Here is a 72089-nt window from a genome sequence, read left to right on the forward strand (position 1 = left end):
TGATCTACTTTCCACTCATCTCAAAAACATTCAGTCTGGAACATCCCCCTGCACTATACACTATTGCTATCTATACTCAAAAGTTCTCAACTGTGCCTGGAGTTCCTGAGGATTGAGTGACATATTTAAGTCCCTACTAGAGATCACGAACCTTTCTTAGTCTATTTGAGTGTTTGTAGCAAATGACAACATTTTATTTCTCTCTGTTTTGGAGTTTGGAAGTCCAAGTTCATGCCAATATGATCAGGGGCTTGCAGATTCATTATGCACTCACATGGACAAAGCTCAAGTACTCTGGTGAGATACCTTTTATAAAAGCACTTATTCCATCAGTACAGTGCTACTCCCACAAGCTAATCACTTCTTAAAGGTCCCACATTACTGTCACCTTAGGAGTTTAAATTTCAGTGCCTGGATTTGAGGAGACACAAATATTTGGTTCAAAGAAAAACTACAGATTGAGGGAGTTGGTAAAGGGGATACCAGTCATCTCTGTTTTTAACAAATTTCCTTGATTCTGATGCTCATTTAGAATTGAGAATCACTCTCTAGTCACTAGAAACCAGGTCCTGCTATCCCAGAGTTATTTATTTACTTTTTTTTTTTTTTGTCATCCTAAGGGATAGACTCAGAGCTTACCTCATATACAATACTGCTGAGTGGCCTCTCTGATCCATTTTTCCACTGTCTGTTCTTTTGGGATATAGAGAGAATAGATGGAGAGACAGATAGACAGGAGAGACACTAGTCTCTCCACCATTCATGGAGCTCCCCAATGCTGTCCATGGTGCTTCCATGTGATGTTGGGATCCAGGGCCTTACGTATGGTAAGGTACATGTTCTCCCTAGGGAGTCATCTCTTGGACCACTATTTAAGAGTTTAATGGGCACTACTGTTAAGTACAATTTTTGTACCAACTCTATCTTACTACTCTGTCCATAAAGAAGATATTAGATTGCTTTCCCTAACTCTGAGGTTCAATAGGGTCAGAAGGCAGGCATAAGTCTTTCTACCTAGCCTGACCCTTCCTTCCAAATAAACATTTCTTCTCTGAAAGAGGAGGAGTACGGCAGAGGTATCCCAAACCCTCTTCATGGAGTTGCAGAGAAATAGAGATACAAGACAAGATGGGGAAAGTGATAAAGCCTGGGAGAGGACAGCTTAGCAGTTCCTGGCCCAGCACACTGGATGTTGAATTTTTACATTCATCATCAACATTAGAGTACTTTCAGAACATCTATGAATGAAATTGAAATGCAAGCAATATTAACCAGTGTTCAACACAGAGACATTAACAAGACCTCCAGGGTAAGTGGATTACAACATTTCCTGAAAAAAACACTTTATTTGCCTTAAGAGAAATATTAGTGGGAACAGTTTATGTCTTGTCCTGTTACTGTTTTTTATATTTTCTCTTGTCACAAATGGATGGAAAGGTCATCCTAGTCTGTGTTGATCTGTCACATGAATCCAGCTCAATATATATGGAGATAAAGAGTTTTATAGGGTTAAGGAAAGTTTAAGTTCCTGTTCCCCACCTGTAGGGGGGAACTTTATAAGCAGTGAAGCAGGTTTGCAAATGTCTCTCATTCTCTACCCTTCTCTGTATCTCTCTCACCCCTCAATTTCTCTCTGTCTTACCAAATTAAAAAAAAAAGGTGGGAAGTGTTTCTAGCAGTGCAGGCACTGAGTCCCAGTGATATCTCTGCTGGCAAGTAGAAAAAAAGGAAAAAAAAGAAAAGTCTGTCATCTCCTCTGAACTTCACATTTTATCTTACTCTTACATTTCTTTCCTGACATTGTTTTGTTTTATCTTCTGAGATAGATACAATTGACCAAGGAATGTTCTTCACACACAACCTGGAAAACTCTCAACTTCCTTTAAATATATATAGACATGGATCAGGGGACTAGCAGCAAGGCTGATCCTTAAATCTTTCAAAGCCATGATGCAATGAAGGTCATTTGTTTCCCCATCCTTTCGCAAGCCTCTGTTCTTGGCTCTATTCCCCAGAGGTTAGAGTGCTATTTAAAGGTGGGGCTTGTTTTTGTTTACATTTTATAAGCATTGATTTTTATCTTAAAATAGAATTACAAGTCTGATTAGGTTATATATAGGGGTGTATTTTATTATTAGATTTCTGTTACATTAAGTATTATGGTAATAATTGCCTGAAAAAATTGTGTATTGAATTTTTGTGGAAAACTTTTTCTTTAAATACGAGCTAAGAAAAAAAATGAGTGTGTATGCTTCTAATTTCCAAAAATGGTTTCTTTTTTTTTTTTTCCTTCAAATTATATTACTGGAGGACAATAGTGGTCTACAGGGTAGCTGTTAACACATAAATACAGCTTTTCATTTCCTTGTGGTGGCTGTCTACACACTGCTCTCACAACCCACCCAAGTCTGTTTCCACCATTGTCCCAATGCCCTCTCCCCATGCCCACTACCCCAACCCACAGTCCTTTGCTACACATACCATGCCCAGTTCAGTGTTCACCATTTTTTTCCCTTTCCTTTTTTCTTAGTTTCCACCTATGAGTTATACATTTCATTAAAAGTAGAATTGTTGGGCTGAGGAGACACACATAGCAGTTATGCAAGACATTCCTTCCTGAGCCTCTGATTACCTTGGTTCAATCTCTAGCACTCCAATAAGCCAGAGATAAGCAGTGCTGTGGTTAAAATATCTATATCATCTATATCTATCTATATCTATATTTATAATAGGATTGTTACATATAGGTGATGAGTTTGATTACATACCCATTGTGAATTAGTCAAGTGATTACTACATATAATGGTTATGGGTCTTGGATTTATTACCCTTGTGTAGATATATAACCACTGTGATGTTTTTGGTGTTCTTTGTTAAAAAAAAAAAAGGATAAACATTGTCCTGTGCTGTTTCATAAGCAACGTTACTCACGTAGCCATAGACATATGTTCCAGTTTCATAATGAAATTTCTACACTTGCTATTAGCCAAAAGACCAAGAAGCAACACTGTCACCATAATTATAAAGGTTCAATCACATACTTTGTAATCAGTGGTCAGACTTGATTTCCTCAGCCTCCTCTTGTTAGATATAAAGGGGTTCTTACCCATCTGAGGTTTTGTAAACAGACATGTTAAAGATTACTCCAAACCAGATCTGACTGGTGAATTTCTAGGGTACAGGTCATATACATTTGGGAAATTTTTATAGGGACTGTGAAGTATTCTGAAAGGAGTTCTCAGTTCATATGTCCCTGGCAGCCTATAAGAGTGACTTTTCCTGTCAACTTTTCCAGGGATCATCATGACCAATGGTCACACCAACAGGCTGGGGATGTGGGGGTGGCACAGTCCTACCCTACATTAGAAGGCTGACATTGCACTTTGATCATGGTGTGCTTATAAAACATCTGAAAATAGAACATGAAAGTCAACAGAGACAGTGATCATTTGGGCTCAGAGTAATCCAGGGTGTATCACAGCATCAGAACATACATCAGGAATCCTTAACCTGATGTCTCTGAATTCCAGACTCCTTGATTAACAGAAAAGTCTGTTCCAACCTGAAGATAACCCATTCAAACCCATGGTCATAACCGGGAGGCAATGGGACTAAAAAGAGCTCAAGAAAAGAGGAGCAGCAACTCTGACACCATCTTCTCAGACAGCACTTTTATTCTACCTGCATGTTAGCTACTCGGCTCAGACAAAAATCACTAAAGTTATGGGTCCCTTGGAACATACCTAAAATAGACTTCTTAGCTTCTTTCCACCCAAAGACCCCTAATTTCATCTGATCTATTCCTACCTTTGGGTTCCTGTGTATTAAACAATTTGCTTTATATCTCACTGCCTTTCATCAACCCATTTGCAGATACTACCATGACACCATCTTGACCTCTCCAGGCAGATGACCTCACCAGTGTATCCCAAAGTCTCACCTCTCCAGATGCATTGGATCGACCTTCTCGTGGTGCATCACGTGAGTACCCATTTATTGGGGAAACTGGCGATCCTTCCTAGCCGACTGAATCCACATGGATCCCAGTCACTTTCAAAGCCAGCAACAAGCAGACATCAGGCTCAACCTGACGCTGTTGACTGGCTACGGAAGAAGGGCAAACGCTAGAAGAAGAAAGACCTCTCCAGAGCTATTGTAAAAACAACATGTGGCTCCATTTAGGGTTAAACAAGTGAGTGGTTTATTCATAAAAATCACTGTGAATGTAAGAGAAGGGAAAAGTCTAGCTAAGAGAATTGGTGGAAGATCAGGAGATCAGGAGGAAGACCTGTTTGGAGATATGCCAATGGGAGAGTGCCATGACAGAGGTATTCCAAAAAGAGACTAAGCTGCTCCAGGTCCTTGTTTACATAGTCCTTAATACCTACATTCCCTTGTGATTGTGCTCAGCAGTCAGGCTAATGTCATCTGTATGCTAATTGTGCCCACATTCCTATTGTGAGGCAGTGTACTTCATCACAACACAGAGCCTTTCCCCCACCAAGGAAAGGTAAAACAAGATGGGGTATGGATTGACCTGCCAACATCCATGTTCAGTGGAAAAGCAATTACAGGAGCCAGACCTTCCACCTTCTGCACCCCATAAAGAATTTTGGTCTATAGTCCCAGAGGAATAAAGAATAGGGAAGCTTCAAATGGAGGGGATGGGACACAGAACTCTGGTAGTGGGAACTGTATAGAATTATATCCCTGTTATCTTACAATCCTGTTAATCATTATTGAATCACTAATAAAAAATTTTTTTTTGAAAAAGGAAAAGAGCAGAAGAGAATTTACCTCTAATGAATTCCTTTGCCCTACAGATCAGCTTATTTCATACTAAATGTAGAGTCTGGGTGTTTGTTTTTTATACCTAATATATCAACAAAGAAGTTGAGAATGCACTCTCAAACTTTGCTCACCATCATGCAAATAGTTAAAAACAGAGCTGGGTAATGAAACATGTTTATCTTCTGATCCTAAACCAGTGCTGTTTGAACATTGGTGGTAGATGCAGTGAGTCATATGCATACATATGTGTGAAGCTATGCCCCTAAAATTTTGTAATATTGTAAAACAATGCTAGATTGATAAAAACTTCAAGTGTTGTAAGCAATGGCAGAGGGGTTAAGTCAATGGCCCCAGTCTTCACCCTTTAATATAGGTCTGTATTTCCTTCACCCCACATTGGCCCCAGACAGTTGGTCATCACTTTGTCCACCACATGTGGGTGGACAAGCAGGCTCAGTGATATGTTAAGCTGAGTGAGATGAACCTTCTATTTTTGGTCTCTAGCTTCCTGTCAGTTTCATGTGATATAATGTTGTGGTTCAGAGCTGAAATGCTGAACTTTCTTTTTATTCTAGCTGTTTATGAGAGAAATAGATCTACTTCCTCCTCCTTGTCATTATCTTTGCTTTCTTTTGTTCTACTAGCACCTAAAATGACTCACTATGTGAGTGCTCGCTGCTTTCGGCGGCAGTGATTACAGAATGGGGTGAGAAATAGCTGACAAGTTGAGGGGATAGATAAAGAGGAATGGCACAGGTGTGCAACAGCATGAGGTCAGCACAGGGAGAGGGAAGAGATTTAAGAATATAGGGAGTCGGGCGGTAGTGCAGTGTGTTAAGTGCACATAGCACAAAGCGCAAGGATCTGTGTAAAGATCCCGGTCCGAGCCCCCAGCTCCCCACCTGTAGGGGAGTCGCTTCAGAAGTGGTGAAACAGGTCTGCAGGTGTCTATCTTTCTCTCTCCCTCTCTGTCTTCCCCTCCTCTCTGTCCTATCCAACAACAATGATGACATCGATAATAATGACTACAACAATAAAACAAGGGCAACAAAAGGGAATAAATATTATAAAAAATTTCTAAAAAAAGAAATTTAAGAATATAACAGAGACACTGCTGGTGGGAATGCAAACTCATGCATTTCCTTTGGAAGACTGTATGGAGAGTCCTCAAACAAATAAAAATGGAATTACCTTCTGATCCAGCAATACCACCCTTAGGCAATTGAAGGGACATATGCACCCCTATGTTCATAGCTGCATTATTCACAATAGTCAAAGAGTGGAAGCAGTTTAAATGACAATCAACTGGTGACTGGCTAAAGAAGTTATGGGAATTATACTACATGAAATACTACTCTGCAAAAAAAAAAAAGATGATGTCTTTTCTTTGGGGACAAAATGGGTGGAACTGGAGATTATGCTTAGCGAAATTAGTAAAGAGATTAAAGACAACAACTGAATAGTTTCACTCATACATTCATACATGGAATCTAGAGAACTGCAAAAAAAAAAAAAACTAGATGAAGTTGCAAAAAAAAAAGAAAGAATAGAAAGCTCAAACAAATAAACAAAGAAATAATAATAAAAAAATAAAGTCAGAAGCAAGCAGTTTCTAAGACTTGTGAGAAAGGAAAAGTGGAGTGGGTCCTACCAAGTTGCAGATGCCACCATGATGTCAACCTGACTTGCCTGGGCAGATGACCTCACCAATGTGTCCTGGAACCCCAGCTCCTCAGAGTCCTACCCAACTAAGGAAAGGTAGAAATAGGCTGGGGTTATGGATCGACCTGTCAATGCCCATGTCCAGCAGAGAAGCAATTACAGAAGCCAGATCTTCCACCTTCTGCTCCCCATAAAGAATTTTGATCTATACTTTCAGAGGGATAAAGAATAGGGAAACTTCCAATGGAGTGGAGGGGATATGGAACTCTGGTGGTGGGAATTGTGTGAAATTGTCCCCCTCTTATATCACAATCTTGTCAGTCATTATTAAGTCACCAATAAAATTAATTAATAATAAAAATTATTACCAAAAAAAAGAAGAATTTTCAGGTTGAGCTCCCAAGAAAAAGATTCTGAAATGGAAATCTCTCTCACACAGGCTGGTGTTCTGGATCAACCTGCCAATGCCCATGTCCAGTGGAGAAGCAATTACTGAAGCCAGACCTTCCACCTTCTGCTCCTTATAAAGAATTTTGGTTCCTTTGGTCCATACTCTCAAAGGGTTAAATAATAGGAAAGCTATCAGGGGAGGGGATGGGATACAGAGTTCTGGTGGTGGGAATTGTGTGGAGTTGTACCCCTCTTATTCTATGCTTTTGTCAATGTTTCCTTTTTATAAATTAAAAAGGAAAAAAGAATAGAATCCAAAAAAATTTTTTTTGGTTCATGTTCCCAGAGGAATAAAGAATTAGGAAACTTCCAATGGAGTAGAAGGGATATGGAACTCTGGTGGTGGGAATTGTATGGAACTGTAGTCCTCTCATCCCACAGTCTTATCAATCATTATTAAATTACTAATTAAAAAAAGGCTTGTAAGAACTGCGGCAGTTATCTTTAGGAGGTAGGATAATGTAGATACAGAATTTGATGATGGTGTAGTGTAGAACTATATGCTTTAATCTTGCAAAATTTTAACCCATTATTAATCACAAATTAAAAAAATAAAATGCCAGTGGTCTGTGGTGTGGTATAATGGATAAAGCTTTAAACTTGTAAGCATGAAATTTGGAGTTTGATCCTTAGCAATACATGTACCAGAGTGAAGATCTGATCTTTCTGTCTCCAGCTCTCTCACTAATAAAAGATGAAATATTGAAGAAAAAACATTATAGCATAAGAAGTCAGAGAGATAGCTCACTGAGTAGGAGGCCTGTATTACCATGCATGTGGCCGAGGTGTGAACCCCAGTTCCACATCAGAAGTGCTATGGCAACCAAGAAAGTTCTTATACTGTGGTATCTCTGTGCCTTTATCTGTGTGGAAAAAAATGTCCTGAAGCTATGAAATCACATATACAAAAGGCACTGGCTCTGCAAAAGAAAAAAAGTATATACAGCTGAGGTCTAGATTCAATCCTCAGCATTTCTAGATAGAGTTGAAACTAAGCTCTCTCAGTATAAAAATAAATATGTGTAAAAAAGAACCATCATCTTTTTACTTATCTCACAACAAAATAATGTCAAGCTCCTTTTACCACCTAAAGGTTCTTTTACCAAGGAACAGTATTTTTTTAAATTTTTATTTATAAAAAGGAAACACTGGCAAAAACCATAGGATAAGAGGGGTACAACTCCACACAATTCCCACTACCAGAACTCCATATCCCATCAGGGGAGAAGCAAAGAGAACAGAGCAGCTCCTATACACAGTCTGAGAAACAATGTGGATATTTCAATCCAGGAATAAGTCATGATCTTAGGAGTTACACCAAGGGCCCATGGTGGGAATAGGCTTAATACTAAGGGAATTTGATGTGAAGTCTGGCATTCTAAGAAAGGCAGGGATCTTTCAAATTTTCCTAAAGTTTTTAGTGTCAAGTGGAGTTACAATGACTCTAAAGACTTAGCTGCATACTGGAGTGAAGATTCAGGTAAAGGAGTAGACAGGCTGTCACAAAAATTCAGGCATTCTGAATTCACAAGCCTTCAAAAATTTATATTAACACATTCACTCAGTAAATAGTTATTAAGTTAAATTTCTGTACCAGGCATCTTACTGGTTGCTATCAGAGGAGGGAATAAGCTCATTTGCCTTTAATAATATAATAGGTATTTATTTATATGATGAATATTTACAATATGATAGAGTTAAGACTAATATAGATACTAACACCGTGTTGGAATCATCAATTGTGTTAAAGGTAGTAATGGCATTGCAGTTTTACAACATAAAAATATTTCTGGTATTTTATACTACAGTGTAGATAAACTTTGGAGAGACTAGCCTGACTTAAATAAGACAGACACATAAAAGGACTATTGTCATATTATTGTCTGAATTCATTTCTACTATTTATCTATAGGCGAATAGTCAAATATACAGAGCATGGTGGTTGCCAGGGACTGGGGAGAGAAGACAATAGTAAATTACTTTTTATTGTGTACAAGTTGAGAAGATGAAAATGTTCTGGCACAATAATCAATGCCACCAAAAGTGTACATTGAAAATAGTTAAAATGGCCAGGGAGATAGTATAATGGTTATGTAAGCGTTTTGCATACCTGAGACTCGAAGGTCCCAGGTTTGATTCCTTTCTCCACCATAAACCAGAACTAAACAGTGTTATGGTTATAATTAAATAAAACTGCTAAATGGTAAATTTAAAAAATTTATAAATATGGTAAAAAAAGGTTCTCAGGTATTAGAGATAAATGCTGGAGTATAGTGATACTAGCAAATCACATGATGACTATGATTTGATTTGAAAAATAACTTATAAAAAAAGACAAACATAACCCCTGGACAATAGTAAAGAACAGGACTTGGAAAATGCATGCAATTATTGAAGTTGTGTGATATGTAATGAGCATTATTGCAGTATTTCTTTGCTTTCCCATATATTAAATACTTCACAATGCAAGGTTTAACATATATCAAAAATGTTTTGGTATGAGAAATTTAATTTTCTAAGATGCTCTAAGCATGTAGATTCTTTTTAGAGGACTCAGTTAAGAAAATGTCTCTGGCAGCCTCCTCATATTTTTAGCTCTCATGGGATGAAAGTAATCATGAAATAGACTTGAGTCCAGCCCTGATAGTGACTAAAAAGGCATCATTAAAATATGCCAATCTGTTGCCCTTATTCAGCTTTTGTAGTCCTTGCTTTGGAGTGAGTGAAGGAAGAGTAATAGGAAATAGGTTAGCAGAATATCTAAGTCTAAGTAGAAACTCTTTCATTAGGAATTTTATGGTGTCTTTTTAAAAGTACCAGTATTTTGAAAACATTTCATATGTGGTTCTAATGTGCAGCTAAGGCTAAGAGTCATTGTGATGTGGATATCCTATGAACTAGTTGGTACCCACAGAAATGCTACTTAAAAATGCATCTGAGGCTATACTAGTTTTTTTTTTCTTTTTTCCCTGAACCTGGAATTGGATATGCAGGTGGATCCAAGTTATTGTCTGCTTAGAAGATGTCATGGCTGGAAAAAAGGCTGGAAAGTTGGACGAGGGGTGACTTGGAAGCAGCGGCTGGTGTGAGCTCCAAAAAGCAGCAGCTTGTGACTTGGGATTCTCTGGATAGGGTAGGATACTGGGCTGTCAGCAGGAGGGTGAATAAGGGGTCCTAATGGTGAAACCACTCTTGGATTAGAAAATGGAGGCCAAGGGGGAAAAGAAAGGAAATATTTTGATTAATTCTGAAGCTCACCCTCCCCCCCCCCCAACCCAGAACCAGGCCCCAGGAATTGGACAGCAGCACTTAGCAGGCTTCCTGCTGAGCTATTTTCTATACCAAGATTCCTGGCTTACCAGGGGTGTCATTCCAAGCCTTTTCCTTTTTGTTTTCCTGCTCTCTCTCTCTCTCTCTCTTTTAAGTGGCTGGAGCTCTATTTGAGTGACAAAATACTCAAAGCCTCACCACTGCCTGGGAAAGACTACCTGGGTTTTTTTTTTTTTTTTTTGGATACTTCTTACAATTGGTTGTCTTTCCTCAGGCTGCCTGCAGTCAATCCAGAGCAGTCCAAGCTGCAGACTGACTATTAGGGCTTTTTACTATATTCTATTTTATTATTACTATTATTATATACGTGTGAATTTGTGAATTACTTTGGGGAAGAAATCTGACTCAAAGTGGACTCTGTGTGTGTGTGTGTGTGTGTGTGTGTGTGTCTTCTCTACTTCCTTTTCTCCTCTTGATATCCTTAGAATTTACAGTGGACAGTAGATTTGCATAGTTGTCTATTCTTGTTTACCCTTTTTTTCCTTTCTCTTTCTTTTTCCCTTGGATTTTGTTGCTATTTTTTCTTGGACTGGAGGTGTTGTTTGGCTAATTAGTATTGGTTGAACTGCATCAATCCTTGTTTCAGTTACTATTGTTGTAATTTCTGAGGTTGGTGACTACATTTGCCATAAATATTTTTAATATAGCGGGGTTTGTATTCAAAACACAACATAAGAACAACAGAACAAAAAAATAAAAACACATCAATTAAAAAAAGGTTAAATAAAGAACAAATAAAACTGCTACCACAATGAATCAAGACAGGAGCCCAGAAGAAACTCCAAGTCAGTCAGAAGTAACCATAGATAAGAAAAATATGCAAGCAATAATAAACCTAATAATCAAAGAAATGAAGACAACTATGGAGGAAAGGGCTATCAGAATTAGGGAAACAACAGATGTGACCCTCAAGGAAAACACAAGCTACCTTGAGGTAATTAGATAACTGAAAGCTGAAATAGCTGAACTAAAAGGTCAATTAGCAGAACAAGCTAATACTATAATGGAACTGAAGAAAGAAGATGAGAGAAGGGAAAGCAGGCTAACAGAAGCAGAAAATAGAATTAGTTAAACAGAGCATGAGCTAGAGCAAACAAAGAGGTATAAGACCTCAAAAAGAGATTGAGAGACACTGAAAACAACAAAAGAGACATATGGGATGATCTCAAAAGAAGTAACGTTCATATAATTGGCCTGCAGAGGAAGAAAGAGAGGAAGGGGAAGTAAACATTCTAGAGGAAATAATAGAAGAAAATGTCCCAGGCCTAAAAATATAGAGATGACATTAAAATTTAAGAGGCACAGAGAGTCCCAAACAGAATCAAACCAGACCTGAAGACACCAAGACACATCATAGTTACAATAAAAAGAAGTAAGGATAAAGAGAGGATCCTAAAGGCTGCAAGAGAAAAACAAAAAGTCACATACAGGGGAAAACCCATAAGATTATCAGTAGATTTCTCCACTCAAACTCTAAAAGCCAGAAGATAATGGCAAGATATCTATCAAGCCCTGAATGAAAAAGGGTTTCAACCAAGGGTAATATATCCTGCTAGACTTTCATTCAAACTAGATGGAGGTATCAAACCTTCTCAGACAGGTAACAGTTAAAGGAGGAAACCATCACCAAGGCTGCCCTGAAAGAGGTTCTAAAAGACCTCTTATAAACAATAACACACCATAATTCTTGCCATCTAGCAGAGCAAATAAAAAATGTTGAATACACACTACATTCAATCCATAATATCAATAAATGTCAATGGTTTAAACTCAATCATTAAAAGGCATAGAATGGGAGGATGGACCAGAAAACACAATCCAACCATAAACAGCTTGAAAGAATCCCACCTGACCCAACAAGATAAACAGAAGTTTCAAGTGAAAGGATGGAAAACTATCCTACAGGCTAATGGACCACACACACACACAAAAGCAGGAACAGTCATTCTTATATCTGATACAATAGACTAAATTAAATACAGTAATAAAAGTTATGTAAGGCTGTTGGTATGCTTTTAGTTCTGCTTCTGGAATCTAGTTCTGCTTCTGTTACATTGCTTGACATTGTGGTCTATTTACATGGTCTTTTCTGTTACATTGGTTTGGTCTCACTCCCCCCGCCCCCGGGAGATTTGGTTTAGCCCTTGCTAGTTTCGCGCTTCTCCCTTCTCCCCGCCCCCTATCCTACATACTTCCTGAGTTCCTGCTGCTGCCACTGGAGGAGAAAGATGGAGGAGGACATGTGTGGTGATTAGGTGTTGGACTGTTTGCCTGCTCGTGAATAAAGATTAAACTGCATTCTCAGCTCAGCCACGAGTTTCTGGTCATCTGTTACCTGCCCGTGAAGCCAGCCCAGAGAAAACAACATAAGGCTATTAAATAATGGCTAGAGGATTAATCAACCATGAAGATTTACTAATTATTAACAGCTATGCACCCTATGACGGGCCATCTATATACATTAAACACCTACTGAAAGAACTACAAAAATACATCATTAGTAATACAATAATAGTAGGAGATTTTAACACCACACTCTCACACTTACACAGATCAATGAAGCAGAGAATCAACAACAAAAAAAAAGAGAATTAAATTAAGAGATGGACAGAGTAGACCTCCTGGAGTTCTTCACCCCACAAAAGTGGAATACACATTCCTTTCAAATCCACAAAGCACATACTCATAGGTTAGACCATATCTTAGGCCACAAAGACAGTATTAACAACTTCAAGAGCAATGAAGTCATCCCAAATATCTTCTTTGATCACAGTGGAGTAAAGCTAACATTTAACAACAAACAGAAAATTACTAAAAGTAACAGAATTTGGAGACTCAACAACATACTGCTTAAGAACAGCTGGGTCAGAGAGATACTCAATGAAGAAATTCAAATGTTCCTAAAAACAAATGAAAATGAAGACAAAAGTTATCAAAATATTTGGGATAAAGCTAAAGCAGTATTGAGAGGGAAACTCATAGCCATACAATCATATTAGAGAACAAGAAAAAGCTCAAATAAACAACCTTACTGCATGCCATCTATTTATTTGAGAAGACTCAAATAAATAGAATTGTAAACGATAGAGGAGAGATAACAACTGACACCACAGAAATCCAGAATATCATGAGAAACTTCTATGAAGAACTATATGCCACAAAGTTAGAGAATATAGAAGAAATGGAAGAGTCCCTAGAAACCTATGCCTTTCCAAAACTAACCAAGAAGACCTACAAAACCTAAATGCACCAATTATAGACAAAGAAAGCAAAACAGTTATTAAGAATCTTCCAAACAACAAAAGTCCTAGACCAGATGGCTTCACAAATGAATTCTATAACACCTTCAGGAAACAGTAAATACCTATACTTCTAAAGCTCTTCCACAAGATCAAAGAAACAGGATCACTCCCTTCTACCTTTTATAAAGCCAACATCACCCTGACACCAAAAGCAGATAGGGACACAACAAAAAAGTAAAACTACAGGCCAATATATCTGATGAACATAGATGCCAAAATACTAAACAAGATCCTGGCCAACCAGATACAGCAGTATATCAAAAAGATTGTTCATCACCAGCAAGTGGGATTTATCCCAGGAATGCAAGGCTGATTCAACATATGTAAGCCAATCAATGTCATTCACCACATCAATAAAAGCAAAACCAAACACCACATGATTATCTCAATAGATGCAGAGAAAGCCTTTGACAAAAGCCAACACCCATTCATGCTCAAAACAATACAAAAAATGGGAATAGATGGGAAATTCCTCAAGATAATGGAGTCCATATATAGCAAACCTACAGCGAACATCATACTTAATGGACAGAAGCTGAAAGCATTTCCCCTCTGATTGAGGACTAGACAGGGCTGTCCATTGTCACCATTACTCTTCAACATAGTATTGGAAGTTCTTGCCGTAGCAATCAGGCAAGATAAAGAAATCAAAGGAATTCAGATTGGAAGGGAAGAAGTTAAGCTCTCACTATTTGCAGATGATATGATAGTATACATAGAAAAACCTAAAAAATCCAGCAGAAAACTACTGGAATTTATTAGGCAATTTAGCAAGGTGTCAGGCTACAAAATCATTCTATAAAAATCAATGGCATTTCTTTAAGCAAACACTAAATCTGAAGAACACATCCAGAAAGTTGCAGCAAAACCAATAAAATCGCTAGGGATTAACTTGACCAAAGAAGTGAAAGACTTGCATACTGAAAACTATGAGTCACTATTCAAGGAAATAGAAAATGATACCAAGAAATGGAAAGACATCTCCTGCTCATGGATTGGAAGAATAAATATCATCAAAATGAATATTCTCCCCAGAGCCATACACAAATTTAATGCAATAGCCATCAATGTTCTACCAAGCTTCTTTAAGAGAATAGAACAAAAACTACAACCATTTCTCTGAAACCAGAAAACACCTAGAATTGCCAAAACAATCTTGAGGAAGAGAAACAGAAATGGAGGCATCACATACCCAGATCACAAACTATATTATAAGGCTTCCTCTATAGAGCCTATATTTCCCATAGTCGTGGAACCTCTAGTGTGGGACTCATTTTCCTGCTTCCTTCTCTCAATTCATACCAAATGATATTGCATCTGCTGATCCCAACCTAATCAATCCAGCAAGTACCACCTCAGCATGCTTCACTTGAGACTGTCCAGAGACTTCAGGCATGGAATGTCAATCCTTCACCCTCATTACTTGAGTGAGACATTTCCTTTCGTAGTATACTCTAATTCCATTACAGGAGGTTCACTTTTTAACAAAGTCCCAAAACTTAGATATAGACCAGGTCCCGTAGCATATTTTCACATGTATCCATAAATTTGGACAAAATATATACCTGAAAGCAAAAATACACTATAGTCTATAGTGAGTCAGTATAAAGTTCAAAATGAAATATTGTCTACTTAGACTTAGATACATTCCTCACCTACTTCCTATTACAGTTCTCTCACTCACTCCATAGCTAACCTCATCAAAGCAAGTACTGCAAAAGCTGAATAAGGGCAAAAGTTTGGCATACTTTAAAGATGGATGACTCTTTAGTCACTATCATGTCATCCCATCAGCTGGGGCTCTAATCAGGGAGTCCTGAGATTCCCAAACAGAAATGATGGGCCTAGACCTCGAATTAATCCCTCTCTCCATTGTTACTGGTCATTTCTATCAGGAACAACACAATAGACCCCTTTGTGAGTCCCCATAGGACCTTGCCTTCAACTTGGATCAACAATGGTAGAGAATGTCACATCCTTCAAAGGGAGGCTTGACAATATACTCTATGCTACACTTGAGGAAGATGGGTCCTGATATGGGGCAGCTTGGAACATTTCTACTTATGACCACAGAATGTGAGCTCAGATCTACAGGGATGAAGAGGTTACATAGGCTACTAATCTGATTATGGGCCTCAGATCTCATCAAATCGATGGGGTTTAAAGTCAACAATATTTATACACCGTTTCAATATTTAAGAGCTACTCTCTTCTCTGATCCATTTTCTGGTCCTTCTTCTAGCCATGACATAATCTCTCCAGACAGTAATTAGGATCCACCTGCATATCAGATTACAGGCGCAGGCAAAAAACAAAACAAAATAAAACTCTAATATAGCCACAGGCCCTTTGGAATATAACTAAAATAGGCCACTAGCTATCTACAAAACAGAGACCCCCATCCTCAACTCTTCATCTGCACTATTCCAGCCCTTAGGTCCATGATTAGTCAACAATTTGTTTGGCTTTGTATGTTAACTCTCTTGTCAACCACCAGGTTCCAGATGCTAGCAGGATGCCGACCAGACTTCCCTGGACAGACAACCCCACCAATGTGTCCTTGAGCTCTTCTTCTCCAGATCTTCCCACTAGGGAAAGAGAAAGACAGGCTGGGAGTATGGATCAATCTGTCAATGCCCATGTTCAACGGGGAAGCAGTTACAGAAGCCACATCTTCAACCTCTGCATCACACAGTGACCTTGGGTCCATTTTCTCAGAGGGTTAAAGAACACAAAAGCTATTAGGGGAGGGGATGGGATATGGAGGTCTGGTGGTGGGAATTGTGTGAAGTTGTAGCCCTCTTACCTTACGGTTTTGTCAATGTTTCCTTTTTATAAATTAAAAAAAAAATTAAAAAGACAGCTGGATGAGGGAAGAGAGTAGCTTCCAAATATGGGAAAAGTGTATAAATATTGTTGACTGTAAACCCCATTGATTTGATGAGATATAGGGCCCATATTCAGCTTAGGAGCCTACATGACCTCTGCTTCTCTGTAGATCTGAGCTCACATTCTGCCAGATTCTAGCATGATGCCAACCAGACTTCCCTGGACAGACAACCCCACCAATGAGTCCTCGAGCTCAGCTTCCCCAGAACCCCGCACAAATAGGGAAAGAGAGAGGCAGGCTGGGAGTATGGATGGACCTGTCAATGCCCATGTTCAGTGGAGAAGCAATTACCGAAGCCAGAACTTCAACCTTATGCATCCCACAATGACCTTGGGTCCATACTCCCAGAGGGTTAAAGAATAGGAAAGCTATCAAGGGAGGGGATGTGATATGTAGTTCTGGTGGTGGGAAATGTGTGGAGTTGTACCCCTCTTATCCTTTGGTTTTTGCCAGTGTTTCATTTTTATAAATAAAAATTAAAAGCAAAAATGAATCTGGAACTGCTCCCTTTTGTTTTATATTACAGCCTTTTGTTAAAACCTCTTACGGAAAAGAGTTTTAGGCCACCTTTTCTCCTTCCCAGTCTGGAGAGCCATTGTTTTTCTTGACCCTCTTGAGAACTGAAACATTTATGCCAAAAGTATTTTGTGTGGGCTCCTAGCAAGAACCTGCAGTTTCAAAAAAGAGCAGTTTAAAAAAATGTTTTTGGGGCATTACTATTGTAACCCAACACTTTGGAATAACACTAGAGAAAGGCAAATTATGCCTGTTTATCTGTGGAAAAGTTAAAACCCCTTGGATACACATTTTATTTTGATGCTGAAGCCTTTAATTAAATTGACAATAAAAATATGGTTCCTCTATGTACGAAGGGGTGATGAGGAGCTATTCGTGATTTCACTATGTGGCTGCTGGTACTTAGCTCTATGTTTCACCTCTTATGGGCTGAGAATGGGCAGACCTTCAGAACAGTTCAAGAGAAATGGCATCCTGACATTGACTTAGATAACTGAATATTAAGTATAAACATCTCCACATACCACCCTTGTCTCACCTCTGGGCCTGGGAATTTGGAGAGAATATTTACAAAGGCAGTCCCTTCAAACAGACTGACTAAAGTAAAAGTCTTGTGAATTTTCACTGATAATTACTCTTCCACAAAGTGATAGACTAAGTTGCCTTAAGTCTTGATTGTGGATGATCATTTTCTTTTTCCGAAAGGGAATCTAAGGTTGCAGTCATTGCACAGGGTGACTATATTCTGCCAATAAAATGATGGCATATTCAAGTACAATTTCTTTTTTGATGACAGTAGGCAGAGAAAGAGAGAGAGGAAGACAGAGAGAGAAAGATCACGGTACTGAAGCTTTTTTCAATGCAGTGGGAGCTGGGCTTGAACCCGGGCCACACACCTGATGGTGCAGTATCCAAGTAAACTATTTTTCTGGCTTGATGCTATTAGTGAAATATACCACTAAGTGAGAGAGTGAGTGTGGTGAATGGCAATGTAGCCATCCAGACAGAGAAAGCATTTTGGAAAGCTCAGATTGAAAGGTTATTTTTGAGAGCCTTCTTGAGATGACTGCTCTTTATTATCAGTATCAGCAACAACAAAACAAAGCAGTTGGTGGTGAAAAGCAGAACAAGGGTAAGATCCTACATCAGTGACTGGGATGGTCTCCGATGCTCATTGGAGATGTCTCTCTTTGCTAGTGACCTCTCTTGACCTGTCCAGCCCAGAAAGGGCTCACCCTGACATGTCAGCAAATATGTGGATAAGGGAGAGTTGCCTAAAGGAAAGACTACTCAGGAAATGTCTGGTCTTTAGGACATTTTTCTTTCTTTTTTTCTCCTTTTCTCTTGTCACATGATACTGGTTATTGAGCCCACTTGCTGGGTCCTGTGATTATGACCAAAGCTCATGATGACTTGACTGTGCAGAAGTTAGCAAGAGGTTGTCCTGCCTCTTGTAGAGGAGCAGAGAGACCCCCACAGGGCTGGGACTAGGAGAGTGGGAAAAACATAGGAAAAAGACAAAGAATGTTTTGTACCAAGAAGCTTCTGCTCTGAAAAAGGGGAAGTAGGAGATGTGGACTTAAAGGGAAGAATGTTTTTCTTGCATATGCAAATGAATTTTTGCAAAACAAGTCTTCCTTGAAACTTCTGGTCTGGCAGTTGTTATCCTCAGTGTTGGGAAAAGGAGCTAGAAAGGGGCAATGAGGAGGAGGTGGTGGTGGGGGTCGGGGGGGAAATTTCTGTTTTTCACTTTGCACTTTTCAGCTGGGGAAATCCTAGTGACCGGTAATTAGTTTGTTTGTTTTTTTTTTTCTTTTTAGAAAAGACAAATTGCATTGAGACAAACTAAACCATTGGGACTTCATTCACTTTAAGTTCATTTTCTGTGATCAGGAAACAGGGGCCTTACTGACTAGCTATGTGCACTTGGGCAAATTATTTCACCTTGCTATGACTAATAACCTCACCTGGAGCAGTAAGTCTCACAGAGCTTTCAGAATGGAGTGACCCTGAGGGTTCAAGGAGAGAATAAGTATGTGCCAAGAGCTGTTTGTCACAAATACCTAGTTATCCCAGGATCACTGGCATTGTCCACAAGCTGTCCTCACACAGAACTCCAAGATTTAGACTGGTTTTCTGTAAAGACAGTGGCTAGTGGTCAGGCCAAGTGACTACAGCAACTGGGTCTGTGATGGATGGTGACAATGACAATGATGGTGAAGGTATAGCAGTGGTAAGAGGTGGTTCTTCAATGTTCAGCATATGAGAAGCAGGACAGGAAGCAGTTGTTGGGGACAGTAGTCTTAGGAACAGCAGAAGGCAGGGTGATGGGGTCACCAGTGCACCTGTCTTCATCTTAGTAAAATAAATGATTTGCTTTTGTCATATCCTGCATATGTTTAAGAGTATGCGGGAAAAACAGAGAAAATGTGGAGTGGCCTAAGTGGCAAATAAGGAAGGATGTAGTTTTAAATTTGGTTAAAGTAGAAACTTCCCTGGCCTCTTCCACTACCTTAGAACAATTTAAGGCTGGTGAAATAGCTCACTTGGATAGTGTGCTACTTTGCCATATGTGTGCTACTCTGATTCTATTTTGAGGGAAACCTGGTTTGAGCCCAGCCCTCACTACATTGAAAGAAATGTTGATGTTGCTTCCTGCTTTCTCTGTCTCTATCTAAAAAAAAAAAAAAGGAAGAAAGAAAGGAATTATTTTATTTAAGTTTGCACCAAAATATATCTGAGTTAGAAGGACCACAGTCATATCTAGAATTGTAAAGTCACTGAACCATAAAAGACAGTTTACACATCTTTTTTTGGTTGGGTTACACAGTGGAATTAAAAACAATGAACCTATCTTCACTGTCCCATCTTGAATGGAGCTAGAAGGAATCATGTGAGTGAGATAAGTCAGAAAGAAAAAGATAAGTATGGGATGATCCCACGCATAAACAGAAGTCAAGAAAGAAGAACAGAAAGGGAAACTCAAAGCAGAATCTGACTGTGTTTGGAGTATGGCACCAAAGTAAAAATCTTTGGATGGACGGTGAGGGTAGATGTTCAGTTTCACTGTGGAGGGAAGAGGAAGGACTGAGACCTTTGGTGGTGGGAATGGTGTTAATATATACTTATATTACTTGGATGTTAGATCAGAAACTACCAGATACTTAGAGGAAAATATTGGCAGAACTCTTTTCCGCATAACTTTAAAAGACATCTTCAATGAAATGAATTCAAATACAAAGAAGACTAAGGCAAGCATAAACCTATGGGACTACATCAAATTAAAAAGCTTCTACTAGGGAAAGAGAGAGGCAGACTAGGAGTATGGATTGACCAGTCAACTCCCATGTTCAGCGGGGAAGCAATAACAAAACCCACACCTTCCACATTCTGCAACCCACAAAGACCCTGGGTCCATACTCCCAGAGGGATAGAGAATGGAAAAGCTATCAGGGGAAGGGATGGGCTATGGAGATTGGGTGGTGGGAATTGTGTGGAGTTGTACCCCTCCTATCCTACGGTTTTGTTAATGTCTCCTTTCTTAAATAAAAAAAAGAAAAGAAACGAGAAAAGAAAGCTTCTGTGTGGTGAAAAAAAAAAAAAAACCACTATCCAAACCAAGAGACTCCTCACAGAATGGGAGAAGATCTTTACATGCCATACATCAGACGAGAGGCTAATAACCAGAATATATAAAGAGCTTGCCAAACTCAACAATAAGAACACAAATAACCCCATCCAAAAATGGGGGGGAGGACTGGGCAGAATATTTGCCACAGAAGAGACCCAAAAGGCTGAGAAACAGATGAAAAAATGCTCCAAGTCTTTGATTGTCAGAGCAATGCAAATAAAGACAACAATAAGACACCACTTCACTCCTGTGAGACTGTCATACATCAGAAAAAGTAACAGCAGCAAATGCTGGAGAGTTTGTAGGGCCAAAGGTACCTTCCTGCACTGCTGGTGGGAATGTCAGTTGGTCCAACCTCTGTGGAGAACAGTCTGGAGAACTCTCACAAGGCTAGAAATGGACCTACCCTATGACCCTGCAATTCCTCTCCTGGAAATATATCCTAAGGAACTCAACACACCCATCCAAAAAGATCTGTGTACACATATGTTCTTAGCAGCACAATTTTAATAGCCCAAACCTGGAAGCAGCCCAAGTGTCCAATACCAGATGGGGGAGGGAAAGGGAAAGAGAGAGAGAGGAGAGGAGAGAAGAGGAGAGGAGAGGAGAGGAGAGGAGAGGAGAGGAGAGGAGAGGAGAGGAGAGGAGAGGAGAGGAGAGGAGAGAAGAGAAGAGAAGAGAAGAGAAGAGAAGAGAAGAGAAGAGAAGAGAAGAGAAGAGAAGAGAAGAAGAGGACAGTCAGAGAGACAATGCTAGTTTTCCAGTAATGGAAAGGAAAGTCTATTCCTATAAAAATTTGCACATTTCTCCCTGTCCAGAAAGTTCTGTCACTCTTTTTCATTCTCTGGAGTCCCACCTCTGGTTGAGATCAATGTGTAGTACCATCTTGAGGTGTTTGTTTAACTATCACTTTTCTGGACCTCATCTGGGACTTCAGCTCAGTTCCTCCAGGCTGGGGTTGTACAGTCTACCCAGGAGGAACAACTCAGATGATTTTTATTTTGATATAGTTGGTTCAGGTATTACCCTTGAACACACTCTGTATACTCTGTTATACAGACCTTCTGCAAAGAATTCCAGAATTGAGAAACACATAAAATGAGGTGATGTTTTTTCTTTTTAGAAACTGGGATATTGTAAATCAGAGTGGACTAGTTTGCTGGAAGAAAGGGCTCATCTGGTAATTGCAGAGCCTCAGTTCCCTGGCCTGCTAAATGGGCTGGCATTGGAGACCTTTCTTTCCTGAAGTTGTGCAGCTCAGATGAGTTCAGTAGCAATGAAGGCAGTTCATAGCTGTGGCAGTAATTATTTGTAATACAATCCTAATCTCTCCTGGAAAGGATCTTGTTGGCTATGTAATCTGCCCTTGACTGTACAGCAAGAGAAGGCTGAAGCACAAGCCACATCTTGTTATCCAGTGTCACCCCAACTTTACTCAGCACTTAGTATCTAACAGCAGGCTTAATTTGTGTTGATGAAGACCTAAACTTGTAAAACTTTTGAATGAAAATAGTCATCACTCAAGAGGCTGATAGACTGACACCAGTTCCCCTGGGCTGGGCACTAAACACTGAAAAGGAAAAAAAGTTTATTAATGCAGAGAAGGTAGGAAAAGGCAGCACAAAAATAGCCTCAATAATTACAAGTTTTATAAAGCCTGTTGTGACGTACTTCACAAGTGAAAAATGAAGTGTGTGTGACATGAAAGGAATCATCCTATGAATAAGTGAAGGAATCTTACTTATTCAAATGTGTTTTGTCAGCAGGAATGCTCTCTTCTGATTAATATGTGCCTTTAAACAGAAGTGAGGGATAGTGTTATTACTATCTACAAGAAAATATGTACTTGACATATTTTCTAATGTCTAGTATGCTTAGTATGCTTAGTGTCTAGTATGTAAAATACATATACTTAATACAAAATAGATAAAATTCTTCTTGTCCAAAAGTCATGAAAATTGTGTGTTGAGTCTTGCCTTATTTTAATAAAAAAAGGTACAACAATTTTTATGCATCAGCTCATTGCTCTTCGGGCATCTTTCTTTGGCTTTAGCCCTGGGTGGACAGAAATAAAAGGCCATTTCTTTCTATCTGTCTTCTTCCAAGACAGTCTCTTAAAATTGCTATGGTATTCTTTTTCTTGTTGTTGTTGTTGGTTGCTGGGATTTCACTGCTCTGAGTCAACTTTTCCATAAAAGATAGAGACAGAGAGACAGAGGGAAAGAGGGAACGATACCATAGCACCAAAACTTCCTCTAATGCTGTGGGGGCCAGACTGAAACCTGCATCACACTCATAAAAAAGGAGGCAAACTCTCTAAGTAGGCTATTTTGCTGGCCCTAGATGATATTCTTGTAATCTGCTTATGCTATATAAAAACAGGGGTCAAGTGGTTGTGCATTCCATTGTGTACATTATACCATGTGCAAGTATCCAGGTTCAAGTCCCTGGTCCTGCACAAATAGGGGAAGCTTCACAAGTGGTGAAACAGTGCTGCAGGTGTCTCTGTTTCTCTCTGTTTCAATGGTTACTTAGTGCCACAAGAACTGTACAGAAGGGGTTATCTTCCAAGATATGTAATATATAGCCTGATTTTTTTCTTCTTCTTCTCCATATCACCCATTTTTTCATGACCTGCTTTCCTCCTTCAATGTTGGGAAATTTTTTTATGGGAAGAAAAATTACCTACAATTCCCATGAAAATATTTTCTGTAACTTTCTGAACTCTAGAAACGTACTTTGACGTCCTCTTCAGACCTTCAGGGTCTGGGATTTTTATAACAGTGGGTGTCTATACCATTTAGAAGATTGTTCTTGGTGAGATAACAGACCTCTATGATGAATACAAGGTGGTAAACTGGAAGTTCTCCACTCTGAATAAGTGAAAATGCTCACCTGAAAAATAAAAGGAAACCCTAAAGAAAGCCCTATAAAAATTAAAGAGAGAAAGAAAGAAAGAAAGAAAGAAAAGAAGGAAGAAGGAGAGAAAGAACTAAAGAGAGGAAGGAAGGAAGGAAGGAAGGAAGAAAAGAAGTAACAGCAAGGATGTGAAACAATGGGAAGTCCTATGTTCTGCTGGTGGGATTGTGTAACAGTATAACAGTGAGGCTATAGATACTATAGATAGCAACATGATAGCTCTTCAAAAAAAGTCTAACTTAGAATTAGGATCCAGCAACCCCTCTACTTAATACATATAAAGAGATATTTGCACACCATGTTTACAGCAGAAGAAGGAGAAGAAAAAGGAGCAAGAAGAGGATGAGGAGAAGGGAGGAGAAGGAAGGAGGAGGAGGTGAGAGTTAAGGTGAGAGGGAGAAAGAAAAAGGGTGTATCAGGAAGCACTCACCTGAGCCTATGAATATCCCCTTTTTAACTCTTCAAGTAGTGAGATTTGAATCAATACTTTTGTGTTTCACCTCTCACTTTGTTAGCAGGGGTCCTGGTGTTCCTTTTCTTGTTGTGACTTCACAATCTTATTAAGTGTGCCCAGATGTGGAGGCCCTCAGCTGACAGTGACTGATGGCCATTCTTCACAGACAAGCCATGTAGTCAGCCTTACTTTGAAGGGCCACTTTTATGAGTAATTGGTGAAACCAAGAAAATCCTAGAAGCCTGCTCTGGTAGAAAAGAGAGACATGGGACTCAGGGGCAGTAATCATGTTGGAATTTCTAAACGTTATGCAAGACTGTACTTCAGAGCCAGCTGTATTCCATCCCCCCCCATCTTATAGTCTGTCTTAGATAGACATTTATCTCTTAGGAGGATAGGTATTCATTTCAGTTAGTAGAAGATATTAGGATGTCACAAAAACACCTTCTCTTTGGAGATCTGCCTGTCTGATTTAAGACAGCTGTCTTCAGTTAGGAGACAGAGCTACCAGTGCCCCACCTCATTTCTGTTTCAAGTACTTTATTAGGTACAAGGCATTTTGTTTCTCAGTCTCCTTTCTTGTTAGTCAGTTCCTTCCACTGTATCCCAGTTCTTCTTCTTCTAGCGTTTGCCCTTCTTCCGTAGCCAGTCAACAGCGTCAGGTTGAGCTGCTTGTTGCTGGCTTTGAAAGTGACTGGGATCCATGTGGATTCAGTCGGCTAGGAAGGATCGTCAGTTTCCCCAATGAATTGGTACTCACGGGATGCACCACGGGAAGGTCGATCCAATGCATCCCATGTATCCCAGTAAAGAAGAGGGTGTTCTGCTTCAGAAGTCTGAGTCACTGGAAGACACCTGCTAGTGCAGACCATACTTTTCTATCTGGACTTCATCTGCCACAGTGTAAAATGGCTCCTCAGAGAAAGAATCCTTGGTCAAGCAGTCAGGTCAAGCAGAGAAATTCATGCTGAAGCTCCAAGCAGGGGAGGAAGAAGGAGTAACAGAAATTTCAGAACTCAGTTCTATTGTTGAGGGTAATGTGTAACTTGAAAGAAATTAGCATCAGGGCTGAGAGATGGCTCAGTTCATGTCTTATGCATGAAGCCTTAGGTTTGAGGTTTTATCCTCATCATTATGGACAGCTTCAAGGGAACTGCATGAATGGCAGAATGGTGTTTTTCTCCCTCCTATCTCTCCCTTTCTCTCTCTCCCTCTCTCTCTCTCCCTTCCTCTAAGGATATGGACAAGAAAATTAACACCTGGGAGGCTGCTCAGAAGAATTTCACATTTGCAAGGTCTTGGATTCATTCTTCAGCATAGCATTTAGAAGGAGAATGAGAAAGAAAACAAAAGGAGGAGGAGGAGGAGGTTATGAACATGAAAAAAATAGGAAGAGAAAGAGGAGGAGGAAAGGGAAAAGGAGAAGGAGGAAGAGGATGAGAAGAAGGAAAAGACACACCTACTACTTAACTTTTCCAGACAGGGACTTCACTGTGAACAATGGTAGATGGGAAAAGTCATGACTCCTCTGTCTTGCTAGTCTCTCTCTCTCTCTTGCCATTATCAATTCTCTAGTTAGTCAGACTTCTTGGGTTCAAGGCCCATATTCCCAAGGCTGAAGACTAATTAAAGAGTAGGAGGGGCTACGTTGTGTCCCCAGGCCTTGAAAGGTCTGATCCTATCACTGCTGCTCTGCCATCTGGGAGACAAGTGCAGCCTGCCTTCGGATGCCTTAGGTAATTCATCTCACATGTTTCTTCATTGGCTGGTGAAGGAGCACTCCAGAGTCAGGATGCACCAGAGAGTCTAGGGGGAGTGGCTTCCCCTGACATTTCTGTGATCCTGGGCAGATGTGCTCATGGGGCAGGGCAGCCTGACCATCCATCCAGAGAAAGTCTGTGTCAGAGTGAAGTTCATACATAGGTCAGTGGGCCAGCAAGCGCCTCACAAAGGGCTCTATGGGGTGTCAAACTATCCAGCATTTGCACCATCTTACCTACCTATCACAGCATGGGGCTTCACCCTGGGTGTTGTTTTGCAATTGTGAGCATAGTATATGTATTTTGTAATGATAATATATATAAAAATATTTTACAAGACCTATTCTGTCAAATGAAGTTTTACACAAGTTAGCTGTTTGCCCATTTTGATTTGTTTTGATCAGAGCACACTTTATCCCTGCCTCTCACATGCAAGTCCTATGTGTTACTGATGCATTATCTCTCTGACCTCAAACTAGCTGTCATGTTCACATAGACAGGCAGAATCCTTTGCTAGCATCTTCACTCTCATTTGGTAAGAAAAAGTAGATTCTAGGAAGTGAGACAACCTGTTTAGTCACCATCCAAGAAAGCAGATAAACCTTGAGCTTGAATTTGAATTCCCTGGTAGCAGACTGTGGACTTTTCTTCTACTGCAATAATGTGGGTTTATTTGGCAGAGAAGGGCATAATAGCAGAGGGGTAGCTTGACATGGAGTAGTGCCCTGAATCAGTTCCAGTACTTTCTCTGCATCTGTCCCTTTTCTCATCTAGAAAACACAGAGTTTTGGGAGAGTCTTAAAGTCCTTTGCATATGTTTTCTGTCTGATCTTTTTGTGTGCTTACTTTCCCTCCCATGATCAGCCCCTTCTGCTTTGTTGTTACCTTCACCCACAGACCCCTGCCTTCACTTACAGGTATCTCTGCTATATAGACAGAAGCTGTGTAGTTAAATAACTGTATAAGGATTAATGGATAGAAGTTAGTAAACTTTCACATAGGCAAAAAAAAAAAAAAAGTTAGTGAACTCTCATATATTCAAAGGCTAGCTAGAAGAGAGCCCTCATGGTGTGCACTTACTTTACAGCAGAAGATTTATTTAGGTGGACAGTTTGCTAGATATTAGAAAAGTGTTACTCATCCAAAAATAGGGAAAAAAAGGTGATAGACTGAGCTCCAGAAAAGATGGTAACCTGGGAGTTGGGCTGTAGCACAGCAGGTTAAGCGCACGTGGAGCAAAGTGCAAGGACCGGCATCAGGATCCTGGTTCGAGACCCCAGCTCCCCACCTGCAGGGGACTCATTTCACAAGTGGTGAAGCAGGTCTGCAGGTGTCCAAAACTTTGTATTTCCTTAGCAGATTTATTTATTTTTCATCCAAGGGGCTCAATTCCTGCAAGAGAAATTTCCTCCTCCTCCTCCTTCTTTTGTGATGGGACAGGAAAAAAATTAGAGGGGAGGGGAGACAGATAGGAGAGAAATAGGCATCTGCAGCCCTACTTCATGGTTTGGGAAGTTTATCCCCTACAGGTGGAGGCCAGGATCTTGAACCTGGGCCTTTGTGCATGGTAATACGTGTGCTCAACTGGGTGCATCATCCCATCCTTTCTTAATCAAATTTAATTCTCAAACAGCACTTATCTTCTTCAGGATTTGAATCCCCAACTCTCCTGGAAGTGAAGGATTAGTGAATGGTACGAGAGATAATGAATTTGAAGGAGAATTAACCTTTGTGTTGACTTATTGGGTAGGCTGGTGGGCACTGGTAAAAGGAAAGGAAAAAGAAAAGCCCTGGAGGCTGTAACTTACAAATTGAGGCGAAGTATGTTGGAGAAAGTGTGGCATCAGCTATTGTCCATAACAGACACAGCACAGTCAATTAGAAAAGAACTTGCCCTTCCACTCGTGTGGAATTAAGAGATCCCCTTGTAAGTCTATTTCCCAGCAATATTTGTGCAGGATGACATGTCCCAATTGGGGCTGACATGCACCTATGTAATGTGAAGACATCACTGGAATGTCACAGGGATTCTAACCCTGCTTTTCTGACCTCCAAGGAATACTTTGCTCACCAAATGAGATAATTAGAGACAGCTGACAGAATGGACAGCCAGGAGGTTGGGACTGAACTTTCTTCCCTATTCCTGAACTCCATGGAAAGTTCAACTAGTGGTACTAGTTTCCTCATTAGTGAAATTGGATTCATTCCTTGTTCAGTATCTTCAGAGGGCTGTTGTGAAGTATGTAGGAAGTTAGAAGGTGGGTCGACTTCGAAGAAGGCTGGCTGTTAGCAAGTCATGTCTATAGACAAATGTGTATACACTTGTCAGATGAGAGTGGAATTTTCAAATGATGCCATGAAAACACTGAATTTGATGCTTTAAAAAGAGATAAGGTGGGGCTGGGAAGATATGATTGTGTAAAAATGATTGTGTAAAAAACTGTTCATGCCTGAATCTCTGAGGTTCCTGGTTCAATACTGAGAATTGAGCAGTTCTTTGGTCTCTCCCTCTCTCTCCTTTCTTTTTGAATTAAATATTCTTATAATTGAGAAGTTTTGTAAGTAAAATTTTCCAAATCCCTGAAAATCCTGAGAAAGAAGTTTTTTTAAAAATTATTTATTATCTCTGTCACAACAAGATAAACACAGACTTAAAGTGAAAGGATGGAAAACTATCATACAGGTAAACAGACCACAAAAAAAGGGCAGGAACAGCCATTCTCATTTCAGACACGATAGATTTTAAATTAAATAAAGTAATAAAAGATAGGCAAGGACATTACATAATGATTAGAGGATCAATCAGCCAAGAAGACTTAACAATCATTAACATCTATTCACCCAATGAGGGACCATCTAAATACGTCAAGCACTTACTGAAAGAATTTCAAAAATATATCAGTAGTAATACAATAATCGTGGGAGACTTCAATACCCCACTCTCACACTTAGACAGATCAACAAAGCAGAGAACCAACAAAGATACAAGAGAATTGAAGAGATTGACAGACTAGACCTCTTGGACATATTCAGAGTCCTTCACCCCACAAAACTGGAATACACCTTCTATTCAAATCCACATAACACATACTCAAGGATAGACCACATGTTAGGCCACAAAGAAAGCATCAATAAATTCAAGAACACTGAAATAATCCCAAGTATCTTCTCAGACCACAATGGAGTAAAACTAACATTTAACAACAAACAGACAATTATTAAAAGTCACAGAATTCGGAAACTAAACAACATACTCCTTAAGAACCACTGGGTCAGAGAGTCACTCAAGCAGGAAATTAAAATGTTCCTGGAAACAAATGAAAATGAAGACACAAACATCAAAATATTAGGGACACAGCTAAAGCGGTATTGAGAGGGAAACTTATAGCTATACAATCACATATTAAACAACAAGAAGAAGCTCAAATGAACGACCTTACTGCATACCTCAAAGACTTAGAGGAAGAGGAACAAAGGAACCCTAAAGCATCCAGAAGGAAAGAAATCACTAAAGTTAGAGCAGAAATAAACAACATCGAAAATAAAAGAACCATACAAAAGATCATTGAAGCCAAATGTTGGTTCTTTGAAAGATTAAACAAAATTGACAAACCCCTAGCCAGACTCACAAAACTAAAAAGAGAGAAGACTCAAATTAATAGAATTGTAAACGATAGAGGAGATATCACAACTGACAACACAGAAATCCAGAGAATCATGCAAGACTTAGTTCTATAAGGAACTATACACCACCAAGCTAGAGAATCTGGAAGAAATGGAACAATTCCTAGAAGTATATGCCCTTCTAAAACTGAACCAAGATGAACTACAAAATCTAAATGCACCAATCACAGACAAAGAAATTGAAACCATTATTAAGAATCTCCCCAACAACAAAAGTCCTGGACCAGATGGCTTCACAAACTAATTCTACAAAACTTTCAGGAAACAGTTAGTACCCATACTTCTTAAGCTTTTCCATAAGATTGAAGAAAGAGGAATACTCCCTTCCACATTCTATGAAGCCAACATCACCCTGATACCAAAAGCTGATAGGGACAGAACAAAAAAGGAAAACTACAGACCAATATCTCTGATGAACATAGATGCCAAAATATTAAACAAGATCTTGGCCAACCGGATACAGGAACATATCAAAAAGATTGTTCATCACCACCAAGTGGGATTCATCCCAGGAATGCAAGGTTGGTTCAACAGCCACGAGTCAATCAATGTCATTCACCACATCAATAAAAGCAAGCCAAAAACCACATGATTATCTCAGTAGATGCAGAGAAAGCCTTTGACAAAATACAACACCCATTCATGCTCAAAACTCTAAAAAAAATGGGAATAGATGGGAAATTCCTCAAGATAGTGGAGTCTATATATAACAAACCTACAGCCAACATCATACTCAATGGACAGAATCTGAAAGCATTCCCCCTCAGATCGGGGACTAGACAGGGCTGTCCACTGTCACCATTACTCTTCAACATAGTATTGGAAGTTCTTGCCATAGCAATCAGGCAAGAGAAAGGAATCAAAGGAATACAGATTGGAAGGGAAGAAGTCAAGCTCTCACTATTTGCAGATGATATGATAGTATAAATAGGAAAACCTAAAGAATCCAGCAGAAAACTACTGGAAGTTATTAGGCAACATAGCAAGGTATCAGGCTACAAAATCAATGTACAAAAATCAGTGGCATTTCTTTATGCAAACACTAAATCTGAAGAAGAAGACATCCAGAAATCACTCCCATTTACTGTTTCAGCAAAATCAATCAAATACCTAGGAATAAAGTTGACCAAAGAAGTGAAAGACTTGTATGCTGAAAACTATGAGTCGCTACTCAAGGAAATAGAAACTGATACCAAGAAATGGAAAGATATCCCATGCTAATGGATTGGAAGAATAAATATTATCAAAATGAATATTCTCCCCAGAGCCATACACATATTTAATGCAATACCCATCAAAGTTCCACCAAGCTTCTTTAAGAGAATAGAACAAACACTACAGTCATTTATCTGGAACCTGAAAACACCTAGAATTGCCAAAACCATCTTGAGGAAAAGAAACAGAAATGGAGGCATGACACTCCCAGACCTCAAACTATATTATAAAGCCATCATCACCAAAACAGCATGGTACTGGAACAAAAATAGGCACACAGACCAGTGTAACAGAATTGAAAGCTCAGAAATAAATCCTCATACCTATGGACACCTAATCTTTGATGAGGGGGCACCAAGGATTAAATGGAAAAAGGAGGCTCTTTTCAATAAATGGTGCTAGGAAAACTCGGTTGTAACATGCAGAAGAATGAAATTGAACCAATTTATCTCACCAGAAACAAAAATCAACTCCAAATGGATCAAAGACCTAGATGTCAGACCAGAAACAATCAAATACTTAGAGGAAAACATTGGTAAAATAGTTTCCCACCTACACCTTTGATGAATCAAACCCAAGTACATCTTTGATGAATCAAACCCAATTGCAAGGAAGACTAAAGCAGTAACAAACCAATGGGACTACATCAAATTGAAAAGCTTCTGCACATCCAAAGAAACTATCACACAAACAAACAGACCCCTCACAGAATGGGAGAAGATCTTTCCATGCCATACATCAGACGAGAAACTAATCACCAAAATATATAAAGAGCTCAGCAAACTTAGCACCAAAAAAGCAAATGACCCCATCCCAAAGTGGGCAGAGGATATGAACAAAACATTCACTACAGAGGAGATCCAAAAGGCTAACAAACATATGGAAAACTGCTCTAGGTCACTGATTGTCAGAGAAATGCAAATTAAGACAACACTAAGATACCATCTCACTCCTGTAAGAATGGCATACATCAAAAAGGACAGCAGCAATAAATGCTGGAGAGGTTGTGGGGACAGAGTGTCGTTTTCGATGGGTTATGTTGTTTTCAATGGGTTAAGTTGTTTTCGCCGGGCTGGCTTCACGGGCGGGTAACAGACGACCAGGGCCTCATGGTTGGGTTGTAGGCAGTGTCTCTTTATTCATGCAGGACGCAGCACAATCTAAGACGAGCTAGGCTAAACTCAAGGTAAAGTACTCTAAAACTCACAATGCTGTCTTTATATATACTTGCAAAGTAGGGTGGAAACAGGGTGTGACATAGAGAGGGTGGAGAGAAAAGTGACTGGTGAAAATCAGAGTGTGACAAGGAGAGGATCAGGGTGTGACAAGGAGGGGGGGTGGAGCAAAAACATATCATGAAACAGTGGGGATTGAACCAATGCCCTGGAGGGAGGTGCTTGTTAACAGCGGTTATATAAATAGAATAGTGTTAAGCAGGGGGGATTTAAACCAAATGAAACAGAAGGGGTCTCATGCATACCAACAATTCCCCCTTTCTTTTTAACTAATGGCTATTGTGGGGTGAACAGAAATGTATATCGTACAGGCGTTTTCAAAAGAACTGGCATAAGATATGGAAAACAAAATAGGCGAACAGAAATAACCAGCGTGATGCCAAGGGGAGCTTTTCTTGCCTCAAAGGGCAAGGCCTAGCAGGCGAAAGGGCATTTCTTGCCTCTGGGAACGCTTCATGCCTCTGGGGGCATCTCTTGCCTCAAAAGGGCGTTTCCTGCCTCTGTGGGCATCTCTTGCCTCTTGGGGTGCTTCATGCCTCTGTGGGCATAACCTAATAAGGAGGGGGAGTTTTCTGCCTCTGGGACAGAGCCTGCAGGCGAGGGGACATGGTCTATAAAGTTTCAAGGCAATTGGCTGAAGTTAGTCTTTGAGAAACACAGCAGTGTGTACCAGTAAGTCCAATGGAGGTGTCAGTCCAAAGTAGCTGACCACAGAAGAAAATGCTGGAGGATGAAACACTGCACGTCTGTCTCGATGGGGAATGTTGGCCACCAGAATTTTGCTTTTCTGTAGAGAGTGATCTTTGAGTCTGTGAATCTGTTTCTTCAGGTCGTGCCAGGTCACCTCATTGGTTTCCGGGGGCGATGTCAGAGAACAGGATCCAAATGGATTTCCAGGAATTCCATTTGAGTAGATGCTTTTTCATGTGAAGACTTTGACAGCTGAAATTCACTTACTTGTCAAACAAAACTTGTAGCAGATTAGAAGTTTACTATAATTGATAACTCCATTATAATTGGAAGTCGTTTCTACTATGATTTTAAGGTTGTTTAAACAGTTTAAACTCAATAATATGTGGAAAGGTAAACAGAAGAACCACGGTTAAAAGCCTCAAGCATGAGAATAATTAACATAATCATTGCACTATCTGCCCCACCCATAACTCATACAGTTTTCAGGATTAAACATTTCAGATTCATGTCAAGACGTAAAAGAGAAATCAAAGGAGGAAAAAACAATTTTTTGGATTGTTTCTGGATGTCTCTAGAAATCATGGCTGCGTCCAGCATTTTTTTTTTTTAAGTCAATGTCAAACAAAATTCAGTCATTCAAATCATTCTCTTATGAAACGCAACTTGAACCAGATTATCAAGATCTCACCATGTAGGATTAAGAATCCCCGGAGGGCGACCTAGTCCAAAAAGGTCCTCGAAATTCCATTTAGGGTGTTTCTGACTGTTCCTGCTGGATTGCTTCAGGCACGCATTTTTAAAAGCATGCGAAGGCTGGGTATGGGCCCGACGCTCCAGCGCCATCCATTTTCAGGTCTAGTTGATTCGGCAGGTGAGTTGTTACACACTCCTTAGCGGATTCCGACTTCCATGGCCACCGTCCTGCTGTCTATATCAACCAACACCTTTTCTGGGGTCTGATGAGCGTCGGCATCGGGCGCCTTAACCCAGCGTTCGGTTCATCCCGCAGCGCCAGTTCTGCTTACCAAAAGTGGCCCACTAGGCACTCGCATTCCACGCCCGGCTCCACGCCAGCGAGCCGGGCTTCTTACCCATTTAAAGTTTGAGAATAGGTTGAGATCGTTTCGGCCCCAAGACCTCTAATCATTCGCTTTACCGGATAAAACTGCGTCTTCCCATTGAAGAAAGAATCCAATCAGGAGAGTAGAACTAACCACATGTCTCCATACTTGGGAACTGCCAGGGTACTCGAGAATGTTCTTCAAATTAGAGTAGTCCTTCTCCATGGGAAACATTCGAGAAGAAGTCCAGAAAGTTCCAGGGGAAATCCCCATGCATATCCCAAGGTCTACGATCACGGTCATAAAGAACCAAACTGTGGCCCGGAGCAAAATGTAGTCCTTTTCCTCAGGAAACATGGGAGAGGGAATCCAGAAAGTCCAAGGAGAAATCTCCGTGCATCTCCCAAGCTCTATGATCCCGGTCATAAGAAACCATAGTTCCCGGTCAGGGAAACAAAGTTTGGCCCAGAGCAAAATGTTCCAGAGACAGAGTAACTGTCTCATGATGAAACAGTAGAGGCTTTGGCAAACCTCTTCGTAAGTAGAAAGGCAACCCATAGTGGATGGGTAGCCAAGTTTACTTATCTGGACGATGGGGGGGGTAGGGTCCCACGTTGATGCCGGTCCATGTTTCAGGGCTTATTTCAGTCCCTGTTCAGGCGCCATATGTTGTTTTCGATGGGTTAGGTTGTTTTCGATGGGTTAAGTTGTTTTTGCCGGGCTGGCTTTACGGGCGGGTAACAGACGACCAGGGCCTCATGGTTGGGTTGTAGGCAGTGTCTCTTTATTCATGCAGGACGCAGCACAATCTAAGACGAGCTAGGCTAAACTCAAGGTAAAGTACTCTAAAACTCACAATGCTGTCTTTATATATACTTGCAAAGTAGGGTGGAAACAAGGTGTGACATAGAGAGGGTGGAGAGAAAAGTGACTGGTGAAAATCAGAGTGTGACAAGGAGAGGATCAGGGTGTGACAAGGAGGGGGGGTGGAGCAAAAACATATCATGAAACAGTGGGGATTGAACCAATGCCCTGGAGGGAGGTGCTTGTTAACAGCGGTTATATAAATAGAATAGTGTTAAGCAGGGGGGATTTAAACCAAATGAAACAGAAGGGGTCTCATGCATACCAACAACAGAGGAACCCTTTTACATTGCTGGTGGGAATATAAATTGGTACAGCCTCTGTGGAGAGCAGTTTGGAAAACTCTCACAAGGCTAGACATGGACCTTCCATATGATCCAGTAATTCCTCTCCTGGGGTTATACCCCAAGGATTCCATAACACCCAGCCAAAAAGAGGTGTGTACTCCTATGTTCATAGCAGCACAATTCATAATAGCTAAAACCTGGAAGCAACCCAGGTGCCCAACACCAGATGAGTGGCTGAGAAAGGTGAGGTATATATACACAACGGAATACTATGGAGCTATCAAGAACAATGAACCCACCTTCTCTGACCCATTTGGACAGAGCTAGAAGTAATTATGTTAAATGAGCTAAGTCAGAAAGATAAAGATCAGTATGGGATGATCCCACTCATCAACAGAAGTGAGAAAGAAGATCTGAAAGGGAAACTAAAAGCAGGACCTGACCAAATTATAAGTAGGGCATCAAAGTAAAAACCCTGTGGTAAGGGGTAGACATACAGCTTCCTGGGCCAGTGGGGATGGGAGTGGTTGGGAGGGATGGGTCACAGACTTTTGGTGGTGGGAATGGTGTTTATGTACACTCCTAGTAAAGTGTAGTCATATAAATCACTAGTTAATTAATATGAGAGGGGGAAAATTAATTGTATGTCTCGAAGTTTTTCAAAACACAAACTGAATCTTTTCAATATATAGGCTGTGTAATTGATATGCAGACTCTCCCAAAATCCTAGACCAAGTAGATCAGAAGCAACTAATAGCACAGCTATTAGTATTACAAGATACTGGGTACTGTACAGCAAACCCTAACAAAAGGACTTTTCAAAGTTAACCCAATTACCAAATAATGTGATGATAACATTAACTACCCATTGTCTTTTTGAACCCTAAGACAGCAGGAACTTCACATCTCCACTATAGAGCCTCTACTTCCCCCAGTCCTGGAACCCTTGGATAGGGCCCACTTTCCCATATGCCTCTCCCAATCCATATCAAATAATATTGCATCTGCCGATCACAACCTAACCAACACAATGATTGCCACCTCAACATGCTTCACTTCAGACTGTGTCCACAGACTTCACGTGTGGAATGACAACCCTTTAGCTTCATTACTCGGGTGAGACCTTTCCTTTTATAGTATACTCTAATTCCATCTCAGGTGGTTCACTTTCTAACAAAGTCCCAAAACCTAGATATACACCAGTTTCTGTGAGAGAGAGCATATGTTCACACGTATCCATAAACTACTGCAAAATATATACCTGAAAGCAGAAGTACACTAGAGTTTGCAGTGAGTATCCCCCTAACACTTCCTCTCTACTATTCCAAGCTTTGGGTCCATGGTTGCTCAACAATTTGTTTGGCTTTGTATGTTAACTCTCTTTTCAGTCACCAGGTTCCAGATGTCATCAGGATGCCGGCCAGGCTTCCCTGGACTGAAGAACCCACCAATATGTCTTGGAGATCCACTTCCCCAGAGACCCACCCTACTAGGGAAAGAGAGAGGCAGACTGGGAGTATGGACAGACCAGTCAACGCCCATGTTCAGCGGGGAAGCAATTACAGAAGCCAGACCTTCCACCTTCTACAACCCACAATGACCCTGGGTCCATGCTCCCAGAGAGTGGGAAAGCTATCAGGGGAGGGGGTGGGATGTGGAGATTGGGTGATGGGAATTGTGTGGAGTTGTACCCCTCCTACCCTATGTTTTTGTTAATTAATCCTTTCTTAAATAAAAAATAAAAAATATTTATTATCTTTTTTATTTATTGGATAGAGACAGCCAGAATCAAGAGGAAGGAATAATAGAGAGGGAGAGAGAGAGAGAGAGAGAGAGAGAGAGAGAGAAAGATACTTTCTTCACCACTTGCAAACTTTTCCCCCGCAGGTAGACCAGGAGCTCGAACCCAGTTCCTTGTGCATTGTGGCATATGTGCTCAACCAGGTACACCACCATCTGACCCCTCTCTCTTTCCAAATAAAACAAAGAAAATATTTCTAAAAAGAGATAAGATTTAGTGCTAGGAAGATTGCACAGTGGTTATGCAAAGAGACTTTCATGCCTGAGGCTTTCCAGATTCAATCCTCAGCACCACCATAAACCAGAAATGAACAAGGCTTAGGTACAAACAAATGCATAAGCAGTGCCTACAAAAAAGAAGTACATCGTGTTGTGTCCTCAGCCCAAATCTCCACCTGGCACCATCTGCAGCCAGGAACTTATTCATTTCATAGGCATTTTAGAGCTCAGAACCAGGTGCATCAGTGAGCAATTCAGGAACATTCCAAGGCTGCAGTGCAATTGTGTTGTAGTGAGGGAACATGGGGGATGAGCCAGCAGTATGTAAGCAAGCAGGTAAATAAGTCAAATTCAAAATGTGTTGAGGGCAGGGTAGTGGCACAGCTGGTTGAAAGAACATGTTATAACAGTCCTGAGTGTTACTAAGGAAGCAATCAGGGGGATGTGAGAGTGAGCTGGAGAGCAGGAGGTGGCAACCACCTCCCAGGGTGTGTGTGGGGGGGTCAGAAACATAGGGAGAAAGCTATAGAAAGACTGACTGAGAGAACACTCTGGACTATCTAGATGATACCTAATCTCGTGAGATGACTAGTACAAAGATTGCCCTTAAGTAGGAACAATCTGGATACCAAAAGCCCTGTGTCTCTGCAGAGTTGTGAAGGGGACTTGTGATAATAAGTGACACATGTTATCATGCCACGTAAACCAGCTCACATAGGACCTGGTGGTGTCTGGCATTATTCTGGGTGCAGCAGAAGTCGTGGGAATGTTTTCAGATAAGAGGATAACTTTTGCTGAGTTGAGCATCTCAAATATTCCTTTTGCTACTCACTACAGAAAGGACTGAGGTAGAGGCCACAGCGAGCAGGGTCTAACAAGGTAGGTGACAGTCATAGGGCCAGAAGTGGTGGGACTGATGAGAACAAAGACCTGCAGAGAAGTTATGGATTTGAGACATAGGTGCTGAGAAAGATGGTCAGGCTTTACTTAGGTATAAGTAAGTCCTTGGATCAAACTCTATACTAACATGTCTACATCTATGGTCTACATTGTCTTGTCTGGCTGTAACCAACAAAGACCTTTGTCAATGTCAGGATAGTTGTATTGTGAAAGGAAGTATGGCTTGGGGTTGGCTGGTGGTGTATTTGGTAGAGTATAATGTGCAAAGACCAGGGTTCAAGTCTTTGAGGCTGGCACTACTTGAAGGAGGAAATCTTCAGGAGTGGTGAAGCAGGGCTGCAGGTATTTCTCTCTCTAACCTCTGTATCTCCTCCTATCTCTCATTTTTTCTCTGTCTCTATCCTAAATAAATAAATAAATAAATAAAACATTAAAGTAATCAGGACCTATTCGGATTAAAGCATGATTTTTACTTATTATTTATTTATTTATATTATGTTATTTTTTGCCACAAGGGTATCACTCCACAACTCCCAGTGGCCATTTTTTATTTTCTTTCCTCTAAGTAGAAGATGAGAGAGGGGCCAGGTGGTGGTGCACCTAATTGAGTGCACACACTACAGTGCACAAGGACCCAGTTCAAGCCCCTGGTCCCCATCTGCAGGGGGAAAGCTTCATGAGTGGTGAAGAAGGGCTGCAGCAGGTGTCTCTCTGTCTCTTTTCCTCTCTATCTCCCTCTCCCTCTCAATTTATCTCTGTCTCTATCCAATACATAAAAAAATATATATATAAAAAAGAAGATGAGAGAGAGAGATGTAGAGGGAGGAGAGACACCACAGCACCACTCCATGACATTCTTCTGTAGCAGGCATTCCCATGTAGAGCACCAGTGCTCAGACCTGGTTCCTTGTGCACTGTAATGTGTGCTCTACTCTACCAAGAAAGCCACCTACCAGCCCCATTCAAAGCATTGTTCTAAAGATCAAAGAAATGAGAAAAACAGTAGGGGAACAATGGGAGGGGGGAAAAGTCCCATCTCTTTTCCCTCTGCCTTCCCATTAAGATTGGCTGCTTTTCTTTTCCAACATTTTCCTTTCATATTTGTGGACAAAGTAAAAAAATAAAGGCAAAAAGAGTCCTAAAAAGTTGACACCTGCCTGCCCCTCTCCTCCTCCCCCAATTTTCTGTTGTGGTTGTTTTTTTCTCTGTCCATGTCATTTGGAAGATTATCTCTACATGCTGAGCCATGGAAGAGTAGAGAATGGCAGGTGGCTGACGAACATTAATGGTGTAGGAGGAGGGAGGGAGCAAGGGAGAGAGGAGCTAAAGTTCACAGGAAAGGGGGACTTGGATTGAAAAGACTGTGAGGTTTGCTTCTGATGTCCCTCTTCCAAGGTCACTAGCCAGGTTTGGAGTCACGCATCTGTGTACAGTGGACAACTCAGCTGAAAGGAAGACTTGCACCTGGCAGAAAGGCACATAAAGATAGGCCTCATCCCTGCAGCCCTGGAGCTCTGCCCTAAGTTAACCCCAAACCAAGAAAACAGGCTTTAGCAGTGCCTTTATTATGTTTCATAATCTTCTGCTTGAAGGCAGTTGGTGGCACAGAGCATGGTGTCTACTGGTTCTGATTATTTACCAGATGGTTCTGTTTTCAAATTTACTCCAAATGTTCAGATGCTTTTTCACTAAATCCATATTTCCCATCTGATACAACCCCCCCAGGGCTGAGCTTTCATCTGATTTGTAGCTTGTAAAAAAATCTTTTTGCTGTTATTTTTTTGTTTTTAACCTCCTAATAGAAAAAAGAATTCCCAAACACCAGAGGCATCTCCAGGAACCTGGTAGGGACGGCGCAGGAAAGCAGGAGGCTTGTCCTTTCAGGTAAGTCAAACCTCAGTCAAACCTCCTGCCAGAGGTGACCTCTCCTTGCCCCCCTATTTGGAGAAGCCTCTAAACCCAGTTCAAATGACCTTGAGATTTGAACAGTGTGTTCTTGTCCCTGGGCATATATGTTAACACATCAGCATTCTCAGCAGTGAATACAAAATTCTCTGACAGAGAAGGGAGGCAGGGCAGCACAGAGAAATTATGTTGCTGGCTTGTGATGCTTCTCAAATTGTGTCACCTCGGCTCCTAAGCGAAGTTGTACTGTTTGTTATTTCTTGGTCTTCTCCCCTCTTCTCCCACCACCATTGCTGTACATTCACTGTCTCTGTTCTTCACTCCAGCTGCCCATAGCTGTCAGCCACCCACTGCAGCTTTTGCCCTTTCTAGTGTTTTCATCTTCATGCCAGCACAGTGAGATTCAGTTTCTCTCTCTCTCTCACACACACACACACACACACTCTCTCTCTCTCTCTCTCTCTCTCTCTCACACACACACACACACACACACACACACACACACACACAGAGACACACACACGCGCGCACACAAATATATATATATGTATGTATGTTCTCTAGCCTCCTTTCCTTTCACCAATTTCTGTTTTGGGGCACATCAATTAGAATTCACTCTCCTACATCCTCCTGCCTCCAGCTCCCTGCATTCAGGTACTCTAAGCACCTGTTTTTAGAGATATTCTTCTGTAATGTGACCTTATTGTTTTTTAAAATTATTTTTCCTAGGCTTGTGGTTCTTGTGGACATAGGAGAGAGGAGAATGGAAGGCATGATGAGCTTCAGAGGTGGAGTGGCTCTAATGGGAGGCCAAATTGTGAGCTGTTCAATGATGCATCTCCAGGAAGCACTCACTATTCACACAAAAAAATAAGGTGGTTGGTGACTTCTACAGCCCTAAGATAATGATGCAATGCCCCCCAGCTGTGCAAGGTAACATCTCTCTCACCAGTGAACCCCAATACGTGGGGGATTTATTCCATATTTCTGGCAAAGAAGCATCTTTGCTTATAAGGACTAAGATAATTTCTGCTGCTATGCCTAAGGTCATTAAAAGGAAAAGATCCCTGTCCCATTCTCTCTGTGTGTGTTTCATATCAATGTTACATAGGACCTAATTTTCAACTAAGAGTTCCATAATTTGGGGGCCATGTGGTGGTGCCCCTGGTTAAACACACACACACCGTAGTGCACAAGGACCTGGGTTCAAGCCCCTGGTCCCCATCTATAGAGGGAAAGTTTCATGAGTGGTGAAGTAGAGCTATAGATGTCTCTCTATCTCTCTCCATCTCTCCATCTCACATCCCCTCTCAGTTTCACGCTGTCTCTATCCAATAAAAATAAATTTAATTTAATTTAAAAGAGAGTTTTCAGGGCCTTAGTGTACAATGAAAATGCAGGGCAGGGTCCCTGTCTATTGATGATTATGAGTTTTAGAACAATGACAAGCAAAATGTCAAACCCAATTAGGGTTGCTTCTGAGAGTGGGGTCATATGTGACTTCACAAGTCCAATGTCAGAGAAGCTGACTTTGATGAAGTTACTATGTGACTACGTGCAGGCTGCTGGGTAAAGTCATGTCCACTGGAGGAAATGCGGCTTTCTCAGAGAGGAGAGCTCATCTTTTGATTAAATCAGGCAGATCTTTGATGTATCCTTAGACCAACAATTAGACACCAAGAAATGGATCCTAAGCTTCATCCTGGTGATTGTAATCACTTGCCTCCACTTTTCTGCTTTATGGAAACTGGTGGTCTCTTTGCTGACTCCACCACATAAAAGCAAAGACGATTCAAAGCTTGCATAGGGCAAGTCATATTTCTAAAGCAGATTCTCTACCTTTATATTCTTCTCTACCTTTATATTCTTCTCTACCTTTATATTCTTCTTCTTCTCTACCTTTATATTCTTCTGTTTATTTCTGTAAAAATACAGCAAAGGCGTATCTTCATCTATTCTATGATAAGGATTAAATGGAAGAAGGAGGCTCTCTTTAATAAATGGTGCTGGGAAAACTGGGATGAAACATGCAGAAGAATGAAACTGAACCACTTTATCTCACCAGAAACAAAAGTCAACTCCAAATGGATCAAAAACCTGGATGTCAGACCAGAAACAATCAAATACTTAGAGGAAAACATTGGTAAAACACTTTCCCACCTACACCTCAAGGACATCTTTGATGAATCAAACCCAATGCAAGGAAGACTAAAACAGAAACAAACCAACGGGACTACATAAAATTGAAAAGCTTCTGCATATCCAAAGAAACTATCAAACAAAGAGACCCCTCACAGAATGGGATAAGATCTTTCCATGCCATACATAAGACAAGAAACTAATCACCAAAATATATAAAGAGCTCAGCAAACTTAGAACCAAAAAAGCAAATGACCCCATCCAAAAGTGGGCAGAGGATATGAATAAACATTCACCTCAGAGGAGATCCAAAAGGCTAACAAACATATGCAAAACTTCTCTAGGTCACTGATTGTCAGAGAAATGCAAATTAAGACAACACTAAGATACTACCTCACTCCTGTAAAAATGGCATACTTCAAAAAGGACAGCAGCAACAAATGCTGGAGAGGCTGTGGGGACAGAGGAACCCTTTTGCATTGCTGGTGGGAATGTAAATTGGTCCAGCCTCTGTGGAGAGCAGTTTGGAAAACTCTCACAAGGCTAGACATGGACCTTCCATATGATCCAGTAATTCCTCTCCTGGGATTATACCCCAAGGATTCCATAACACCCAGCCAAAGAGAGGTGTGTACTCCTATGTTCATAGCAGCACAATTCATAAAACCTGGAAGCAACCCAGGTGCCCAACAACAGATGAGTGGCTGAGAAAGCTGTGGTATATATACACAATGGAATACTATGGAGCTATCAAGAACAATGAACCCACCTTCTCTGACCCATCTTGGTCAGAGCTAGAAGGAATTATGTTAAGTGAGCTAAGTCAGAAAGATAAAGATGAGTATGGGATGATCCCACTCATCAACATAAGTTGAGAAAGAAGATCTGAAAGGGAAACTAAAAGCAGGACCTGACTAAATTGTAAGTAGGGCATCAAAGTAAAAACCCTGTGGTGAGGGGTAGACAAACAGCTCCCTGGGCCAGTGGGGGATGGGAGTGGGTAGGAGGGATGGGTCACAGTCTTTTGGTGGTGGGAATGGTGATTATATACACTCCTAGTAAAGTGTAGTCATATAAATCACTAGTTAATTAATATGAGAGGGGGAAAATTGTATGTCTCGAAGTTTTTAAAACACAGACTGAGTCTTTTTAATATACAGGCTGTGTATTTGATATGCGGACTCTCTTAAAAGCCTAGACCAAGTAGATCAGAAGCAACCAATAGCACAGCTATACACAAGATACTGGGTACTGTACAGCAAACCTTAACAAAAGGACTTTTCAAAGTTAACCTAATTACCAAATAATGTGATGATAACATTAACTACCCATTGTCTTTTTGAACCCTAAGACAGCAGGAACCTCACATTTCCACTATAGAGCCTCTACTTCCCCCAGTCCTGGAACTCTTGGATAGGGCCCACTTTCCCATATGCCTCTCCCAATTCATATCAAATAACATTGCATCTGCTGATGGCAACCTAATTAACACAATGATTGCCACCTCAAGATGCTTCAGCTCAGACTGTGTCCAGAGACTTCATGTGTGGAATGACTACAATTCAGCTTCATTATTCGGTTGAGACCTTTCCTTTCATAGTATTCTCTAATTCCATACCAGGTGGTTCACTTTCCAACAAAGTCCCAAAACCTAGATATACACTAGTTTCTGTGAGAGAGAGCATATATTCACACGTATCCATAAACTACTGCAAAATATATACCTGAAAGCAGAAGTACACTAGAGTTTGCGGTGAGTAACCCCCTAACACTTCCTCTCCACTATTCCAAGCTTTGGGTCCATGATTGCTCAACAATTTGTTTGGCTTCGTATGTTAACTCTCTTTTCAGTCACCAGGTTCCAGATGTCATCAGGATGCCGGCCAGGCTTCCCTGGACTGAAGACCTCACCAATATGTCCTGGAGCTCTGCTTCCCCAGAGACCCACCCTACTAGGGAAAGAGAGAGGCAGACTGGGAGTATGGACCGACCAGTCAACGCCCATGTTCAGCGGGGAAGCAATTACAGAAGCCAGACCTTCCACCTTCTGCAACCCACAACTACCCTGGGTCCATGCTCCCAGAGGGATAGAGAATGGGAAAACTATCAGGGGAGGGGGTGGGATATGGAGATTGAGTGGTGGGAATTGTGTGGAGTTGTACCCCTCCTACCCTATGGAGTTGTTAATTTATCCTTTCTTAAATGAAAAAAAAAAGAAGTATACTCTAGGTCTAGCAAAATAGCTCAGTTTAAATATTCTGCTGCTCTGCCATGTGTATGACCCAGGTTCAAATCTGACTTCCTTCCGCCACATTCAAGGAAGTTTGGGTGCTGTTATCTTTTTCATTTTTCTCTCCCTCTGTCAAAAACAAACACTCTGCCTATGTGGAAGAAATTCATTGGTACATTTCCAGGGTGGAGGTTGAGAACTTCAAGGTGTGTTCAAATAGTAGAAGGTGGTGGCTGAATGGCTATGCATAGGGCAAGCAAAGGAATGAGAGGAGGAGGAGTTGAGAAGCTCATAAGAAGTCCAGGTAGGGGGGGTGGGTGGTGGTGCACCTGGTTGAATGCACATGTTACAATGCTCAGTCCCTACCTGCAGGGGGAAAGCTTCAAGAGTGCTGAAGCAATGTTGCAGGTGTCTCTCTGTCTTTCACCCTCTCTTAACTCCCCATTCCCTCTTGATTTCTGATTGTCTCTATCCAATAAATAAATAAAGATAATTTAAAAAATTTAAAAAAAAAGTCCAGTTAGGTGAAGAGTGAGTAGAGGAGTATAGGCTTTGCTAAGAAGAAGGGCTATAGGGAAGGATGCTTGATGACTCCACAGTGGGAAAGGACTTTCGGGGTCACAGAAGTTCAGGGAGGGATTTTTCACTTGTTTGGCATAGGTGCAGTGCCTCTCTGAAATCTTTAGTTGTCTAGGCTGTCCAAGGCTCTGCTGTCTGCGTGTGTGCACAGTCCTCTTTGGGGAATGTGATTAGATGGTGAGTTCTGTGCAGTGTTTCATTCAATGTCAAGGCAGAAGCAGCATCTGTGAACAGACCACCGGGGATGAGAAGGACCTAAGGCTATATGCTGCTGACAAGTTTCTGCACTTTCCCAGGCTGCAGTAATTGGTGACAGTGGCAAGGGAGCTGAAGCAGGTGGTTTAAAGGAATTTCTTTTAGAACAAAAGTGCACGAAGGATTTCAGCTTGCAGCTGCATTTTCTTTCCTTTTTCTAATTTTTTTTATTATTCCTAAGGCTTTTTGAAATGTCTTGTTTCAACATCCCAGCTTGTCTCAAGATATAATACTTAGAATGAAAAGCTCATGTGTCCACACTTGGGCCAGAAACTGGAAAGGGGGGAACTATCATTCTCTATCTTAGACTTGCACAGTAAAGTTAGTTTTTCTTTCTTTTTTGCATTATATTTATTTACTTATTGGATAGAGACAGCCAGAAACTGAGAGGGAAGTGGGAGATAGAAAGGAAGAGAGAGAGAGAGAAACCTGCAGCCCTGCTTCACCACTCACAAAGCTCCCTCTGCAAGTAGGGACAGGGGGCTTGAGCCCCAGTCCTTGCACACTGTAACATGTGCACTCAACCAGGTGTGCCACCACCCGGCCCCTAAAGCCAAGTTTTCTTAGTTAAAGATGCTTGTGGAGATGAGGAGACGGGGGTGGGAAGGGTGGAGCAAGCATCTCAGTTATATGATTGAACTTTCCTAACTCTAGTTGAACATGGGTATTCTATTTCTGCCACTTTTGAAGCATCTGATTTTTGCGTTTAAAAAGACCTTTAATAACCTTTTGTGCATTCACTTACTTCACACAGATAGTTTAGGGGATCATAGTGAGGACCATCTTTCTAGATATATAGATCCCTGAGCCTATATCTCTGAATGATCTGTAACTCTATAAGTCTTCAAGCATATTGTGCCACATGTCTTGAGAAGTGTCTCCTCCCTAAAATAGAAACCCTGTTCTAGATCCTACAACATGCATATTTGTAAAAGCTGATAGGCAAACAAGAATGCGAACTATTCATTAATTTTTTTCAAAGAAAATTCTGTTCATTTTTCACATCTCTACAGTTACAATCATAAAATTCATTTGTACACTGCAGTTAAGGTGTGTCCTACTGATTATTTCTCCTGTCAGTGAAAGATGAACATTTGGGAAGCCAGAATGAGTGATCTTTAAAAAAATATATTTAATTTGGAACAGGATGGCAGAGGACCTAGTGGAGGTTATATTCTTGTGTGGAAAAATGAGAAATTATATGCAGGTACAAACTACTGTATTTACTGTTGACTGTAGAATATTAATCCCCCAATGAAATAAAAAATAAAAAATATTTAATTTACTTATTTATTGGATAGAGACAGAGAGAAAGTTAGAGGGGAAGGGGAGATAAAAAAAGGGAGAGAGATTGGTGTATTATGCCAAAGTAAAAGACTCTGGGGTGGTGGTGGTGGGGAGTTCAGGTCCCAGAACTTGATGGCAGAGGACCTAGTGGGGGGTTTGTATTGTTATGTAGAAAACTGAGAAATGTTATGCATGTACAAAATATTATATTTACTATCTACTGTAAAACATTAATCCCCCAATAAAGACATATTTTTAAAAAAGAGAGAGAGATCTGCAATACTGTTTTACTGATTCTGCAGGTAGGTTCTGGGGACTTGAATCAGTGTCTTTGTGCATGGAAATTGTAATGTGTGTGTGCTCTATCGAACATATCACTGCCCAGCCTCCTTGATTTATTATATTCTTTTCCTCCTAGCTCCCTTCTTCAAATAACTTGACTATTTTCCTGACTGGTGTGGGGCAAGCTCTAGAAGGCCTGCCTTGTCTATACCACTCCTTTGGCCACCAGAGAGGTGTTGTAGAGGAGGAGAAGAACAGGCCACAGTGGGGATGAGTGAGCAGAGTGAAAACTCTGGACACTATGGCAGAGGATAGTGCATTTATTGGGTTTCATGGGGGTATTCTTATACTTGAGAAAGCAGGCAGAGAAGTGGAAGTGTTACTTGGATCAGTCATTTTAAAGGCCAATATCATGAAGTGGCAACAAGTTGGGGACAGGGAAGTGTGACCTTAGCAGGAATGGACTGAGGCAAAGGCTTATAAAATCTCAATAGTTAAGCTATTTGTGGCTTGGGGAATCTTCACACTCTTTTGCCTGTGGGAAATGGAAACTTAACTATAGTCTGTGCAGCAGTTTCCGTTAACAGCTCCCGCCCTCGGGCCAGGTGCAGAATGCTGGCAACAAGGCCTTCTGAGGAGAGGGAGGAGGGGCAGGGAGGCTTTATGGGTGAACTCCTACTGGTCTCAGAGAGATGATCAGAGTGTCAGCCTTGCTCGACCTTCCATATCCCCACAGACTAGGAACAACATTATAGGTCTATATTTAAAATCTTAAAGGTTTGTTTATTTATTGTGAGACAGGAGAGAGGAAAGCAGAACACGGCTCAGATTTGGTGTGTATTGGTGTCAGGGGTCAAATTTGGGACCACTGGGACCTCAGACATTCAAGTCCTCTGTTTTAGTGCTGAGCTATCTTTCTGGCTGTATCGTCTATGCAATGGGTACTGAGGGGCCCTTTGCACTCTTCATAAAGAGAACAATCTTTAAGTTTCCTTGAGGTGGTTTTGTAAGAGTTGGGGTGGAAGTGGCAGAGATGATGTTGTGCATCTCCAGAAATGAAAGGAACTTCACCAGGTCCCTAGTGTGATATAACCCAAGGCTGACTGACTGAGACAACAGACACAGAGATGGAAGAGAAGGACATTTCTGATTTTATGTACTTGACTTTTTGTACTTTGAGTCTTTCAGAAGGCCTTTGTCAGAGGTTAAACTTTGGGGCTTTCATTTTCACTGGCAATTGAATAATTAGAGAGCATTTCTGTTATGTAACTTTGAAATAATCTTCATCGTATTAGTTGGGTTCATTGTACAATATCTGGCCAGCTCTGCTGAACCATGTGGCTGGGCTTGATTCAAGATGGAAAATACACTTTAAAGTGATTCTTTAGCCTGTGAAGAAACTGATCTTGGAGGTATGAGAGGTCCTTTTCCAACCCAGAGACCTTTGGGGCAACAGCTAGATGGTTCACCCCAGAAACCCAGAAGAGCCATAACAGTTGTGGGAATTTAAAGACCAGATGGAATTGAAGAGAGGTGATCCAACCTTAGAGTACAAGATTTTGGGACTTGAGTTCTCAGAGTTCTCAGGCTCAATCCAAGCATTACCATATGTAAAGCTAAGTGGCACTCCGGTATTTTTCATTAAAATAAATAAATCTTAGAGAGAGAAAGAAAGAGGAGGATGAGGAAGTGGAGAAGGAGGAGGAAGTGGTGGAGGAGAAGATAGGATGATCAAGTGTCCTGGTTTACCTGGGTCTGAGGGATTCAGGGAAATGATGTAATTGGTGCTAAAATCAGGAAAATATCAGGGAAATCTGAACAGCCTACCTAAAGAAAAGGGTGATGCTGACACATGGCTTGGCTTTTTTCCTAGGTGGTGGCGGAGATACTCTTACCTGTTTGTCCACAGGTCTTGATTCCTTGCAGCATGCTCTTCTCAGAGGGTTTGGTCTTTCGATATAGTGACTGGTTTTTAAAGGGTAGAAAGCAAGATCTGAAATCTAACTTTCCTTGTAGAGAGCTTTATCATGTGCACCATATGGGAGCCTCCACGTGGATGACACTGAAGGAGCTCTGTGGATGCTGAAGCAGTACTAAAGTGTCTCTCTTCTCTCTGTGTGTGTCTGTCTCTCTGTCTCTCTCTATTTATCCCTCTTCCTTCTCTTTTTCTAAATTAAATAAGTGGAAAAATTTGGAAAAAAAAATAAAAAAACAAGTTAGGGAATCCTTGGATTCCCACATAGATATGATGGGCCCAGACCTCTCTCCACCATTACTAGTCACTTCCATCAAGAATATCAGCATAAGCCCTCTTGTTGGTCACTCCAGGAACTTTTCCTTCTTATAAAGTAACAACAGTAGACTACCCAACTCTACAAAGGGAATCTGGGGCATCCTGCCATGCCACTCGATGAAGACTGGTCCTGAAATGAGTGCAGCCTAGAGTGTTTCCAGCTGTGACCATGAACTGTAAGCCCAGACCAACAAGGACTCAGATTACACAGGTTCTTGAGCTAAATATAATTATATATGGGCCCTGGGTCAGGTGTATGGGGTAAACAGTTCATTTTATTCATAGATTTTCTTCAAGACTGGGTGCTATTCTCTACCCCAATCCAACTTTCTAGCTTTATTCTCAAGTCTAACACCATTTTCTCAGACAATATTTTTGTTCAACTTCATGTTACTATCAAATTCAAGCAAAAACTCTAAAAACCAGGCCCCTAGGAACATAGTTAAAAGAGCGTTCCTCACTTCTTTCCACCCTAGGATCCCTATTCTCATATGTTCTATTTCTACTTTTTGGTTTCTCTTTATTAAACATTTTGTCCTGCTTTATATCTTACTGCCTTTCAGTCATCAAGATTCAGTTGCTACTATGTATGATGCCATCCTGGCTTCCCTGAGAAGACAACCTCATCAATGTGTCCTAGAACCTCATCTAATCCAGAGCCTTATTCAAGGGATCTGACAGCTGAACAGAAGTTTTTGTGATGAGGAAGAAAGGTGATTCCTTCGTAAGGCATAGGGGGAATATTTTAAAGAGTTAAGACTGGAGTGTGAATTTCTTTGAGCCATGAGACATGAAGAAAGAGGTGTAGATGAGATACTATGGGCAAGACATTATCTGTATTATAGCTGATTTATTTTAAAATGAGGGTGTGGTCAAATGAAACTCATTTTGACTTTTTTTTAAATATTTGTTTTATTTATTTATTCCCTTTTGTTGCCCTTGTTGTTTTATTGTTGTAGTTATTATTGTTGTTGTCATTGTTGGATAGGACAGAGAGAAATGGAGAGAGGAGGGGAAAGACAGAGAGGAGGAGAGAAAGATAGACACCTGCAGACGTGCTTCACCGCCTGTGAAGCTACTCCCCTGCAGGTGGGGAGCCGGGGTTTGAACCGGGATCCTTATGCCGGTTCTTGTGCTTTGCGCCACCTGCGCTTAACCCGCTGTGCTACAGCCCGACTCCCTCATTTTGACTTTTTAAACAGCTATTCTGGGAGGGCCAGGTGGTGAGGCATCTGGGTAAGTGCTCATATTATAGTGTGCAAAGACCCAGGTTCAAACCCCTGGCTCTACCTGCAGGAGGAAAAACTTCTTAAGTGGTAAAGCAGGGCTGCAGGTGTCTCTTGTCTCTTTCTCTCTCTAGTTCCCCCTCACCCCTCAATTTATCTCTATTTATATCCAATAATAAATAAAACATTAAAAATAGTTATTCTGGTATCAGTAAATAACATAAAAACTATAGCACCAATAAGAATATGCAGTAACAACCTAACATAGCAAGAATGCATAATAATAATAATAGCAACATTTATAATACTAAACATTCACTCATTTCCAAATACTATTCTAACCTCTTTAAATTCACTTGATTTACAAAAATCCCTAAAGGATACTTGCCATTATTATCATTCCCATTTTACAGTCAAGGAAATGAAGGCACAGAAAAACTGAGTTACTTACTCAGTATCACACAGTTGGGGAAGGGACCATCATAAACCGGAATAGAAGCAGACTGGTCTCTTAATCACTATGCTTTCATTTCGTTAATCCATACCAAATTGTCTGGTATTATGATAGAGATTTTTCTAAGACTTAAGAGGCAAATCAGATAAGTGTTGTAATATCCTGGGGGAGAAGGCAGTGTTGGTGGGGAATTGTGGCCCATAGGAATCCCAAATCTGGTAAGGAGTCATAGGAAACAGGACTCAGTGAACAACTGAGTATGGAGAATAGAGGAAGAAAAATAGAGACTGACTTCCATATTTCTGTTTTGGGTGAGCTGAACAGTGGCACCATTATGAAAAATAAGAAATAGGAGAGGAGAGGCTGGTTTGGAGGGAAAGACAGGGAGCTCAGTGTTGATATTTTGAGTTTCCAGTGCTCATTGGATGACAGAGCAGAGGTATGTGGGAGACAGTTGGAGGGGGGGGGGAGGAAGAGAAAGGGGAGTTTCAAGAAGAGAGTGCTTTCCAGTGCCAAGTGCATTAAGAAGGTCAAGTAAGGTGAAGCATGTGGAGCTGCCACTGGATCTGTAAATACAGAGGTCAACCTGACCTTGAAAAGAACAGAGTGAGTGCAGAAATGGCTGGAAGCCAGAGTGCTGTGGGTGAGAAAAGGAGGAAGTGAAATCAGCAAGGGGTGACCTAGATTTCTATGAACTTGCCTGAGAAGGAAGAAAGAGGGATAGAGCAGACATCACATACTGATGGAAGGTAGTGTGGGGCACCTGGGTAACTTTTTTTTTCTTTTTTTTTAAGCGTGGGCCCTTATTTTCTGAAGTAAGGGAATCAGACTAGAGAGAAAAGGTCAGGATTTAGGAAAAAGAGGGTTTGTGCCTGAGTAGACCAAAGATAGGAGTTAGCAAAAGATGAGTGGAAAGTTTAGCCTCACAGGACATTTCTCTTCTTTATTTTAAAATAAGAGGGAGGTGGCTGTGAATGCTTGCCAAAAGAAGTGCATTTGAAATTGTGGATGGGGTCAAGAATTGAGAAATGTTATGATTGTCTGCCAATAGGAAGCCAAATCATTTGCCCAAGAAGGAACAGATTTAGGAACCTATAATAAGATGGTGGAGGTTGGAAGGGACTTCGGTGAACAGGATGATGGGTGGAAAGTTCCTTTCATGGAGAATTGATTATGTGCTAAGCTCTGTACTTGGTCTTGATGCATATAGCAATGGTAGAGTAATTAATAAGTAATAGTTGGAGTTTGCTACCCTGAATATTCCTTGAGTGACTTATTCATAGCTCAGTTTACATAAGGTTGCCTACTCTGACTGAACTAATGAATATTAATTAACATCTACTGTGGTTGGAACAAATTGCTAGGAGCAAATTAAGACAGTCCTTGCTTTGGGTGCCTTCTCCCAAGCAATGAGCTGAGAAGCTTTTCTACCTGAAATATCAGTTAGCTGACACCATCCACCCTTTCTTTGTGACTGAAGAGTCTTCAGGACAAACGACCATCAGGGATAAACTTTCAGCTGACTTTGACCCCAGATTCATTACAGTAATTGGCAGGCCTGAGATGCACTTTTCCAACTTTTACCTGGGTAACAGTCTGAATCTGCAGACCCTTCATGGTTCTCTTCATGGATCCCAACTTCAAAAGCATCAACATGTCCTTGTCACTTGCTAGAAATGCAAACTCTGGGAATTGGGTCTGCTAAATATGAATATATATGGGCCCTAGGGTAAATTGATGAGGTTAACAGTTAATGGTATTTATATACTTTCTTCATATTTGGTGGCTACTTTCTGTCTTAATCTAGCTCCCTATTCTCAATTCTGACACCATCTTCTCAGACAACACTTTTAGACCACCTGCATGTTAGCTATTAGACTCTGGCAAAAATTATTAAAGTCATGAGCCATATGGAACACACCTAAAATAGACTCTGAGCTTCTTCCCACATGAAGACCCCTAGTTTCATCTGCTCTATTCCTACCTTTGGGTTCCTATTTATTAATCAATTTGTTCTGCTTTATATCTTATTGTCTTTCAGCCACCAAGTTGTAGATACTACCATGATGTCATCCTGACTTCCCTGGTAGATGACCTCACCTTCCCTGGTAGATGTCCTAGAACCCCACCTCTCCAGAGCCCTGCCCCACTAGGGAAAGACAGAAACAGGCTGGGAGTATGGGTTAACCTGCCAATATCCATGTTTAGCAGGGAAACAATTACAGAAGTCAGATCTTCCACCTTCTTCACACCATAAAGATCTTTGGTCATACTCCCAGAGGGACAAAAATAGGGAAGCTTCCAATTGAGGGGATGGGACATGGAACTCTGGTGGTGGGAACTGTATGGAATTACACATACCCCTATTATCTTATAGTCTTGTTAATAATTATTAAATCACTAATAAAATTAAAAAGTAAAAACATACACATACCAAAATATACCCTCTTAACCACCTAAAGTGTACAGTCCAGCATGATAAGTGCACTCATATTTCTGTGCCACCAAATACTAGAACTCCTTTCATCTCAAAAAAAAAAAAAGAAAAACAAACAAAAACTCAACACTCTATACCCATTAAATAACATCTATTTTCTTTACTCCCTGACTGATCAGCCATCATCACATTATTTGTATGAATTTGAAAATTCATGCAAGTGGATTATGTAACATTTGCTCTTTTTGGTGACTTATTTACTGCCCTTAGCATAATATTGTCACACTTCAATCATGCCATCCCACATTTCAGAATTTCCTTCCTTTCCACGGCTAACTGATAATCCACTGGGAATAGTCATGTATCGTTTAATGACAGGATCCCTTCTGAGAAGTGTGTTGCTAGGTGCTTTCATTGTTATACAAAGGTGAGCATTAACAGTGACTTTTTTTGGACTACTTTATTTTATTTTATTTTATTTATAAAAAGGAAACACTGACAGAACTATAGGAAAGGAGGGGTACAGCTCCACACAATTCCCACCATCAGAACTCTGTATCCCATCCCCTCCCTTGATAGCTTTCCTATTCTTTAACCCTCTGGGTGTATGGATCCAAGGTCATTATGAGGTACAGAAGGTGGAAGGTCTGGTTTCTGTAATTGCTTCTGTACTGAACATGGGCATTGACAGGGCGATCCGTACTCCCAGCCTGCCTCTCTCTTTCCCTAGTGGGGTGGGGCTCTGGGGAATCGGAGCTTCAGGACACGTTGGTGGGGTTGTCTGTCCAGGGAAGTCCGGTTAGCATCATGGTAGCTTCTGGAACCTGGTGGCTGAAAAGAGAGTTAACATAGAAAGCCAAACAAATTGTTGAACAATCATGAATGTAAAGGCTGGAATAGTGCAGATAAAGAGCTGGGGGGGGGGGGTCCTCTCTTTTGTAGATAGATAGTAGGCATATTTTAGTTATATTCCAAAGGGCCTGTGGCTATACTAGTTTTTGTGGTTTTTTGTTTTCTTTTTTTTGCTTAGGGACTATGCTGAGTAAATCAACACTAGATTAACTCATTGAAAGGGAACATGAGGCCATCAGGAGACTCAAAAAACAAAATTAATTTGCCTACTGGAGACATAAAACACTAGTGTTACTATCATGAGTACCATTTCCTACGTAACATCACTGGGCAATAGGCATTTTGAGACAACCACTAGATATGTGATTAGTTGTTGGCTAAAAAGTAAGTTATGTGACCCATGACTTAAGGTACCACCTCACTTTAGGTACTTTGCTTATGCTTATGCTTTTGACTCATCATTTGACCTCCAGAACATAGTACTGACATGCAGTTTCATAAAATCACACTTGATCTGCATGTGCATATGTGCATATAGGTATTAATGTTTCTGGGTACAAAGAGGGAGACCAGAGAAGGGAGGGGTTTGAAACTTTTGTCTTCTTCCTCTTCTCAGAGGGGAGATCAGTGGGCTGAGAGTAGAGAAGAAAAAGGGGATGGAAAGATAAACAAACTGCCAGAATTGAACTTGACCTACATTTGGTGAACTATCAAGGTCAGTGGTTCATAACTCTTCTTGGAGATATAGACCTTTAGGAGACTAAGATTATTGATAATGCTTTTCTGACTATATAAGGATACTAAATAAGTATGATGTTTCTGCTTCCATGAACTGGATATATGTGTTCCCACGTCATTTTTATGAATAGGTTCTAGTTTATGCCCATTTCTCAAGTGTGAAAGGTGAGAATAACTTTCCCATAGTTAGTCTTGGGATTTCGATTGAGAGTTCCTTGTCTCATGCTATTGTCTCTATAGTATCTATGATCTATCTACCTCTATCTCTTATCTCAATCTCTCTCTCTCATTGCCTCTTTGCTTCTCTTTATCTGCCTGAAAAAGAGAAAGTTTTCTATCTCTAGTCTGGTAAACCACTAAGTTACATTTCTGAATATATAAAAGAACAGTTTATGGTTATCAGATTGCTTTTTCTCAGCTCATCTCTCATCTGTAGCTTGAACATTGACCTAATCAATGGCTAGTAATGCTTCCTTTTCTCATTTGTATGTCCTTTCTTTTAGCATCAATGCAGAAACTGTTTCTTAGAACCCATCCTTCTACAACAACTCTCCACAGTTCCAAGGAAGCCCCACAGGGACCACTGGAAAGTACGAAGTGTAAAGATAGTGCATGGTGTTCTATTTTATCTCTACAACATGTGTCACTATCCTAATCTCAGTGCTCCTTATTTCTCCTCCTTGTCCTTCTTCCCTTCATGCCCCACTCTCCTGACTTCTTATCACTCTATAATCTGTTGTCTAACTCAGTTTTCAGAGTGAATTCATCACATTTTCTCCTCCAGAAGTCACTTTTTTCCCCTTTTTTTGCAAGCAGGGAATTATAGAATACACAGAGTACTGGGTACTGGCAAGTTCTTTTCCACAAATAAAGGAAGAATGAATCAGCTCTGTGACTATACCCTATATGGGCCCTGCAGGAGGAAAGATACTTTCTGGAAATTTTAGTCCATTTATCCCTCTCCTGGCAGCTTTCCTTTTTATGAAACTTATTAGACAGCAGAACCCAAGTACTTATGTGAGTTCCTTCTGTATATATGGATAGCAGATGATGCTGGAGGTCAAAGTCAATACACTAAGGCTGCCTGATGCCCTGGAACTATCAGGAAGAGGTGGTTTCTGGGGTCACTGATTGCCTTTCCAGGGCTTTCAGTTCTCTGTTGGGCTGGAAATATTCAGGGCAAAGGGCTTGGCTCCCCCCATCCACTTGTGATATTTGGCTATGCAGAGCTCAAATCCTAGCTCAGCCCTGGCAGGAACTAGGACTGTATAAGTGAAAAATAGTGGAATAAAACCTCAGAACACGTTATGACCTTCAAGAAGGTTTGGTTTGGATTAGTTTCTAGAAATGGTCTGAGTTCTTTGGGTTAGAGACATTTTTTTCCAGAACACATTTTGAATAACTTGAGAGAATTGTTCATGGCTTTCTGAAAGGTAGCTGAGGCCCTCTTGGAAATTCGTCACTGGGTCCTACAGAGGGTTAATGTTTGAAACTATCATCACATGAGTATCACATAGCAGGAATTGAGTTGATCCTACAAACTAGCATTACACATAGTTTTTGTGATCATGGTATTTCCCCTGCCAGGTAAGTATGCATTACACATAATTTTCATAAGACTCCCATCAGAAAAGAACTGTTATTACATTGTGATGAAATTAAGACTCCAAATATTTATGAGAGTGGAAGGATGGGGTTTACATATTAGGGTGTTGGACCCCAAAGTTTGGGCTCTAAGTCACAGCATTATACTTCCCCTTTCTTTTTTACTTTCTTTGGATGTTTTCCAAAATGTTCTCCATTCTTGTCTTGCCTGTCTTCTGTACTTATTAGGGCAAAATAGCCAATGTATTTAGGATGCCTAATGTAGGCAAACTCCTTATGGTGGTCTCTCAAAGATGTGAAGATGAAGAAGAATCCTTAGTGTCAACTGAAGGTGACTTGAAAAGCTGATGAGGTGAGACTGCGGTTGGATCAGTAAAACTTGGAGTTTTGGGAGTCGGGCTGTAGCGCAGCGGGTTAAGCGCAGGTGGCGCAAAGCACAAGGACCGGCATAAGGATCCCGGTTCGAACCCAGGCTCCCCACCTGCAGGGGAGTCGCTTCACAGGCGGTGAAGCAGGTCTGCAGGTGTCTATCTTTCTCTCCTCCTCTCTGTCTTTCCCCTCCTCTCTCCATTTCTCTCTGTCCTATCCAACAACGACAACAACAATAATAACAACAAGGGCAACAAAAGGGAATCAATAAATAAAATAAATATTAAAAAAAAACTTGGAGCTTTAGGGAGTGATGGTGGTGGGGGCTGTAGCTCAGGGGGTTAAGCGCATGGGGCACAAAGCTGAAGGATTTGCATAAAGATCCTGGACCCCCTGGCTCCCCACCTGCTGGGAACTCTCTTCACAGGCAGTGAAACAGGTCTGCAGATGTCTGTCTTTCTCTCTCCCCCTCTGTCTTCCCCTTCTCTCTCCATTTTTCTCTGTTGTATCCAACAATGACAACAACGATGTTTTATTACAATAATAAAACAACAAGGGCAACAAAAGGGAAAAATAATTAATTTAAAAATCTTGGAGTTTTACTTGACAGGTCTTAAACTTAGTTTTGTGTTAAGATCATGTTTTTTACCTGATAGAGTACATATGTTACAATGCACAAAGACTAGGGTTAAAGCTCCCCAGCCCCCACCTCTAGGGGGAAGCTTCATGAAAGGTGAAACAGTACTGCAGGTATCCATCTCTCTCTACCTCCATCTTCCCCTCTCAGTTTCTCTCTACCTCTGTTCAAAATAAATAAATAAAATATTAAGAACATATACATTTTATAAAGTATTTATTTTTTTAATAAGAAAGGGAGACAAAGAGAGGGACCAGAACATCACTCTGGAATATGCAGTGCTGAAAACTGAACTCAGGAACCCATGCTAGCAGGACTGACAGGCTAACACTTCCTGAACCACATCAATACAAACCCAACTCTCTTAATTTCCAAATGTGATGATCAAAATTTTCTGATTTTTGGATCCTAATTAATGAAAAAAATGTGGAGTGAATTGACTGTTGGTTGTGACTTCACATTTGTGACTGTTACTATAAACTAGGGCAATTTGGGAAAAATATTGTATATCTTCAGGGATGGTGACATGACCCAAGTCAGATCATTAAGTGATCTCCACTGATCTTTAATTGAAATTATTAGTAAAATTATGTGTTCTTCTGTTGGGGACAAGCTTTATAACACAATAGGCTTAGGATTTCCAGCAAGCATATGAAAAAATTGCTATGAACATAAAGCCCATGGGTCCAAGCACCTATATTTGAGAAACTTCACAAGTGATGGGGGGGCCTGCAGGTGTCTCTTTTTCTCTATTCCTCTCTCTCACCTCTCTCACCACCACTTGTTCTCTTCTGATTTGTCTTTGTATTTATCAAAAAAGAAAAAAAGTGAAATTGTAAAGCAGGAACAGATCCCCAGTGATAACCCTGGTGGTAAAAAAGAAATATAGAAGTAATGAAAGAAAAAGAAGAAGAAAGAGGAAATACTCAGAAATGCCCAGGACTGGGAAGAAAGAGAAAACTCCTCAAGAAAATCATTTAAATCTAGCCATATTTCACACTAATCTACTAGCATATATGAGCCAATAAATTCCCAATTTTTCTCAGACTTATTTGAATGGGAATTCAATGACTTACAAGAACAACATTATAAGCAGGTATAGACAGAATGAACTATGGCAGGTGGGCCATATAAAGTGCCTCATTAAAAGATGACAGAGGTATGAGTTTGGGTAGAGACTATACCTAGCTGATATGTATAGTCACTGCATAGAAAAATGCATCTCACATAATAAACATTCAATAAATATTGGTTTAATTCAGGTTGGATCAAGAAATTTGCAGCTTGGGTGTAACCACATTAAACTTAGAACATTGTAGCAATGTGTTTATCCTTTTGCCAGACAGATGACAGAAATGAAGGAAACTCAGTTGAAAAGGGCAATAAGGCATGCTGGAGATTATGCTAAATTAAGAAGTTTGTGCCCCACCTGACAGGAAAACTTTATAGCCAACTCTCCTATTACTTACTTCCTTAGGCAACTGTGCTCCTAAAACTGCCACAGAAACTAAAAGACTGAATTATTAAAATTGCAAACTGCTGAATCCTATAATGTTATCCAATCAGTTCATATTAAAAGTAATATTGAAAAAAAGTAATATTGATCATAGCAGGAAGGTATTGCAATGGATCAGAATGTATGTATACACAAGCCAAACAAATTCTGCTTTGAGGCAGTGTCTTTAGGAATTATGACTTGACCTGTAGGAGGGCTTCTTGATCTGTGAGGGCTTCTACAGACAGATACAGATCCTTCACTGACTGTCACAAGAAGCCAAATAAACTCCTTTAATGTTTAGCTAGAGGAGAGATTTAATGGAAAGCCTAAGGTCACAAAAAAGCCATGTCCTCAAACAAAGAGACCCCTTAGAGAACGAGAGAACATCTTTACATGCCGTACATCACATAAGAGCCCAATAATCAAAATATATAAAGAGTTCACCAAACTCAGAAACAAGAAAACAAATGACTCCATCCAATCATGGGGAGAGGATATGAACAGCATATTACTCATAGAAGAGATCCAAAAGGCCAACAAACATGAAAAATGCTCCACGCTACTGTCAGAGAAATGCAAATAGAGACAACAATGAGATACCACTTCACTCCTGTGAGAATGTCATACATCAGAAAAGGTAGTGGCAACAAATGTTGGAGAGGTTGTAGGGACAAAAGAACCCTCCTACATTGCTTATAGGGATGTAATTTGGTCCAACCACTGTGGAGAGCAGTTTGAGGAACTTTCAGAGGGCTAGAAGTGGACCTTCCCTATGGACCTGCAATTCCTTTCCTGAGGATATATCCTATGGAATGAACCATACCCATCCAAAAAGGTTTGTGTATACCTATTTCACAGCAGCAAAATTTGTAATAGCCAAAAGCTGGAAGCAACCCAGGTGTACAACAACAGATGAGTTACTGAATAAGTTGTGGTCTATATACACAATGGAATAATCTCGATCTATTTAAAATGGTGATTTCACCTTCTTTACCCCATCTTGAATGGAGCTTAAAGAAATATGTTAATTGAGATAATTCAGAAATAAAAGGATGAATATGGGATGATCTCACTCATAGAAGCTGAAAAACAGGATCAGAAGGGAAAACACTAAGCAGAACTTGGACTGGAGTTGGTTTATTGCACTAAATTAAAAGACTATGGGGTGGGGGAGTGGGTTCAGGTCCTAGAGCATGATGAAAGAGGAGGACTTAGTGGAGGTTATGTTGTTATGTGGAAATGTTATGCATGTACAAACTATTGTATTTTACTGTTGACTGTAAACTATTGATCCCTCAATAAAGAAATTTAAAAAATTATCTTGCTCCTCTTGTCTGCGTTCTCCCTTCCTTCCCCTTTTCCAAGTCTGATAGAAACTAAATTCTTTTTCTTACATGAATCTGTTAATTTCTCTTCTCTGGAACTCAGGCACTTACTGACATGTATGCCTCACAGGGGTTTAAGTACTCCAGTATGGATTCTCATCATATTTTCCTATCAGAGATGGTCTTCCCTTTGAAAGAAACCTATGATCAGCTTTACATAGGGAAAAAATAATCTTCCATCACTTTACAAATGAATTTGTCAATTAGCAAGAGAGGCATAGATGAATAAAGTGACAGTGGATTTAGTTCATGTATTGAATGATAAGCACTATGACAAGACTACGCCTCCTGGGAGCTATTGTCACAGAGAACACTTGCTTCCCTGAAGTCACTTGTAGTGACCCATAAGACATTGTCTGAGGCAAACTATGGCAAGGCGATTAGCCAAATCTCTATGTAGAGTGGGATTAACAACAACAACAAAAATCTACAGAGGTCAAAGTGGTGAACCCAGTGAGCATGAATAGGGATTAACATCTGAGATTATAAGAGTCAATTTAGAGTCTCAAATCTGCTATTTGAAAGTCAGAATTTTATATCTTTCTCTTTAAGTCTCTTTGTCTACAAAGAAGAAAACATGGAAAGTTTTGTAGGGTCATTGACAGTATTTCTGAACAAGTGCAAAGAACAAGTTTCCTTCCTTCTTAATTCCTACTGATTCTGCAAGTATGGCCACAGCTCCTTCTGGACACTTTCCCCTTGCCTTGCATTTCCTTCATTCCTTCCCTATTGGGTTATCAATCTTTGGGTAAAAAAATTCTGTCATGCTCCTAGCATCACCTTTACTAAGTATGTTGAACAATCCATTTTTATTTCTGAATGTCTTTGAAGACCAGAAACCACCAGAAACTGCCTTCTTCCCCTCAACTCCAATAGCATTGCTGTGAATAATAGCAACCCAGTAATTTTTTGTTTAACCGTGGGCTCTGAGGTGAAAAATTGTTTTAGATAACTAGATAGAGCTTAGAACAGGCATCTAAAAGCTCTAATTTTGAAAAGTGTATTATTAAGGAAGCTGGGCAGTGGTTAAGTGCATACATTACCATGAACAAGGACTAGGGTTTGAGTCCCTGCTCCTATTCTGCAAGGTGGAAGCCTCACAAGCAGTGAGGGAGGCTTCTCTCTTTCTCTTTTCCTATCTCCCACCTCCCTCTCAATTTCTTTCTGTGCTATCTAGTAAAAAAAGAATGGAAAAAAATGGCCACTGGGAGTAGAATTTTTGTGCAGGCACCAAGCCCCAAGATAACTCAGGTGGCAACTAAAAAAAAATTAAATAAAAGCATATTATTGTTATTACCCAACTGGTCAAACATCAGAATTTATAAGAAACATTAACAGAGGGAGTCGGGCTGTAGCGCAGCGGGTTAAGGGCAGGTGGCGCAAAGCACAAGGACCGGCATAAGGATCCCGGTTCAAACCCCGGCTCCCCACCTGCAGGGGAGTTGCTTCACAGGCGGTGAAGCAGGTCTGCAGGTGTCTATCTTTCTCTCCTCCTCTCTGTCTTCCCCTCCTCTCTCCATTTCTCTCTGTCCTATCCAACAACGACAACAACAATAATAACTACAACAATAAAACAACAAGGGCAACAAAAGGGAATAAATAAATAAAATAAATATTTTTTAAAAAAGAAACATTAACAGGAAAAACACAGAGTTTAACCTGATGTTAACCTCAAAGCTGGGTTAAGATCACAGAGAGAAAAAGAGAGAGAGAATGAGAGAGAGATACAACTGAGTGGGAAGGAAGATGCCTCTTTTCCTTGTGGAAAACATCTTTAAGTGATACAAATTAGAGACCCGGTGTACTTGAAAGTGTTTCAGTCAGAAAATAAGCCGAGCTTCCTGAACAGATTTTGGAAAATCAAGTCTTGGAGGACTGCTCTGACTTTCATCTTTCCTGCATGGGCATTTGGAAAAGAAAAAGGAGACAGTAAACAGTTAAAGAAGGCTGCCTGTGTTAGCTGTCAGTAGTTTTAAGGAAAAGGAGACAGAAAGGTTAATGATCCTAGCCCTTTAATTGTGTGAAGTCTTAACAAATTATGGAATTACCTAGAACTAAGCTTTTCATCTTTTTTCCATTTCATCTCTGGCCAAATCACTACTGTAAGATAATTTAATATTCTCTGAGTCGTCAATAATAAGGCTTGCAATGTGATAGCTAAATGCACTTGCAATTTTGATGAGATCATTAATAATATCTTTTGTCAAAGACTTAACTCTAGTTAATAAAGTCCTTGTGACTTTCATCAAATAGGTTTTCCATGAGGGGATATTAATTTCCAAAGGTTTATGACTGTCCTTCAGTTGTTCGCCAGTGATAGAAATAGCCATTCATCTGTGGCATGTTTTGAGGTTTTTGCCCTTACTTCTAAGAAAAAGGCGATAATTGTGTAAACCAACTATTCTTCTGTGCTTGACATCAAGTTTTAACCTAAAAACTGAAGTAATATTTCTAAAAAAGAATCATTTTGTGTAATTTTCATGATAATAGCATGCCAACACCAACTATTATAAATGGCAGCTTGTTATTTTATGAGTTATGTAAGTCTAAGAGAGGAGGGAAAAATCCTTCTTCCACCTCTCTTTGGTAAGAATTTCTTAGAATTTTCCTCACTAATATGGGATAACGTCAGTAGGTTCATTTCTCTTCAGCAGCTCACACCATGCAACCCATCCAAACCCACTCCCATGCTCGAGCCAACCCAAGGTCTTCAAAGCGAACTGCATTTGTATCTTCTCTGTGGCCAAGAGAAAAACTTAGGAAAGGGTCAGCAGAAAATTGTTCACCACATCCTAGAACAAGTGAAGACAAGGCACCTTTTAGAGTTGGAAAGAGATGACTGAAAGGAGAGATAGATATAAATAGGATATATATTTAATAATATTCATTTGAAAGTTGTCACTCCCCATAGGAATCTAATGCATCAGTGCCAAGACCAGTGAGTAACACAGGACTGGATTTCCACGTGTGTTTGTTGAATGAATGGATATATAACATCTGGGCCAAATAATAATTGAATAAACCTATAGATGTAACTTATTAGGAAGGGGGTGTTTAATTTGTGGGCCCTTTACTTCTTTTTTCCTTTCTTTTCCAAACTCTTCTAATTATGTGAATTCTGTCAGAAGATACTTTTGTCCCTGAAACTGGAAAACTATCTTCCACTTCAATGTTGTTAAATAACAAATTAGTCTCTTTGAAATGTTTTCTTTAAAGATAATAAGAGTATTAGATAAAGATAAAAGAGTAATTTCAACATGTTTGTTAATGTTCTATAATGCTAGGAAGACCTCTTTTCATATGGAGTTAGATGCTGACTTCAGAGATCTTTCTGGGCTTTACAGTAATGTTGAGGGACAGGATTCATGTAGGGATAAAGAAATAGTGGTACAAATGCGTTTATGCTCAAGTTCAAACCTTTCAATGTCTATATACTATAGCCATGGGAGTCAAGATACCTTGCTACCCATTCAAAAAAGACTGGTCCTAGGCTCTTGCTCTACCCCATCTGTGCTTTCAGTTCCCATCCCAACAACTTTACCCTCTTCTATCAAATTTAATATCTCCATGTGCCTTGGAGATTTCTCTGTTGTTGGTAATATGCAATGAATTATGCATGTAAACAAAGAGAAAGCTGGCTAGGACTATATGGGTATAATTACTAGGTGTCATTTTAGCATAGGGTGTAAGAACACTGCAACTGTAGTGTCTCAAGAACTGAATTTGATTTGAGCTGACATTTGGTGGAAATGCTCTCTTTCTTGGTACTCTTGATTCTCTTGGGTCTCTTGACTCTGCTTTCACATCTTCTCCCAGGATTCTCATGTCTTGGAAGCTGATGGCTGGAGAATGGACTTATGGCTGGAGAATGGACTTATGCCTGCTTAGGTTTTTCCCTCTTTCACCTATTTCCAATGTACCTCAAATTGAAGCCTTACCACAGTTTCCATAACTTAATAAAACCATCAATTTCTAAATGCTGAAAAAGTATTTGTTTTTTTCTGTACTCTGTGGTCAGAAGAGTGATAAAAATTTCTCTCTCTCTCTCTCTCTAGAGAGAGAGAGAGAGAGAGAATTTATATATGTGCTACTTCACTAGAGAAACCTCAACTATCAGTCTGACTTTCTTTGTCCTATCTTATTCAAATGTCTACAGTCATTATTTCTTTCTAATCTTTCTTTTCAACCTTCCCAAACCTTTTTTTAGTTGGTAAGATTAATGGTTTACAGTAAACAGTAAAATACAGTAGCTTGTACATGTGCAACATTTCTCAGTTTTCCACATAATTCAGTCTCCTCTAGGTCCTCCTCTGCCACCATGTTCCAGGACCTGAGCCTTCCCCTACACCCTAGAGTTTTGTATTTTGGTTCAATACACCAAATTCAGTCTAAGTTCTGCTTTGTGTTTTCTTATTTTTTAGCTTCTTTTTTATTAGTGATTTAATAATGATTGGCAAGATTGTGTGATAAAAGGGGTACTATTCCATCAATTCCCACCACTAGAGTGTCATATCCCATCCCCTCCATGGAAGGTTCCTCTGGAAGTATGGACCAAAATTCCTCATAGGGTGCAGAAGGTGGAAGGTATGGCCTCTGTAATTGCTTCTCCGCTGGACATGGGCATTGACAAGTCGACCCATAGCCCCAGCTTGAGTTTGCCTTTTCCTAGTGGTGTAGGGTTCTGGGGAGGTGGGGTTTCAGAACACATTGGTGAGGTTGTAAGGTTGGTGTCATGGTAATATTTTTCAACTTATGTCTGTGAGTGAGATAATTCCATATATGTATTGGGGAATTACTATTTTACAGATTTTTTGTTTGTTTTTACAAGTTTATGTTCCTGGAGATAATTCCTTGAAGTTCTGTGGTGACCTCCCTATGCCAGCTAACCTCAACAGCTTAATCTTCTAGGTACTTCCAGTCCTTATCTTATTGGGTGGGTCTCTCCTCTTCATCTGGCACCACTTTAGCGATCAACTGTGATAGGCTTGCTCTCTTGGTTCTCTACTCTCATTATTTTCTTGCTTTAATCACTATTTTTACTCCTCCGGTGTGAAATCCTTGTTCCTTGGATTCTCTCTAATATGCTATTTTCACTCCTCTTTTGGTCCAGTTCTTTTCTAGATTTTACTTTTCTTGCGGCAATTAAACAAAATCTTACTGTGTCACATAGAACTTATATATCTGAGTCTCATAAAAATTTCTCCTGTCTGTGCATCAGACTTCTAGATTCAACTGCTCACAGAGCTGTTTGGAAATATAGCCCGAGGTTATCAAGGACTTACCAACATTTGTGACCTATATAAACAAACAATTCACTCCCCAAATGCAAATACAATCCTGCAAAAGCTAAACTAGTGTGCTATTTAATAAAGAACATTGTGTCACTTTAAATACAAAAATAAAGTTGCTATTTAAATGCTCAGTTTGCAGACATTCAGAGAAAAACATAACCAATCAAAACTTAAATGAGTGACTAATAATTTCAAAAATAATAATTGTAAAAACCTTCTCAAATTTATACTGTTTAAGTTAGATTTTATGTAGGATTTGAGTAAATTTTAATATGTTTTCTATGATGTGGGATGAGACTTCCATAAATGAGAGTGCCTGGGCCTTTGAAGGTCTTTCAAACTGTCCCACTTCCTGTATTATCCCCATCTGGATATTCCACAGGCATCTAAAACTTGGCATGTCTAAGGCTCAATTCATCTTCTTCCCTCTCTGCTATTCCCTATTTTAGTTGGCACAAACCAGCTACCCAAGCTGGAAGTCATCTTGGCTTCTTGATTTCATCCAAGATTTTATATTCACCCCCTTTTCAATTAGTTGCTATATTCTGTTGTTATTATCTCCCATTAATGTGTATTAAATTAGGTCATCCCTCTCACATTGCTATAGCTCAAATTCTAGTGATTAAAAATCAAAGTTTAAGCTTCTAACAATGATCATACAAGGCCCTAGAAACCTATTCTTACCTGTTTGTCCATTTTTCTCTCTTATTTTTCTCTACTTGGCAGTAGTACATCATTTGCCTTCTAGTTCTCATTAGGATTCCTCTGAACCCTTGAGTTGTTAAAAAAGATGACTTTCTTTCCAGGATGGTACCCCCCACCACCACAGTTGACTAATTTCAATTTATTCTTGAAGATTCAGTTCAGTTGTTAGCTGTTAAAGAAAGCCTTCCAAAAGAAAAAGGGAAACAGGGAAGAAAATAGAAATAATGAAGAATGTAATAAATGTCACCCCCCACGAATCGGGTGGTAGCACAGTGGGTTAAGCGCAGGTGGCACTAAGCGCATGGACGGACTAAAGATCTCAGTCCAAGCCCCTGGCTCCCCATCTGCAGGGGAGTCACTTCACAGGAGGTGAAGCAGGTCTGCAGGTGTCTATCTTTCTCTTCCCCTCTCTGCCTTCCCTTCCTCTCTCCATTTCTCTCTGTCCTATCCAAAAACTACAAAATCAATAACAACAACAATAACTACAACAATAATAAATAAATAAATAAGGGCAACAAAAAAGGAAAATAAATATAAAAAATAATTATGTAAAAAGAAAAGTTACCCCAAGATCTTCCAGATTTGGGCAGAATTCCCTCCCTGGCAGCATCCAGCAAGTACTTCTATCTCAGACTTATCACATGCACCACAGTCACCGCTTCACATATCCTTCTCTGCCCACTCATCATCGGGTCACATGTTAGCAGGGATTCTCATCATCAAACCCTACTTCATACCACAAGCCACGAATCATATTCTTAACCAGCTTCTTGTTAGGAGGGTCATTCTTTAACTAGTAATCTCTCTGAAAACCCAAGTTTTGACTTGCACACCAAGGCAAAACCCAGACACACTCAGTCCAGGATTATATTTAAAACTGTCTATGCAGATGACTGGATAAGGAAGTTGTGAGAAGGGCATAGACCTTTACTGGATCCCTCTCTTCTCCATTACTGCTCACTTCCATCAGGAATATCATCATAAGCCCACTTGCAGGCCTTCCCAGGACCTTTTCCTCACCATAAATCACTGATGGCAGGGACTGTCCCAGTCTCCGAAAAGAGACGGGGGTATCCTGCCCTGCTACTCAAGAAAGACTGGTCTTGAAATGAGTGCAGCCTAGAATGTTCCCAGCTGTGACCATGAACTACGAGCTCAGACAGAGACTCAGAGGTTACACAGGTTCCTCTGCTAAATATAAATATGTATATGAACCCTGGATCAGGTGGATAGGGTAAATAGTTCATTTTATTCATAAATTTTTTCCCAAGAACAGGAGCTACTCTCAGCCCTAATCCATCTTTCTAGCCCTTTTATTTACTCTGACACTATCTTCTCAGATAATATATTTTAAAATATTTAATTATTTATTTTTGTTGCCCTTGTTGTTTTATTGGTGTAGTTATTATTGTTGTTATTACTTCTGTCATTGTTGTTGGATAGGACAGAGGGAAATGGAAAGAGGAGAGGAAGACATAGAGGGGGAGAGAAAGACAGACACCTGCAGACCTGATTCACCACCTGTGAAGTGACACCCTTGCAGATGGGGAGTCAGGGGCTCGAACCAGGATCCTTAAGCTGGTTGCTTTGCACCACGTGTGCTTAACCCACTGTGTTACCACCTGAATCCCCTCAGATAAATATTTTTATCCAACTTCATGCTAGCTATCAAACTCAGAAACTACTATAGTTGTGATCCCCTAGAAATATATCTAAAATGGACTTCCTAGCTTTCTTCCACCCTAAGATATCTAATTTCATGTACTCTATTCCTATGATTTGGGTCCTATTCATTAACCATTTTGTCCTGCATTATATCTTGCCACCTGTCAGCTACCAAGGTGCAGATGCTATCATGATTCCATCCTGACTTCTCTGGGCAGGCAATCTAGCCAATATGTCCTGGAACCCCACCTCCAAAGAGTCCTATCCCACTAGGGAAAAGTAGAAACAGGCTGGGGCTATGAATCAACCTGCCAAAGTCCATGTCCACTGGAGAAGCAATTGCAGAAGCCAGAAATCCTACCTCCTGCACCCAAAAAACAGTTTTAACCCATATTGCCAGTTGGGGAGAGGTGATAGGAGGAAGAGTATAAGAGGGCTCTGAACTCCAACTCCATCAGGGTCTGGAGAGAGACAAGGAAAAAGAGAGTGACATTATGACATAGTGATAGGATTATATATAGCTTGGAAAGGAAGCAAAGGCATAACCTTAAAAAAAGAGAGAGAGGCGGGGCTACAGAGCAGCAGTAGCTGTGTTTCTTTCCTCTCCTCTCTGGGGTAAACTAGGAATACCAAAGGAGATCATCTGGGACCGCCACAAGACAGGACTAGAATGACTTCAGGAACCCACCAAATCACCAGTAAGTGAAAATACGTGTGGCTCATGGACAGAGAGGAGCCTAGGAGAAGATTAAGTGGCTAGTAATGGTAACAGTTTACCAGTTGAGACACTACCTCTAGTCTGTTTTACCAACAAGAAGATGGCTGAAGGGAGGAGAGGACTCCCTTAAGACTCACCAAATGCAACTGTTAGTCTCCATTTCTACTGCTTTCAGAAACTGGAACAGTAGAGGGGAGACCCTGTGCTGACACCAGGGAACAGAGAACTAACCAGGAAACTCAGGAGAAGATCTATACCTTGGTGACCTAGTGGTAGGGCTGTGAGAGTCTCTTTGCATAACCACTGTATTATCTCTCCCCCACCCTGCTTTATCTCTTGGTCAGGAGTGAGGGATTAAGCTAAGAAGCCTACTTATAGTTTAAAAGCCCTTAGGCTCCCATAGCCTAGAGGGAAGAAAAATAACAACAGAGACCTATGGGATTACTTCAAAATAAATAATATATGCATTGCATTATTGGCTTACCAGAGAAAGAAAGAGAGGGAGGTGAAGAAAGAATTCTTTAGGACATAATAGCTGAGAACTTCTCTAGTCTAGTCAGCATCAAAGACATAAAGATTCAAGAAGCCCAGAGGGTCCCAAACAGAATGAACCCAGACTTAAAGACACCAAGACACATAATATTTAGAATAGAAAGTAATAAGGATAAAGAAATGATCCTGAAAGTTGCAAGAGAAAAACAAGGAGTCACATACAGAGGAAAACCTGTAAGATTAACAACAGACTTCTGCACAAAAACACTATAGGGCAGAAGAAAATGGCAAGACAGCTATCCAGTGCTCGATGAGAAAGGCTTCAACCAAGATTACTGTATCCTGCTAGACTATCATTCAGACTAGATGGAGGCATAAAAGCTTTCTCAGACAAGTAACAGTTGAAAGAATCAACTATCACCAAGCCTTCCCTGAAAGAAGTTCTGAAAGGTCTCCTATAAATAGTCAGACCACCATAAATAGGACATATATCAACACTCTAACAATCTACAAAAATGACATTAAAATATCTTCAATCTTTGATATAAATAAATGTCAATGGCCTGAATTCACCTATTAAAAAGCACAGAGTAGGAAGATGGATCAGAAAACACAATCAAACAATTTGCTGTCTGCAGGAAGCCCACCTAACTCAAGACAAACATAGACTCAAAGTGAAAGGATGGAAATCTATCACACATGTCAATGGCCCACAAAAAGGGGTAGGAACAGCTATTCTAGTAACTGAGACAATATACTTTAAAATCAATAAAATTTAAAAATATAGGGATGGACATTACTTAATGCTCAGAGGATCAGTCAATCAAGAGGACTTCACAATTATTAACATCTAGCACCCAATGAGAAGCCATCTAAAGACATCTAACATCTACTGAGAGAGCTACAGCAATATATTAACTGCAACACAGTCATAGTAGGGGACTTCAACACCCCACTCTCTCAACTTGACAGATCATTCCATCAGAAAATCAGTAAAGAAATGAGGGAGCTAAATGAGGAGATAGATAAGCTAGAACTACTGAACATTTTCAGAGTCATTCATCCCAAGAAACTGGAATACACATTTTACTCAAGTCCACATGGGTCATTCTCAAGGATAGACCATATATTAGGCCACAAAGACAGCATCAGCCAATTCAAGAGCACTGAAATCATCCCAAGCATCCTCTCAGACCACAGTGGAATTAAACTAACATTTCACAATCAAACATTAGTAATAGTCCCAAAATGTGGAAGCTCAACAGTACACTCCTTAAGAACTACTGGGTGAAAGAGGAACTAAAGGAAGAAATCAAAATGTTGTGAGAGTTCAATGAAAATGAAGACACAAGCTATCAAAATAACTGGGAAACAGCTAAGGCAGTACTGGGAGGGAAGTTCATAGCCATACAGGCACACATTAGGAAACAAGAAAAAGCAGAAATAAAAAGCCTAACTGCACATCTCAAAGACCTAGAAGAAGAACAAAGAAACCCTAAATCATCCAGAAGGACAGAAATCACTAAAGTTAGGGCATAAATCAATAACATTGAAAATAAGAAAACTATAAAGAAGATCAACAAAGATTCAGTTTGTGTTTTGAAAAACTTTGAGACATACAATTGATTTTCCCCCTCTCATATTAATTAACTAGTGATATATATGTCTACATTTTGCTAGGAGTGTACATAAACACCATTTCCACCACCAAAAGACTGTGACCTAACCTCCCACCCATTCCCACCCCCCACTGGCCCAGGAAGCTGCATGTCTACCCCTCACCACTGGGTTTTTACTTTGGTGCCCTACTTACAATTTGATCAGGTCCTGCTTTTAGTTCCCTTTCAGATCTTCTTACTCAACTTCTGTTGATGAGTGGGATCATCCCATACTCATCTTTATCTTTCTGACTTATCTCACTTAACATAATTCCTTCTAGCTCTGTCCAAGATGGGTCAGAGAAGGTGGGTTCATTGTTCTTGATAGCTGCATAGTATTCCATTGTGTATATATACCACAGCTTTCTCAGCCACTTATCTGTTGTTGGGCACCTGGGTTGCTTCCAAGTTTTAGCTATTATGAATTGTGCTGCTATGAACATAGGAGTACACACTTCTTTTATATAGGCTGTGTATTTGATATGCGGACTCTCTCAAAATCCTAGACCAAGTAGATTAGAAGCATCCAATAGCACAGCTATATACAAGATACTGGGTACTGTACAGCAAACCATTACAAAAGGACTTTTCAAAGTTAACCCAATTACCAAATAATGTGATGATAACATTAACTATCGATTGTCTTTTTGAACCCTAAGACAGCAGGAACCTCACATCTCCACTATAGATCCCCTACTTCCCCCAGTCCTGGAACCCTTGAATAGGGCCCACTTTCCCGTATGCCTCTCCCAATCCATATCAAATAATATTGCATCCGCCGATCACAACCTAACCAACGCAACGATTGCCACCTCAACATACTTCACCTCACACTGTGTCCAGAGACTTCACGTGTGGAATGACAACCCTTCAGCTTCATTACTCGGGTGAGACCTTTCCTTTTATAGTACACTCTAATTTCATCTCAGGTGGTTCACTTTCTAACAAAGTCCCATAACCTAGATATACACCGGTTTCTGTGAGAGAGAGCTTATGTTCACACGTATCCATAAACTACTGCAAAATATATACCTGAAAGCAGAAGCACACTAGAGTTTGCAGTGAGTACCTCCCTAACACTTCCTCTCCACTATTCCAAGCTTTGGGACCATTATTGCTCAACAATTTGTTTGGCTTCGTGTTGCTGAGGAGTTATTCTGATGCAGTCTCTGCCCCCAGGTTTTACTACGCCGCGCGAAACCCTAGCATTGCCCCTTCAACCAATCCTGGCCCTACACGTGACCTCTGGTTGTTGCCCAATAAAAAGCTCCCTCACACCCCCCTCTCTGGGCTCTCAGCTCTCCCTCTCTGAGGTCTCACTCCCTGCTCTCCCCCCGTGGTCTGCCATTGCCGGCTGGCTCCACGTGGTCCGAACCAACCCCCCCCCATCCTATAATAAAGATTTGTGTACCCCTTTGCTCTGGACGTCTGCTCTCTTCTCCGCGGTGCAGCCCGACACCAGACCACCACAACAACATCTGGCGCCCAACGTGGGGCCCGAACCCACGACCCTGAGATTAAGAGTCTCATGCTCTACCGACTGAGCTAGCCGGGCATGACCCATCTGCTTGGAGTACTCTAAAAGGTAATTGGCTTTATATAAAAATGCTGGACACAGCCAAAGTTTCTGGAGACGTCCAGAAACATTCCAAAATTTTTTCTTTCTCCCTCTTTTGAATTTTATATATAGTTTTGGTATATATGTAAGTGTTTAGTCTTAAACTGT

Source organism: Erinaceus europaeus, chromosome 7 (genome assembly GCF_950295315.1).
Source record: "Erinaceus europaeus chromosome 7, mEriEur2.1, whole genome shotgun sequence".
NCBI lineage: Eukaryota > Metazoa > Chordata > Mammalia > Eulipotyphla > Erinaceidae > Erinaceus > Erinaceus europaeus.